Source organism: Lygodium microphyllum, chromosome 14, assembly GCF_053477565.2.
Source record: "Lygodium microphyllum isolate KBCC chromosome 14, Lygodium_microphyllum_v1.1.10, whole genome shotgun sequence".
Classification (NCBI taxonomy): domain Eukaryota; kingdom Viridiplantae; phylum Streptophyta; class Polypodiopsida; order Schizaeales; family Lygodiaceae; genus Lygodium; species Lygodium microphyllum.
The window spans coordinates 16,734,533-16,806,621 of NC_141148.1; the positions used below are offsets into that span (position 1 = coordinate 16,734,533).

Below are 72,089 nucleotides of genomic sequence, written 5' to 3' on the forward strand. Positions count from 1 at the left end.
AACCCCAAAAATAGTCATTCTCAAATCATGCAAGGGATTGTTTTGCAATTGCATATCCATGGATCTAAAAGCTTGTGCATATGCATTGTGTCGATGCATCATAGACTGAAGCTCCCCGAGCAAGTTTGGCAATAAATTAGGCATAACATCCAACTGATTAGATAACTCATGCTCAGTATCATAAACATAAAGTTGTGCAAATCTTGGCATTTCCTGTCGTTGCACATTAGGAATCAAAAGAGCCTATACGATGATAAATGGAGCCATGCACTCTAAAGGTATAAGAATTTCCCACAACAGGCAAAAGCTCATCAATATTGGCACCAAGCGACACAAGTGCAAGAGCACTATTATATGCTCGTATATTAATTTTAAATACTCTGCTTTGAGGATGTATAGCATGCAACAAATCATGCAATAGTTGTGGTGGATATTGCAACTATGGTAACATTACTTTTCCATTTCGACAACAATGTTTACCAAACAAAACTGACCCCTGCACTTGAGCCTCACATCTCCACAATTTAGTCGAACATCGCTCACACATCTCAGAAAGACTCCCCATGGAATGCACAATCGGGTCTTGAAATAGCAATATCGCAGTTGCAGGATGAATATCCATTGCAGGCAAAGCATGTAAAATGGAGCAAAAACCTCCATTTCGAGCACTAAAGGTTGGTGCATTATTGACACGTGACTCATTAATCACAGCATTTCCTAGGTTTTGGTGATTTTCAGCATCACAATTATCACAACAATTATAATCATTAGCAAATTGCTGCTCAATCAAACTGTGAATTCCCTTACGAACCAAGCTATCATGATTTAGAGCCCCTCCTTGCAAAACGTTCCGGCACTCAACTATAGTAGAACACATCTCTTTATACCCCCTCCGGTCATGTCTTGCCATTTGAGCCCTAAGCCTAGCAATTTGTCGTCGTCTATATCGTGTAGAGTTGAGTCTATGCCTATGAATACGCAACACATAATCCCTGCTAGTTCTCTGATTATTTAATCCCATATTGCTTGGATTCTCACAAAGCCTGCACATCAAGAGAAAACATGCATTCTTTCAAGGAGAGACTTGATTGGGATGCGTATTTTCAAAAAGACTTAAAAGTAGAATCAATCTAGAATCACATAATCTAAAATACTACGATAATTTAAATCAGCACAATCCTCCTACGTGCAAGGAATAATAGTAGTCAAAATTAGAATCATCATATATTTTTATATATTCTATACAATTAGATATATCTAAAATCCAAAGACAAAAAAAAAGCTATATCCAACTGGCGCGCGATCCCCCAACCTATAACTCAAACCCAAACATCACTCTTCATTATGAATGCGCAATAAACTATAAAACGTTAGGATTCTTAAATCAATGAACTATTCTCTATAGATTGCAAGACATAATAAGCATTTTTATAGATCAAACCTCAAGAAAGAGGCAATATACTTAAAAATAAAAATGTAATTAATATTTACAAACTCTTGAAAAGAGAAAGAATACATAATCTTATTCCAATCCTCAGCAAGTTCCTAGACATTGAAACGTATTTTATAGAGAATATTACTCTTTGATACGTACTACATTACAAAAATCAATGAAGTTTTCTCTCTAGATTGCAAGACATAATAATTATATCTGTAAATAAACTATAGATCAATGTTTACAAACTCTTTAAAAGAGAGAAGAATGCATCACCCCCAATAAATTGAAGCAAACACTGGAGAGAGAGAGAGAGAGAGAGAGAGAATATTACAATTAGACCATAGAATTAGAAAATATTATCACATGCATTACACCATAAAAATGAATGAATATCAAGCATCAAGAAAGAGACATCACACCACACTGTAGATACCCAATACAGTTTACTCAATCCAGTCTCATTACAAAAAAAGATAGCACACATTATCACAAAAAAAGCAGTGGCCCAAGCATTTCAATATCTTCATAAGCGAGACAACAATAGATCATAACCTTCATCCAAATGTTGAAGAGAGAGACAGCGAGTGAGTGAGAGAGAGAGAGAGGTGAATATTACAATTCACATTGCAAGACATGATAATTCTTTATGCAGATCAAACCTCAAGAAAGAGGTATCACATCATTACATGAAAACCAATATAAGCTTCACAAAAAGGAAGCACACATCATCACAAAAAAAACATTGGTCCAAGCACTTCCAAGTAAGATATAAGCGAGACGATAATAGATCATAAGCCTCAGCCAAGCAAATCCTCCTCAATTGGGACCGTTCATTTGACGACTCAATTGTTGTAGCAAGGCATTGAACCTATTAACATTCATTTGGAACTGCAAAAATGGTAGTCAACAACCCCTCTGGCAAATCATAGGCTCGCGGTCATCTCCAAGCCCCCAAAATGATGCCCACATATCATTCAACAACAAATTCATCAACCTACTTGTCTTAGAGACAATTGCTGAAAGTTTCCTCACTTCACCACCCAAACCACTTGAGACTTGTTGAAGAACACTCTGGGTGTACTTTGTCTCGCTCACAACACCATACAAACCCTTAGCTTGTTCATGCAACTCTGCAGAGTAAATAGCAAGTGCATGATCGACACGTGTGGATAAACTCGTCTGCAATTCCATCAACTCGTTCATCTTGGTCTCGAGGCATTTAAACTCCAAATAACTTGAAGCAGTCTTTGTGTTTCTTCGGATCGTTGATGTCCTTGTGGATTTACTAACATACTCTCCTTGTTGCCTCACCACTTGTTTCATCTTTCGCACGTTAACTTTATTCACTCTATTAAACTCCACATTTTGGCTGCAAAAAAATACACAAATGACTATCTCCCCAAAAAGAACAAAATACCTTGGTGAAAATACAATTATTAGAATAACTATCTCCCATACCCATGAGAACAGCTCCAAGCAGGCAAGCGTCAAAGAGATGATGTTGTCGCTGTTTTTTTTTATTCAACCAAATCAATTGCATTCAATGGAGTCGAATGCGCTATGTCTGGAACATCGTCCATAGCTTTGCTTTGTTCCATGATGACTACACGAAACTTTCAATAGAGTATAAGAGTCCCAATAGAGAAATCTCAAAGCTATTGAAGACAAACACATTTGCAACTGAAAACCCTAAATCGAAAGTGTCTTGGACTCAAAGACAAAAGAACAGACATGCACGAACACGCGTAAATAATCATGCATGAGCACACACATACACAGTGCTCACCAAAATCCAATTAATGATTCCCCTCTTCAATGGATGTCCATTCATCCACATGTGCACATGACACTCACCAAATATAGTCATGCCTTACCTCCTCTCTCTCTCTCTCTCTCTCTCTCTCTCTCTCTCTCTCTCTCTCTCTCTCTCTCTCTCTCTCTCTCTCTCTCTCTCTCTCTCTCTCTCTCTCTCTCTCTCTCTCTCTCTCTCTCTCTCTCTCTCTCTCTCTCTCTCTCTCTCTCTCTCTCTCTCTTTGTGTGCAAGTCCTACTAATGGATGTTCATTCGTCTAGATCCATACATAGGTCTTGACAAAGGCTCGAATGTGTTAAAGATCCAAAGATGTTCGACGCTCAAAGATGAATGAATACCAAGGTGAAAATATGAAAATATAAACTATCAAAATGAGATCAAAAATAAAAAAATCTTAATAAATTGGAAAAGATAGACAATGTTTATTAAAATGGAGATTTTCATCAATTTAAAAAGTCTTTACACAACTCATTTAAAAAGTCTTGCAAAGATTATATATATCAAGTATATTGCAATTTTCAATTTAGAAGAGATAGATAATGTTTTTCAAAATGGAGATTTTCAAGGATGTGCTTATGCAGCAGCGACTCATCCAAGTTAGCATGGCCAAAAACATATCTAGATAAACTTTGAAAGAAGCAAATTGCACATCAAGGGCAATGATGTCGAGTGAAAGGAAATGAACCCACATGGTGATTCATCTGGGTTAACATTGCCGAAAACCTATTAAGAGAAACTTTCAAAGAAGTAAGTTACACATCAAGGGAAACATTTTCATTCTTGTGAGCAATTAACTCACATACGCCATCCTCTATACGACCAACACTGTCAATAAGATCTTTCATCTTCTCATCATGATCCTCCAAGGATCCAATACATGGCCAATACTTTCGGACATGGTCATATATCTCGCCTATGTAACCCTTGATTTATTCCAACTCATCTTGTATCCTCACCCCATCACAAAGGTTTCCTTCGTATTTCTCCTCCAAAATTCTCTCAATCCTTTGTAGACAGCTATCAATGCTCTCACCAAGAGAAATCGAAGCCCTTTGACATCGAAATAGTGCCTTTACTTGCTTCTCAAGCCCATCCAAGCGATGAATGAATCTAAAAAAACTAACAGAACTTTCATATCCTCCAATATGCATGAGTGCACGACGAACTGCCTTCTTCCTTACAACCTCTTTCCCTTTGCACACATTCATTTGCACACTGGGAGCGCACTGCACAACATTCGCTACAAACGCATTTTTTTCCTCCATGCTGCACAAAACACATGCGTCAACATCCAAGTGCATATCAACTATTCTTATCTTATCTAAAAAATTAGAAACAGTGGAAGATCCTAGATGACATTAAATTTAAACATACGTGCATTAGACCATATGATTGGCTATAATAGAATTTGCTATAGTAAGTAGCATCTAATGTGAGGTTTCAATTTGTTTATCCCACACATAGGACTCAAGTGGGTCTTCAAGATGCATTTGGATTAGGCTTTTTGTCACAATGGATATATCCATTTTATGATGCAAAACCCCACTTGCATAATGAGAAAAGTCACGGATCAAAGCCAATGCCACAATGACAAGTGAGTTGGTATTTTAGGTGGTGTACCTAACATTGCATGGTGCACAGCACACAATATCCTTTCTTAGAAAATCATGCCCCAGGACAATGCAACATTCCCCACCCCTGCCAATGAAACTATAATTCACACACTAAACAATCTCCTAAGTTTAAAAACATCAATAACGGATTTTTAATGCCATGAAGGGTCACCACATCCATGCCAACCCCACAAATCACAATGAGTTCTGAAGGATAGTTGTACCTCTCAATAATGAAAGTCATGACCACGAATAAGTAAATATTAGTAATATAATTAACAATAGCTTTCTAAGTTTAATAATGCCCTACGAATTGCAATCAATGAGGCAAAGGATAGTTCTATCCACATATCCTAAAACGTTTATTAGTAAGATAATAACAATAATAAAATAAGATAACAAAAACAATAAACTAATATCGATATCTGTCTCATCTAATCTTCTTCTTCTATATCTATAAACTAATTAGATAACAATAAACTAATAAAATAATATCTAATCTAAATCTTATCTTAATCTAATCTAAATAAAATAAGACCACAATAAATTATAAATTATAAACTAACAATAAATAAACTAATAAACAATACAACAGTAATCATCATCATCATCATCGTCATTATCATTATTATTATTATTATATTATATAAACTAATTAGTTAGATATTATTAATTAGATAGATATATATAAACTAATAATATCTATCTAAACAATAATAAATAATAATATCTAAATAAAAAACAACAATAATAACAATAAATAATAATAATAATAATATAATCATAATCATAATTACTAACAAAAAAACTTAAACTATAACTATTAATTAACAATACAACAGCAATCATCATTATCATCATCATCATTTTAGATAATAAAAAACTAATAAACTAATAAGATAACATAAACTAATAAATTAATTAGATAGATAAAAATAAATAATAAAACTAATTAGTTAGTTAGATAACAATAAACTAATAAACTAATTAGATAATAACAATAACAATAAACTAATAAAACAATTTCATCATTATCATTAACATTAACATTAACATTAACAATCAACAAAAACAACAATAAACTAAAATAATACCACGATAGACAATAGATAAACTATAAACTATAAACTAACAAAACAATATCTAAATCTTATCTTAATGTAAACATCATCATCATCATCATCATCATTCATCATATAAACTAATTATTATTATTATTTAGATTTAGATATTCACAATAAAATAATTCATAATCATCATATAAACTAATAAACTAATTACTAAACTAATAAAACAATTTCATCATTATCATTATTGTCATTAACATTAACATTAACAATAATAACAATAAACAAAAACAACAACAATAATAAAATAGTCATGTTATCTAATCTAATTCTAATCTAATAAACTAATTAGATAGATAACAATAAAAAATAACAACAATTTATTTAGAAGTCAGATTAGATAACAATAAACTAATAAAACTAATAAGTTAGTTAGATAACAACAAAACTAATAGACTAATAAACTAATAAACTAATTAGTAAAAGTAAACTAATAAACATGAAAAAAATTCATTATTATCATTATCATTATCATTAATTAACATTAACAATAAACAAAAACAACAACAATAAAAATAAAGAATAGTCATGTTATCTAATCTAATATCTAATAATCTATCTAATAAATAAACTAATTAGATGGATAACAATAAACTAATAAAACCAATTAGTTAGTTAGATAACAATAAACTAATTAGATAACAATAAAAAACTAATAAACTAATTAGTAAACTTGCACAGACTAATTAGATAACATTAGATAACAGTAAACCAATAAACTAATTAGTAAACTAATAAACTAAAAAAATAATTTCATCATTATCATTATCATTAATCATTAATCATTAATTATCAATATCAATATTAATATTAATTAACATTAACATTAACGATAAATTAGCAAACTAATAAACTAATAAAACAATTTCATGTTATCTAATATCTAATAAAATAGTCATGTTTCTATCTATCTAATCAAACTAATAATAATAACTAATAAATAAATAATAAATAAACATAATCATAATCATAGTCAAGTCATGTTATCTAATCTAATCTTCTTCTAATATAATCTAATAATCTAATCTAACTAACTAACTAATAAACATAATATAATAATAAAACTAATTAGTTAGTTAGATTAGATAACAATAAACTAAAAACTAATTAGATAACAATATAAACTAAAAACTAATAAAACTTATAAACTTAAACTTAATTAATTAACTATTAACTAATAATCTAATCAAACTAATAACTAATAAATAAACATAATCATAATCAAGTCATGTTATCTAATCTAATCTTCTTCTAACTAACCTAATCTAATCTAACTCACTAATAAACATAATATAATAATAAAGCTAATTAGTTAGTTAGTTAACAATAAACATAATAAAATAAAATAGTCATAATCATATCATAATCATAATCATCACATCATATCATAATCATAACTAATTAGATTAGATTAGATAACTAATCATAAATAATCATAATCATAATCATAACTAATTAGATAGATAACAATAAGGTAATAAAACTAATTAGTTAGTTAGATTAGATAACAATAAACTAAAAACTAATTAGATAACAATATAAACTATCTTCTATAATCTACACTACAAGGGAATGGGGCAATAGCGACGGCCATTTGCGATGCAAAAAGGCAGTGTCGCTAAAAGTGTCGCTATTTGCGTCTCTATTGGCGTCGCTATTTGCGTCGCTAATATTAGTGACGCCAATAGAGACGCAAATAGCGACGTCGGTCTGGGGAAAATTTTTCGAAAACCCGAGCGTAACATTCGTTGAGAGAACATTTGCGAGAAAGAATGAAAGAGAGAGCGAGAGAGCTTAAAGCTTTGAGAGAGAGAGAGAGAGAGAGAGAGAGAGAGAGAGAGAGAGAGAGAGAGAGAGAGAGAGAGAGAGAGAGAGAGAGAGAGAGAGAGAGAGAGAGAGAGAGCTCATCACCATGCCGCCGCCGCTATATATGAAGAAGAAAGAGAAGTGTGCAATGGAGAAGGGAGGGAAGGTGCAAAGAGAGGGAGGGAGGAAAGAAGGGAGAAGAATGAAGGGAGAGAAAGAGAGAAAAAGGTAGAGAAAGGAAATAAAGAGAAAGAGGGAGAGAGAAATGAGAGATGAAGGGAGGGATAGAGGATGAGTGAGAGAAACAACGAGAGAGAGAGGGGGGAAAAACAAAGAGAGAGGAAACAAAGAAAGGGAAATAGAGAGAGGGGGAGAGAAATAGAGAGAGGGAGAGGGAAGGAAGAGAGGAGGAGGACGTAGAAAAGAAGGGTGAGGTAAAGAGAGGAAGGAGAGTGAAAAGAAGAGAGAGAGAGAGGGAGAAAGAGAGATAGAGAGAAAAAATAGAGAGCGAGAGAGAGGGAGAGAGAAATAGAAAAACAATGAGAGAATGAGAGAAGGTTAATAAAGAAAAGTAAAGGGAGAGGGGGGAGAGAGAGATAAAGAGAGGTGGGGTGACATTTCTTTCAATATCTTTGTTTCTTAAGCTTTTTATTTTCTATATTTGATTGTCTTTGCAATGAGATGAGTCGAGTGAGAGTCAGGAGGGAAGGAGGGAGAGAAATAGAGAGAAGAAGGGAGGGGAAGGAAGAGAGAGATGGAGAGAAATAAAAAACAGGAGAGAGAGGGGCTTCATAAAAATTTGTCAAACCCCGAGCATGGCATTTTATAGGTTTGTAAACAAGCAAGAGAGAGAGGGAGAGAGAGGCCGTTCCCACTGCCACCATCCATGAAGAGGGAGGAGACAAGTGTAAAGGAGAAGGAAGGAACTCCCGAATAAGAAAAAAATGAGAGAAGTACGAAGGGATTCTTCTTCAAGCTTTGAGGTAAGTGCATTATCTATTCTCTCTTTGTTTTTCTCTTTTCTTTACTTCTCTCTTTCTTTTTGTTGATGAGTGTATTGAGAGAAGAAGTGAGAGAGATCAACATGTACAAGGGAGATTGAGAGAGAGAGAGAGAGAGAGAGAGAGAGAGAGAGAGAGAGAGAGAGAGAGAGAGGTCGCTACCACCGCCAATCCACCACAAAAAGAGAGGGGACAACTGCAAAGAATAAGGAGGGAGCCCGTGAAGGAGAAGAAGAAGAAGGAGAGTAGCGTGAAGGGATTCTTCTTCAAGCTTTGAGGTAAGTGCATTATCTATTCTCTCTTTGTTTTTCTCTTTGAGATAAGTGCATTATCTATTCTCTCTTTGTTTTTCTCTTTGTTCTTCAAGCTTTGAGGTAAGTGCATTATCTCTTCTCTCTTTGTTTTTCTCTTTTCTTTACTTCTCTCTTTCTTTTTGTTGATGAAGAGTGTATAGAGAGAAGAAGTGAGAGAGATCAACATGCGCAAGGGAGATTGAGAGAGAGAGAGAGGTCGCTGCCACCACCAATCCACCACAAAAAGAGAGGGAACAACTGCAAAGAAGAAGGAGGGAACCCGTGAAGGAGAAGAAGAAGAAGGAGAGTAGCGCGAAGGGATTCTTCTTCAAGCTTGAGGTAAGTGCGTTATCTATTCTCTCTTTGTTTTTCTCTTTTCTTTACTTCTCTCTTTCTTTTTGTTGATGAAGAGTGTATAGAGAGAGAGAGAGAGAGAGAGAGAGAGAGAGAGAGAGAGAGAGAGAGAGAGAGAGAGAGAGAGATGTCACTGCCACCGCCAATCCACCGCAAAAATAGAGGGGACAACTGCAAAGAAGAATGAGGGAACCCGTGAAGGAGAAGAAGAAGAATGAGAGAAGCGCGAAAGGATTCTTCTTCAAGCTTTGAGGTAAATGTATTATATCTTCTCTCTTTGTTTTTCTCTTTTATTTACTTCTCTTTTTATTTTTATTGATGAAGAGATGTATAGAGAGAAAAAGGGAGACAAATCAACACAAGGGAGATTGAGAGAGAGGGAGAGAGAGAGAGAGAGAAGTTGCCATTGCCACTACCATTGCCACCACATCCACTAAAAGAGAGGGGACAACTACAAAGGAGAAGCCAACCTCTGTCTCTTCTCCATCTTGCCCTCCTCGAGCTTGCATGGCAGGCACCAAGCAAGCATGTCCCCGTTTCTCGGCCATGGAGAGGCCTCATGCCAAAGCCTGCCACCTGGAGTACAAGGTGGAGCCTCCTCTAGTGCAGCAACAGGTACTCCCCGTAGAGCACAATGACCACTAGAGAAGAAGAGGAGATGGAAACCAGACACAAGTGTGAGATAGCCCACCAGTAGGAAGGTAGACTGCTACAGCTATGACGATAGAAAGAAGAGCCTACATGATGTACTACATGTACCTTCTATTACCAAGAATCTATTGTCAATTGGACAGATGGCAGAACGAAATTTGCAAGAATCTAGTGTCGGTTGGATAGATGATTTCAACTGATACACATGGCTGTACATTCGGAAGTACAAGGATGAGGTACTCATGTCTTTAAGCAAATGGGTTTATAAAGAGAAATGCAAGTCAGATGGTTCGTTGGAAATGTATAAAGCCCGGCTCGTTACAAACGGATATGCACATCAATACAGCCTAGATTATGAGGAGACTTTTAGCTCGGTTGCTAAGATGGAAATGGTGAGAATAGTCATTGCATTAGTGGCTTCTAAGGGCCGAAAATTATGAAAAGTGGATGTCAAAAATGCAAATTTACTCTGCAACCGTCGCTATTTGCGTCGCTATATGCGTCGCTATTTTGCATCGCTAATTGGGCTAGCGACACAAATAGTGACGCAAATAGCGCTAACCCAATTAGCGATGCAAATAGCGACGCATATAGCGACGAATCGATCGCGTCGCTATTAGCGATGCAAATAGCGATGACAGGGATAATTTTTTCCATGAATAATTCCGTCGCTTTAAACGTCGCTATTGGGTCGATACGTTGTAGTGCTATAATTCTATCTATTCTATTCTACTATAATCTATAACAATAATAGATAGATAGATGGATAATAGATAGATAATAGAATAGAATAGATATAACAATAATAATAACTAATAGTAAAGTAATTAACTTTAACTATAACTATAACTAATAATAACTAATAACTAATAATAATCTATCTATCTAATCCTATAACTATAATAACTATATAATATAACTATAACTATTATTAACTAAGTAATAATAATCTAACTATTAATAACTAATAATCTAACATCTATCTAACATTAACATTAACATCTATATCTATCTTCTATCTATTATCTATAATCTATCTATAACTATAATTCTATAATCTATAATAGAATAGAATAGATAGAAGATAAAATATAGAAGATAGATAATAGATAATAGAATAGATAGATATAACATAACAATAATAATTATCTAATATAATGAACTAATATAACAATAACAGCCACAACAACAACAACAATAATAATAATATAACTAAAGTAACTTAACTAAAGTAATAAAGTAACTAATAGTAAAGTAATTAACTATAACTACTATAACTATTAACTATTATTATTAACTAATTAACTAATATAATAATAATAACTTAACTATAACTATTAACTAATAATCTAACATCTAACATTAACATTAACATCTATATCTATATCTATAATCTAACATCTATCTAATCTAACATTAACATTAACTAATAATCTATCTAACATCTATCTAATCTAATCTAACATTAACATTATTAACTAATAATAATAGATAGATAACAAATAAATAACAGATAATAGATATAACAATAATATAATTAATTAATAGATAACAGGAATAATTAATAGATATAAATAATAAATAATAAATAACAATCTATTCACTAATCTATTCTATTATTATTATTAATATTAACTAATTAACTAATAAAATAACTATAACTATTATTATTATTATTATATAATCATTATATTAAAATAATGGGGGGCGGGGTGGAGGGGTTGGTTTGGTGGGCAGTGGGGGGTGGGGGCGGGGGTCTTGGCAGGCCGTGGGGGGGGGGGGTTGGGAGACTTGGCGGCGAGGGCGAGGGTGGTTTGGCGGGCAGCCAGGGGGTGGGGGGGTTGGGAGACTCTTTTTTCCCTCCAATCACTTCATGGCGAATGACATGCTCCACCTTTGACGATCAATGACATCCTCCAATCACCTTCTACAGTGCGCTGGGGGAGAGAGAGAGAGAGAGAGAGAGAGAGAGAGAGAGAGAGAGAGAGAGAGAGAGAGAGAGAGAGAGAGAGAGAGAGAGAGAGAGAGAGGGAGAGAGAGAGTTGTACCTCAACGCCTGAGCGAGGTGGCTCCCTTGCAAGCGTGCTCCTCTACGTGAAGCGTGCTCCCCTGCAAACGTGCTCCCTGCGGGCGCGCTCCTCTGCAATTCCAAGTGTGAGACCCTGCAACCAAACAATGGAAAGAGAGATCAAATAAAAAATGCATGATATAGATAGAAGATAATCATGAGAGAAAGAGGTCGTGGGGTATTAAAGCCTTGCATGCATGCAATTCAAAATTTAAAAATAGGATTGGGATTTAAAAAGAGGCTTGGGATTCAAAAGGAGGCTCGGGGAAAGAAATGGAGGTTCGGGAGATACCGAACCTCCAGCCAAAATGATAAGTAGAATAGGATTGGGATTTAAAAAGAGGCTTGGGATCAATGACATCCTCCAATCACCTTCTGCCGTGCGCTGGGGGAGAGAGAGAGAGAGAGAGAGAGAGAGAGAGAGAGAGAGAGAGAGAGAGAGAGAGAGAGAGAGAGAGAGAGAGAGAGAGAGAGAGAGAGAGAGAGAGAGAGAGAGACTTGCACCTCAGCGCCTGAGCGAGGTGGCTCCCTTGCAAGCGTGCTCCTCTACGTGAAGTGTGCTCCCCTGCAAACGTGCTCCCTGCGGGCATGCTCCTCTGCAATTCCAAGCGTGAGACCCTGCAACCAAACAATGGAAAGAGAGATCAAATCGAAAATGCATGATATAGATAGAAGATAATCATGAGAGAAAGAGGTCGTGGGGTATTAAAGCCTTGCATGCATGCAATTCAAAATTTAAAAACAGGATTGGGATTTAAAAAGAGGCTTGGGATTCAAAAGGAGGCTCGGGGAAAGAAATGGAGGTTTCGGGAGATACCGAACCTCCAGCCAAAATGATAAGTAGAATAGATAACCTTTGAGAAATAGTTTAAAGCACTTTGATTTTTGGTCAAAGTCTTCAATCTCTTATCGATGGCATCTAAGCGGTGCAAGATCCTAAAGAATCCTACACAGTTATGATATTCTTTAATTTGTTTGAGAGCATGACCACTTGCTTTATTTCTAGCCATATCCTTCATTTTGCGCAAAATTATTGAATCATTAGGAGTGCCAAGTACAACATCAGGGATAGAACCATTGCCTCTCACATTGGATAACTCAATGTGCTCCATACTGCGCAAAATGTATGAACTATATGTAAACTTAGTTTTAAAAATAATATCTACATGTAGCATGGTTAAGCTAAAATTTTGGCTATTGATGGATTGAGTCCAAGTTGCATGATGAGTAGTGTTAAAACATATACTTTTACTTGAATTTTTGAAAACATAACTTTAAAATCAATACATCGAGAGAGAGGAAGAGGGCCACTTGAAACACACTAAAGTTTGTATACACATATTAAAATTTACATCCACTTAATGAACATCATCAAAATATTAAAGCACATATTAACATATAAATATACTTAAAACCAAAAGTATGCATTTTATACTCTTGGTTTTAAGTACATTTGTATATGTGTATACTTTTAATGATGTATGTAAAAATCAAGGTACATAAAATATGTACATTTAATATCTAAAATATGAAAATATAGGCACATAGTATATATATACATATATATACATATGTGTGTGTGTGTGTGTGTGTGTGTGTGTGTGATATATTTTCTTATGTATACATAGATTAAAGCTTTGATAAACGTCATTAAAAATAATCACGCTCACACACATACACATACACACATATATATATTTATATATATAAGTATATTATGCACATGTTAATATGCACACACATAGATCAAAGTATTGATATACATTGATACACTACTACTCACGAGAGAGAGAAAACATTTAACAAACACTATCCTTCCACTCATAAAAGCGAATATGCATTAAGTCTCCCTCCAAACACACATCTAATTTAGATTTTGAACGCATGAAGATTTCAATAAATACTTAAATCATTAAGCATTAATAAACATTATATTCTCATGCTTTAGAAGAAATGCACCTTTAACTCTATATTAAAACCTTTTGAATCCTTTAAAAAAATAATTTTAAAATTTAAACGAGAGAGAGAGAGAGAGAGAGAGAGAGAGAGAGAGAGAGAGAGAGAGAGAGAGAGAGAGAGAGAGAGAGAGAGAGAGAGAGAGAGAGAGAGAGAGAGAGAGAGAGAGAGAGAGAGAGAGAGAGAGAGAGAGAGATGCACTTGGAAAAGGAGTGTTGATGACAAAATCAAAAGTGAGATATGTTAGAATGAAAATAATGTTAGAGAAACATTTGAAAGCATGGAAATAAAAAACGAGAAAGAATGTAAAATGTAAAATAAGAAGAGAGATATGCCTTGAAATGTTACTAGATGAAGATATCAAAAGTGCACAAACTACATAAAAAACACCTTGTGACAAACTTAATGTTAGAGAGACTAAAGACAAAACATCATTTAACACATTTATTAATGTCACATACTCTCTTCTTTGTATCATAGGATGTAAAAATATTAATTTCTATGTACTACTTTAAGTTATATTTATGTGATTTTTAAATATGTATTGCTTAAAGAATAAATTATTGATAATAATAAATAAATATAATAACAACAAAATATTCATTCATACACAATACATGTTCCTAAGAATAAATGTATGTATTCTTAATATAGACATACATAATAACACACAACATTAACACACGCATAATATTAATACTTATAATAATACTAACATAATATATATTAAACACTCAACTAATACAACACAATCACTCACTTAACCAATACAACACGTTCACACAAATGAATGCACATTAATACACAACATTAACACCCACACACTAACAACACACGTAATATTAACGCAATATATATTAAAACACTTACGTATACAATACATTTACTTACTTAACCAACACAACACATTCACATAATTGTTTTTTGGGGGGTGCTTGTTCCTAAGAATAAATATATGTATTCTTCATATAAACACACATAATATTAATGCATATAATAATACTAACATAGTATATATTAAAACACTTAACTGATACAACACATTCACTCACTTAACCAATACAACACATTCATATAAATGAATGTATATTAATACATAACATTAATATACACCCATAGTAATAACACGCATAGTCTTGGGAAGTGTCAACATTGATTTTTGGAAGGGGGATCCTTCCACATGGTCGTGTTGTGTGTGTAGGGGGGGGGGAGGGGTGTTCGACATGGTTGTGGTATTCACAAAAATAAATATATGTATTCTTAATATAAACACACATAATAATACACAATATTAACACACACATAATATTAATACATATAATAATACTAATATATATTATATATTAAAACACTTAACTAATACAACACATTCATGCACTTAACTAGCACAACACATTCACACAAATGAATGCATATTAATACACACACAATATATATTACAACACTTAACTATACAATACATTCACGTACTTAACTAATATAACACATTTATGCACTTAACCAATACAACACATTCACACAAATGAACACACATTAATACATAACTTTAACACACACACAATAATAACACACAATCTTGGGAAGTGTCAACATTGATTTTTGGAAGGAGGGGGGTGTTTGACATGGTTGCGGTGTGTGTGTGTTGGGGGGGGGGGGGGGGATTGACATGGCTAGTGGGAGGGAGGTGTGGATGTCGTTTTTGGGGGGTGGAGGGGAGGAGAGGGAGAGGGTGGTCTCCATGGTTTGGTGGGGTGGAGCCTCTTAGACCACCATGTTGCTTTGAGAGAGAGAGTACTGGAAGGAGCCAAATTGTGAAAGGAAGACTTGTTATTAGTCCAAGGTTATTGTTTATATATAGGAGTGAGGGAAGGTGATTCCATTGATTCGCGATTCAACCATCTTGCAGTTGGAGAAGCTCACTTTGAGGTAGATGTAGGGAGTTGGGACACTTGTGATTAAGGGTGGGGTGGCATTATAGAAGGCATGAGGGTGATGATGTGGGTTGATGTGGCGGGTGGGCATGTTGATGTGGTGGGGATGCAGTTCGAGTTGCATGGAGTTGAGATGGCCAAGGAGAGGATGGGTTGGATAGGGAGCCAAGATGAGCAAGGAGAGGGTGGACAGGTACAGGGAGCTTGGGCGGGCAAGGGGCCAGTTGGTTGGGAGGAGATTCGAGCAAGCAGGCGCCAGGCCACGAGGAGATTCATGCCGTCAAGACATTGCCATGTGGTACCCGCTACTTAAAAGGCCGGGGAGCGAGCACACGCCATGTGGTGTGCTCCCCCACCTTTCAATAATAATAGTGAAAGGATGGGAGTGCAATATATTAACTATCAATAATACAAGTGTATCATAATAGTTTTGGGGTCTCTCATGCTTTATTTTTGGGATACTCAACTGGCCATGAATCATATTGTTATGTAAGTCATGCATGAAAATGTAAAATGTATTAAGCAATAGTAATAGTGGTGCTTTTGCAACACCAAACATGAGCAAGTGCGTAGTGCTAACCCCGACGCGATGCCGAGAGAGACTGAGCGTATAAGACGTGCATAAAGATGTGGAATATGTTAACCAATCAAAGATGTGGAATAAGTTAGATTGGGAGGTGTGGAAGGGTTTGTGCACAAGGGCGTTTCAGAAGGGAAATTACCGCACGGTGCAAAAGACATATTAGTAGTAAAGATGTGCCTACCTTCCCTGTAAGTTTGGAAACCTTTAGAAGGCTATTCCGCCCCCCCTTCCGCAGGCCCATCGGCCCGCCTCCGACAGGAAGAGTCCGAGACAAAATCCTGAACGCACCACTCCATAGTCTAATGGAGCAGCACACTTGGCCGCGTGGTTCCATCTACCACGCTTTCTCGGCTCTATCCGCCTCTTACTACGACAACCGCCTGGAGCGGAGGCAGCAGGGCCACCCTCGAGCCAGGGGTGGGACGCAGCTATTGGAATCGGGGGAGCAGCAGCAGGTAATAAAGAGGAGGCACAGAAGCAAAGAACGCGAGCACGAGAATGACGAGGACGACGATGAGGAGGTGGACGGTGATGACGATTTGTGCGAGGGGCACGTCTTATATCGCGATCATGAAAAATTGATCAAATCGTGCACACACACCAGACGGGACGTAGAGCGCAAGTGCGCCCCCTCTCTCAGCATAAACGGCCTCGATTTTGTTTCATACGGGAGACTGCCTTGCTCCGAGAGAACCGAGGAGAGTTTGCGTCGTAAGACAGTTCCTTTGATCCACAGCATCCATCAGTGCTCCCTTTCTGAAAACCGCCGGCCTGGTCATGATTTGTCTCAGGAAGCCATTCGTGATTTCTCACAGCTCCCTGATGACATTCTTCGAAGAGTCGCAGGCTGTTTTTCTTGGCCAAACCTCTGGTCAACAAGTCGTGTTTGCCGTCCTTGGAGCCAGGCACTGGCTCCTCTCCGGGAGGCCATGCTTTTTGTTCACTGGGGTAAGAAGTTTAAACATGGTCGCGGGGGTGTGGCTCGGAATCTCACTAAGGCCCTCGACTCTTTTCTAAAAGGAGCAGTGCGTGGTTGTGCTGCTGCGATGGTAGATGCAGGCCTCCTCCTGTGGGAAATGGTATGCTCAGTTCGGCAGTCCTTCAAATTTTCAAGCATTTTAAGCTCCGCATTAAAGAAGCTTGTGGTTCTCCAGGACAGAAGACAGGAAGGAATGCACTGGTATAAGAAGGCTGCAGACCTTGGAGACCCAGCTGGACAGTGTAACCTTGGACTCGCATATCTGCAAGGTGTGTGAGTTCTTATTGTGTTGAAATTTTATCATTTTGGGCAGTTCTTGGCAGCTACCATTGAACTCCTGAACTTGGACAGAACCGAGCAATCCAACTGAAGCAGTTAAATGGTTTCAGCGGGCAGCCATAGCAGGTCATGTTCGAGCACAGTATAGTTTGGCTCTTTGTCTCCAACAAGGAAAGGGGACAGAAAGCAGCGCAGTGAAAGCGGTGTGTTCTGCATCTTTTACCTCTTTCACACACACTGTGCACAAAAAAAAAGGGTCAACACTGCTTATGTGCTTATATTTTAACCTAATGCACTGACATTGGTGTTCAGTTTCATTGAGAATATAATCAGTTTCTTGAGACGCACATTTTAACACACCAGACACATTCATTCAGCTACAATTCATGCTTTTAGGTGTTTACTTTGTCCATTAAAAGAATCAATGCATTATAGAAAGAAAGTTACAATCATCACAATGATGGAGCAGCACTATGTCTTGTAAAACATGTTAAAGGAATAGTCTAGACTCTTTTGGAGCCTCAATTCTTTCTATCAACAGCATTCTTTTCTTTCTTTAAGGTTTAAGGTAAGACAGATGCAGCCAAATGCTTGGAAGGGGGGGGGGGGGGGGCGGTGTGCAGCTGCCGATGATCATCTTCACCGACACTCTTTCCACATGACTGTTTTTCATGGAGGATCTTGTCAGAATAGCAGTGGAAGAAGGAATGAAGACATGAACTTAGAAGCTAAAGAATCACCATAGATGGCACAAGCAATGAAAACAATGGATACAAGATGGCAGGTCCAAGCAAGTGTGAGATGCACATGAGTGAGGGCCCTGCTGAGAGAGAGGGCAGTCCCATGATGTCGTGTCCAAAATGCAAGAAAGAGAGACTACTAGGGTCCTATGTATAGAAAACCCTAAGAGTGACCTGAAATGTCCAGATGGACTAGAAATGCCACAGCACAATTGGCTATAATGGATGAAATGACCAAACCAACCACAAATGGACAATACATGTTAGAGCTTCATGATGTTCCCCACTTATGGAGTGATAGGGTTCACAACAAGGAGAGAATGTACATGGATTGCTAACATCCCCTCTTAGATCCTGGATGTGGCATTGGATGTGCCAGATCTGGAGCATAAGCTAGGAACACTATCTCTAAACCACAAAGGGCTCTAAGAAACATTGCTGATCCAAGAAGTTGTGGAGAAATCTAGATAAATACACGTAAATAAAGAAGTAGAGAAGTGGGGTTTTAGAAGACATAATCTCTTGCACTTGATTGTTGAAAGGTAACTAGCATAAAGGAAACTTTGGAAAAAAGCTCCCAAAGCAAATTATTGTAACTCTTCAAGATGAGAACTTGTATCTAGTATTGTTGAGCCACCATAATCAAGGCTTGCGTTAAAATTTAATTGTTGTACATTGATGCCTAATTTTGCTCCTACAAAACACTCAAAAAGCTTTATTTATGTTAAAAGGTTTTATTTGTGCACATTAGGACAAATGCCCAAACCATCTGGAAAGGCTACCCATGATGCAAATAAAGACAAGGAGAGAGGGAAATGCCACTATTGTAAGAAACTTGGACACTACATTGAAGAATGTAGTTAAAAATTGGCCAAAGAGAAGAAGAAAGACTCTGGTTTAGCTGTGAAGGAGACATTTGACTCTGGTTTAGCTGTGAAGGAGACATTTGCCTCTCGGTCTTCTGATGGGGATGCTACAACTGACTTTATTGAGAAGGATTATGTATTTTTGACATGTAGTTATGATAGTTCTATGGCCGATTTTGCATTTAATGTTACTGAAATGCAGCACACGCAGTACTTTGATAGTGGGGCATCCAAGCGCATCAATTCACGGAAGTGTCTATTCACATCTATGCATTCAGCCCCTATGAGGAACAGAGTTGCATGAGCAAAGAACTCTAGTTACGATGTTTGTGGCATTGGCTTAGTGCTGATTATTGCAATAGATGGATTAGACTTTATGCTTTTGGATGTATTGTTTGTACTTGGGATAACAAAGGATCTCTTGTGAATATCAACATTCAACAAATAAGGTTTTTAGGTTATCTTTGAGGATGTCAAGTGCATTGTGTGAGACAGAGAGCTTGATTATGTTCTTTGCTTGTTTGGCACTTTGTATAAAGGCCTTTTCCTGTTGGATACATATGAGAGGAGATCTCATGATGCTTTGGCAGTTAGCACACTCATGCTTGCTATATAGAATGTGGAGCTATGGCATACTCATTACAATCACATGAGTTTTGGCAGTTTGATGACACTTTAGCGTTGTCAAATGGTGGATACCTTACCTCCAATAGAGACCCCACCTCCCCATGCGTGTGAGGGGTGTATTTTGGAAACGATGCATCATTTTGCCTTTGAAATGGATGGTGCAGTGCATGCTGTCCGTAAGTTGTAGCTTATACACTGTTATGTATGTGATTCCATGTGTACATCATACCACTGTGAGTATGACACCTCAATAGAATGGCGTGGTTGAAAGGAAAAATTAGACACTCATGGAGATGACTAGATGCATGCTGAAATCTAATGGGCTGCCATATAAATTTTGGCTTGAGGGCCTTTAGTGTGCAAATCATGTGCTAAATTGTGCACCTACAAAAGCATTGAAAACTATCACTTCTTTTGAGGCTTGGCACAAGAGGAAACCAAAAGGTTGATTGCTTTTGCATGTTTGGATGCATAGCCTATGGTCATGTGCCAAAAGAGCTTCATGGAAAGCTCAATGATAAGGTATTAAATGTATTTTTGTTGGCTACAGCTCGGAAAGCAAGGGCTATCTATTGTATGATCTATGCACTCACAAAGTTTTTGTTAGTAAGGATGCTATCTTTGCTGAAAATGTAGCCTTTTCACATGACAATTTGAAATGCCAGCCATGCATGATCCAGGTGATGTTTTTGAAGGTCTTTTACCACTTGCTTTGGGATCCGAGCTTGTTGTAAATGTTTGAATAGATGTATTCTAGCAAACTATGGCTGCTCCACATGTCTGTGAATAACCATTAATTGATCATGGTTTGTATCATGAAGTGGAACATGCAGGTGAGCAAGGGAGGACTGCTGTAAATGCAGCAAAAACGGTGCCTATATGGCTGTTACATACTCTCAAGGAGAGTAAATTGATGCTCCTTTACCTTAGCGCACTAGAAGGGCTTCTAGATAGGCAACACATGATATAGATGGGGCACATTTGGTTGATACCATGGGAGTAGAGGCTCCTTTTGATGAGCATGTGTTTATGAGTTTCATTTTTGGATGATGATGAGCCTATTTCTATCGATGAAGCATAGCAAGATGCGCATTGGTCATAGGCCATGCAAAAAGAGTTGGACTCTATTGCCGCTAACAGTACTCGGGATCTTGTGGACTTGGTTCTTGGCAAGAAAGCTATTGGCACAAAATAATTTTTTAAACTCAAGTGCAAAGCTAATGGCACTATTGACAGGTATAAGGCACACTTGGTCGTAAAAGGTGATGCTCAAGAGAAAGGCATATATTATGAGGAGACATTTGCTCCTACATCCCACGAGTACAATGGGGTGTTATTGCTATGGTTGCAAATTATGGTTGAAAACTGTGTCAATTGGACATGAAGACAACATTTTTGAATGGCGATCTTCATGATTATATTTATGTTTCATAGCCTCCAAGCTTTGTGGTGAAAGGAAAAGAGCACATGGTTTGCAAGTTGTATAAGGCTCTTTATGGTTTAAAATAGGCTCCTTGTGCATGATACTGAAAAATTGATGCTTATTTGGCTAGTCTTGTCTTCAAAAATAGTCCAACAGCTCACACTCTTTAGATTAAGAGGGGGGAACTTGCTGATTATCATTATCTATGTAGATGATATGCAGTTGATTGTACTTAGAGAGGATAATATTGTAGATTTTAAGGCTGATTTAAAACATCCTTTTGCTATGTTAGATATGGGCTGCTTACACTTTTATTTGGGGTTTCAATTTACCCAAAGTTAGCATGGTATCATGTCATAATCACAGTATATGGACAAGCTTTTGTATAGGTTCAACATGCAAGATTGTGTCTATGAAGACTCCAATAGAGCCAAGCATAAAGTTGTCTATGCATGATAGTAGCAAGATGCACAATGTTGCAATTTACATTCAAGTTGTTGGCTGTCTTATTTATCTTTGCAATGCACGCACTAACATACAATTTGCTGTATCTCAAGTGAGCAGGTTTATGCATAGCCCACAGACAATATATTGGCATGTTGCTAAGCAAATCTTTTGCTATTTGCAAGGTATTTAGACATATGCATTATTTTTCTCCCTCGAGAGGGGGAGGGGAGACTTGCAATTACAATCTTAGAATGATTCAGATTGGGCTGGTGATTTAGACAGTTCGTAGTCTACTATTGGATACTGTTTGTTTCTGGGCCATTCATGCATTTTATGGCTTAGCAAGAAACACCCTATAGTGGCTACCTCATCTTGTGAGGCCGAGTACAAGACAACTTTCATAGCAATAGTTGAATGTGTATGGCTGCACATATCATTGGCTAATCTACAAATCTCATTGTCGAAATCTTGTGTTTCATGCTTGCATGAAACATATCGAGGTTCATTATCATTATGTTAGAGAAAGATGCTATGCAGGAGAGCTTGGATTGGTATATGTTTCTATACAACATGTTGTAGATATTTTCACCAAAACTTTATTAGGAGAGAAGTTTGAGGATTTTTGAAAGTCCTTAAACTTACTACCCTTTGGTGATTGATCTTCTTTGTACTTCATCATCACATTGGCATTGCAAGGAGGTGCTAGAATTTGCAAATTCTAGGAAGTATCCAATGTAATTTGTGTGGTATGGAGACTTATTGTCATTGTAGGGTGTGTACACCTAGTATCTTAGGACATTAAAGTAGTGACATTGCTCTAGAGTAAATAAACTTAACTCTAGTTTGTTGGTGGAAGTGTGGTTAGGTCACACCTTAGATCTAAACCTTAGTTGTACTTTCTCTTATCATTTAGTTTTGTTCAACAAGTACACTCACTATGTTACTCTTATGTTATCTATTGTTTACTATTCACTCTCTCGTTTCTCTCTCCTCCATAGCTGGTCCTTTAGGTCTACTAAGTCATCCTCTTCCACCCCCACCTTGAGACAATGAACACAGACAATGAATGAAGTGATATGACTATTGAATATACAATGCTCATGCAGCAAACACACTATACAGTGAATGAATATTGTATCTCAAACTCTTGTATCTCAAGGATTAGGCCAGGGGTAATGAGTTGGAGAGTGTGTCGTACTTTGAACAGATCTCTAATCGCAACAAGGTAGCCTTTGGATATCGAACACCAACTAACACAGCCAAGGAAGGTTGGATTTGATGCAAACGACAGTGTAGGAGAGAAAGACTAAAAGCGCAGGTGAGGAGAGAGAAAGACTAAAAATGCAGGCTGCAGGAGAGAGAAAACAGCAAATGCAGGCTACAGGAGAGAGAAATACTAAAAACGCAGGAAAAACCAGCAGTAGCAGTCAGCATGTTGAAATCAGCTCCGAACAGTGTGTGGTAGGCTAGAAACAAGCGCCAGACTATTGTAGACAACAATGGCTAGCTTGGACTGCGATGTCCTCTAAATCCGAGGTGTGGGCAGCAAGCTGAAATTTGTTATTTATAGAAAGTTTGGGCCCTTCCAAGTGGGTTTGTGCTTATGGGATATAAACACTCTTAAGGAGCACATTTTTAAAAAAATAAACAAGGTTTTTTCCTTAACTAAGCATGTTTTGGGGCTGTTTAAGTGAAGCTAATGCATTTTTAGCTTAACACCCCCTCTTAGGTCCAACAACGATGCCACGAGAAGTGGGCCAACTAAGCCCTTTGTTTTTTCACCCCAAAGCAGCTAGAGCATTGGACAAAGGGTGTGTGTCGGCTGCCCGGTGGCCTACTAAGACTATAGAGGCGATGGTTATCTTACCAAGGGAGCCCAAGTGATCACCTTAGAGAGGCTAGGACATCGGACAAAGGGTGCACATTGGCTGCCCAATGGTCTACCAAGTCCTGCAAAGGTAGATGGAATCAACTATGGACCTTTTTTTTTTGGGAGGGCTTTGTAGTTTTGATAGATTTAACATTAAGTGAGGGTTTCAAATTAGTTTTCATCTTATTGAGTATGTGTGTCCCAAATGGGAAAGTGATAAGGGATGGTCAGACCCAAGACCTTCACAAAACAAGCATACTATCCCTACCATTACTAGGTGTCGATGAAAAAGGAAAATGGCTAAGGTGTGGGTGACACAAATATAGCAAAGATGTGAAGCAAGCCTTGGAGATTGCCATGTGCAATGTCATTAATATGGTGGATCCAGAGTCGATCACTCCAAAAGACTGAAAATGGATAAATGCGTATAGATGCATGTTTACATGAATAGAATACTAATGCATGGGGTAATGCAAAGGGAGATGTAAGATGTCTTGCTCACGCAAAATGCAATGCAACAGTGCCACTTGGACAGTGCCCTCGCAGGGAAATTGTTCACTTGCCCAAATGCCCTTTTACAATTAGGTCATCTTGATAGTGCAGACGAAGTTACAAATTTCCATAAAGTACAATACAAAAGAATAAAGGAATGAATGAATGAATGTCTAAAAACTGTAAGCATCATGACTGCTACTATCAAGAGAAGTAGCTGCTCTTTCTCAAACTAGAAGGGAAAGCAAGAGGAAAGCACCCTCTCCTTGTCAATATAAAGAAGTAGGGGAGGGCGTACCCAAGCCGATCCTAGGTAAAAGGTACTAAAGAATGGGTGGGTTGACTGCTTTGGTCAAAATGTATGCAAAATTGTCTGGTGAAGGCACAAACTCTAGGCGGATAGTCTAGCTCAACTTGCTCTTTGGAAAAGTGGAAGTGGACTCCCACATGTGACGTCTGTGGTGTGATGATCGGATTGCATGCAAGGGCAATGACACTCTGGTTGTCGTAGTAGATAATGGTGGGAGAGTCACAAGAAAAATGAAGCACCGCCAGTAAGCTCCTTAGATAGATGGCCTTGATGGTGCCATCGAAGAGAGCACTATACTTAGCCTCGATCGTGGAAGCCACACCATCTCTTGCTTGCGGTTGTGGATGAAGAAATGGGAGCCGTGCCCAAGGTAAAGAGGTAGCCACTATGGGAACGCCGGGTGTCACGATCTCTTGCCCAATTAGAATCAGTGTATCCTTGCAAACATAAACTAAAACCATAGGTGAGGCCATAAGAATAAGTGCACCATAAATAACACAACATACAAAGACATGCAATCCAATGTGATATCCTAGGTGCTATGAAAATGACTGAGTAAGCTAAGTCTGGCCTAGTATGAATTAACCAAAGAAGTTTCCCTATTTTATCATTAGGCGTATGTGTGTATACACGACACCCAAATACGTTGGAGTGGGATATGATAGGCCAAGAGCCAAAGAATGCCTCGTACGGGGTCTTCTGAGAAAGTGCCGCAATCAGGTACCCATTGAGGATGTACACCACAGTATTAGCAGCCTCAACCCAAAGGTGCTCATCAGGGAGCTCTGCTGTGAATAGCATAGAGCGTGCCATTTCCATGACTATCTGGTTCCAATGCTCTACGACTCCATTTTGAGAGGGGAAGTTGGTAGAGGTGAGCCGGCGAGAGATGCCATGCTACCGTAGAAACTCGAGTAACTCATGGAAGATGAACTCACCACTGCTATCACTCCTCATGCAATGAACATGACGATCCGTCTGATTATGAATCAACAATATCCAAGCAGAGAAATATGTGAAAGCATTAAACTTATGCTTGAGGAAGTACACCCAAATATATCTCGAATGATCATCCACTATAAAAAAAGAAGTACAATGCTCCATTCAAGGCAATAGTGGATGTGGGCCCACAAAGATCAACATGAATCAATCTAAGAGGTGTTTCAGCTCTATGCGTAGACTGTTGAGGAAATGGGGTACGGTGTTGCTTCCCAAGCTGACAGGCTCTAGATATCTCGAGCTAGTTTCAGGTGAGAAAGGCCCTCAACCATCTCACGGCGAGATAACTCATAAAGAGAGTCATAGCTAAGATGCCCTAGGCGGAAATGCCAAAGACACTCATTATTCATAGGCTCTCAAGATGTGGCTAATGCCTGGAAGCTATGAAACGCAAAGCCCTCGATTGTTGGCTTGGTAAAAAAATGGGTCATGTGGTATAGGCCATTAGATTGTTCCTCACCATGACTAAGCACTTAACTAGTTTGAGAGTCAAGGACCTTGATTGTGGTCTTTGTAAAGAAAACTGCTTGCCCCAATCGGCAAAGTTGTTGAATAGATAACAAGATCACCCCAAGGAGAGGGATATAGTGTACATTGTTGAGCAAAGCTAGATGCGAACCCTTGTCAGTTGCAAAACTAACACAACCTTGAGCTTGGATCTTGACCGAGGAGTTGTTTTCTATGCGGACCTGCGCGATTGCAAAGGCTTGGGTATAGAAGATATTCTCTATAGGAGTCATGTGATATGTAGCTCCAATGTCCACAATCCAAACGGGTGTTGATGTGCTCTATTGTGACAAGTGGGCCTCGACAGTAACCTCGTCGGGAGGCAATGCATAGATGTGGACGAGACTCGCATCGAATGTCTCTATGGAGATGATGCGGGCCTTTGTAGACCAGTCAGACAAGCCCTTTGGAGTTGAGAACGTTGTCGAGACCGAGATAGTTGACTGGTGGTAGTGTGGGTCTGATCTTTCCACTACCCCTGGCCATCACCCTGCCTTTCCTGAGGTGGGTTTCTCGATTGAGGGGCGGGAGTCTGTGATTTGGGTTTTGGTGTTGTGTCTCATGCCTCGATACTCCTCGTCAAAATGGCCAGCCTTTTTACAATGTTGACAATATCTATTGTTATTCGGTACATTTTGCCACCTGAATTTGAGTTGAGATTGGGAGTTTCCTTGTGATTCCTTTGCTTGATTTTGATTTTGATTTGAAGTTTGATTTGGTTTACCCTTCCCTTGCTGCCCTTTTTGAGAATGAGCAACAAGAGTCCCCTTTGAGGGATTATTCATATGAAATTAATTGAACATCTATGCAACGCAATACCTGACATTCAAATTCATGGAATGTGGATAAATTGGGTAGAGAAACCACTTGTTGCATAAAATTGAAGTACTTACATAGCAGCTTGTTAAGAAACAATGTGATCTGATTGTCAGAGGACTCGGGAGTCCTTGTAGTGGAGAATTTGGCAAGGAGACGCCGATACTCAGCCAACTTGACTTTTAAGTCACCTTGGTAAGAGATTTTGAAGTTTTGAAGCTCATGGTCAAGATTTATTTGATGAGTCCTATCTCGAGCCGCCTAGTGGTTGGTCAAGTGTACCCATCTCTATGACTCTTAAGTTAAAATGCTGAAGCTCAGAATGAAACTCAGGCAATAAGCCTTGCATTAGCTCGACAATAGCAGAGGTATTCCTAGCCTTTCATTGGAGGATAAGCTCGCATGGAACAAGTGCGGGATCGGGTTGGGGTTCCAACCCTTGCATAAGATTTCATAGATTCTATGAGTCAAGGACATGTCTCATCAAGTTCGACCAAGTTGTAAAGTTTGACCTGTTAAAATGAGTCTTGTCATTGAATGCATGCTTGGCAGAAGATGAGGTAGAACCATGAGGTGTCGAGAATGTGGGGTTAGATGGATGTGGAGGATAAGATGGTGGTGTTGGTGGTGGTGGAGGTGTTTGATAAGAAAGAGGAGGGGGAAGAGGTGGGTAGGCAAAAATAGGCTGTGAGTGTCCAATGAGTGCCGATTGATATGGAGGCATGTTGAGAAACCCTTCACCTTTCTTCAACCTTCACCCACAATTTGTGTTTTTGCGTTTTGTGTTTAGGGTTTGCAGGCCCAAAAAGGGGCGCCATCCTATATTGACTGTGCCTATTTATAGGCCACTCTCTCATTCTTTCCTTACGTCTGATTCATTCAGACCGTCACCTCTTCTCTCCAACCTCTCCATTGTCCTCACACCCCTTCAAGAGGACATTGTGGTTCATGGTTCGTGGTTTCATCATCTTCCTTGTGCTACAACACCCTTGTTTCCTTATATCACATTCACTCAATGATTCAAGTCTTCATTATTCCATTAATCAGAGTTTCTTCTCTCTTCTCTTCTCTTCTCCATGTTTGCCGAGTTTACTTCGTGTTTCTCCTTGCAAACCCTACTGTCTTGCTGGTACGTCATCTTTTGACATGGTATTAGAGCTGGATCTGCTCAAACAGTAGCAAAGATCCTCCACTCCAGTGATGGCGAAGACCGGTGATAGGTTCGGCATCCACTTCTCTTCTTCTTCCGTTGCATCAAAATCTCGTTTTTGCAGGTTTCAGGTGTTTTCAACTTGTTGTCCATACCCCTTTTGCAGAGGACATCGCGGTCTTGCTGTCCCTTGCTGTCATCTACAATCTGGAGCTTGTTTCCAACCTTCCACCCGTAGTTTGTAGTTGTTTATAGCAGAGCGACTGTTGCTGATCACTTTCCATTCAGAAAACAATCTCGTTTTTGCAGATTTTAGGTATTCCAGCTTGTTGCCCACACCCTGAATGCGGAGGATATCACGGTCCAAGCTGGCCATTGCTGTCTACAACAGTTTGGTGCTTGTTTCCAGCCTATCATACACTGTTCGGAGCTGATTTTAGCATGTTGACTAATACTGCTGGTTTTTCCTGCGTTTTTAGTCTTTCTCTCTCCTTCAGCCTGCATTTGCTGTTCTCTCTCTCTTAAGCCTGCGTTTTTAGTTTTTCTCTCTCCTCACTCGTATTTTTAGTCTTTCTCTCTCCTGTAGCTTGCGTTTTTAGTCTTTATCCCTCCTCACATGCGATTTTCTACTGGTTGCAACCTCTTACTATTGGTAGCATCCTCCTTCCATTGGCAGCTCACTTCTAGCCCTTCCACTGTCCTCCCACCCCTTGAGGTGGACATTGCAGTTCATGGTTCGTGGTTGACCTCTTCCACCTTTTCCTTCTTGAGCAAGGTACATTGGTACCCATGGCTTCTTTACCTTGATCACCAGATTACTGGGTGCTCCTACTGTGGCATCACCGAACACACCACCAATATTTGTCGACTTCGACCTTTGCTCCCCATCCCCTCAGAGTATATGCATCTTTCACGAGACACTCCTTGTGCCACATCTCCTTTTTGGGCCATAGAGATCGTTTTGCATCTGCTATCATAGTATTATGCTCTAGGTAATAAGCCGCAACCGACATGCACTAAGTCCTTTCAAGCACACGGAGGCTCTAAGACCTTCGAGGCGATAAGCCCTCCTGGAGAGCACCTCATTGTGAGGAGGTTTCCCCCACCCACTTCCGGGTACAGTGGGTCCCTTGGGCCGCGGTCCTGCAGTCCGCTCCATCGAGAGACATTGATTGTTGGATATTATCTCCTCGACAGACAGTCCGCTCCTTTGCAAGACAATGGCTGCTCGACTCCTTCCTCTCCTTCGGCTTCACACTCCGCTCCACTGAGAGCCAGTGGTTGTCCCCTATCCTTGGCTTCGGGGACTGCGATTTGCTCCCTTGACCATGAGCCTTCTTCTCCACCCTCGTCTCCTTAGGATCGAGAGGCCACCTTTGGGAGTTCTTTGGCCCCCCAGATACCTTCTTCAGCATACTTGACGGCATTTTCTTTGACATCAAATGATACAAAGTTTGTGATCCATGAGTTTTTGGATTCCCTATCTATCTTAGAGGGGGATTTAGCAAGGGATGATCTCTCTTCGCTCTTCGAGAGAGCTATTACTCCTAATACTTCACCTTGAGAGGGGGCCCCTTTGCCTCCAGCCTTAAAGGGGGCACCTACTCCACATGAAGTTCTTTATCCATCATCTCCTTTCTTGGGGTGGTTGTCTTCGAGCAGTCATCTCTTCTACTCATCCCCAGGATCTCGAGGATCTACCTAGCTTGTGGCCTTGGAGATTCAGTTGCGACTTGGTGACAAGACCTTCGTATTCCTTCCAACATGGATGCACGGAGCTAGTGGCTTCTCTCTTGAGGTTGAGTTTTAGATTTTCCAGTTCACTCTGTTTATTGCTCTTTACTGTAGGTTCTCTTTCAGGTGGAAATCTTGGATCATAGGGACCCTCTACATCTTCTTCCTCCTCTTCTTATTGCCTTGGTTACTTGGTTAGCATAGAGCCAACTCCCGAGATCGAGTATTGGCATATCCTTATGGTTCTTGGCCCCACACAAAGTCCGACATTTCTCTTATGTATTGTATGTTTTCATCGTCTTTGTACTAGGGCGCTTGGGCAAGTGAACAATTTTCTCATAAGGGACACTATCCAAGTGGCATCTGCTGCATAAGCATTCTTTAGCATGTAGCATTCCATCTCCACCTCACTCCTCTTTTCCTTTTTGGGTTTGAGAGGGGGTGTTGAGAAACACTTTCCTTCTTCACCTTCATCCACAGTTTGCGTTTTTGTGTGTTGCGTTTAGGGTTTGCAGTCCTAAAAAGGGGAGCTATCCTAGATTGACTGTGCCTATTTATAGGCCACTCTCTCATTCATTACTTACGGCTGATTCATTCAGTTCGTCACCCCTTCTCTCCAGCCTCTCCATTGTCCTCACATCTCTTTAGGAGGACATTGCGGTTCGTGGTTTGAGGCTGTCTTCATCATCTTTCTTGTGCTACAACACCCTTGTTCCCTTGTATTACATTCACTCCATGATTCGAGTCTTCATTATTCCATCATTAGAGTTTCTTCTCTCTTTTCTTCTCTTCTACATTTTGCCGAGTTTACTTCGTGTTTCTCCTTGCAAACTCTATTGTTTTGTTGGTACGCCATCTTTTTACAAGGTACTGGAACATGAATGTTTCCATAAGATGTCGGTGGAGGTGGAGGCACTAGGACATGTAAGCCTTGTCCAAATGTCAACCGAGACACAATATAATGATGAGAGGGTCCATTAGGTAATGCCATGGAGGCAAACTGTGGCACCAACTGATCCGCACTTGGAAGAGATTGAGGGGAATACCCAGACTGCAATGATCTTGAAAGTGTATGAGAAAAAGGTGGAACACCATCCAACTGATGAAGAGATGAGGTCCTAATGGTGGTTCCTAAGTTTGAAGAATCCCCTGATGTGGTGAATGAAAACACATGTGATCCTACATGCGAGGTAACATGCGGTGCACTTAATGGAGGTTGAAAGGATGTGGTAGCAGAATAAGAGGGTGGGATGAGAGGGAGATCAAATGGATTTGTGATAGATGTAGATGTGGAAAATAATGTGGGTTCCTTTTGTCAATTAAATGCATTAAATTGAAATAATGATGATGAAGATGTATCTACTTCATTTTGACATTTTTTTGTTTCAACTGCTTACCTAGTCTTGAGTTCATAGGGAAATATCTGTATTTCTCATTACTTATAAATTAGAAATTGTTTTGCAGATGTCCATCATGAATTATCTATACCAATAGGAGAGGGGAATCATCATTAATAGAATCTGAAATGATAGATATACTTGGCATTGGAGAGAATAAGTATAAAGGCAATGGAGTGTACTCTATGCCAATTTCTACTTGTGGATGGCCAGTTCTAAGTGGAGATTCCACCCTTCTTGCATGGTTAGTAGATTGGTACACATCTAAAGGGTGAAATTCAGACTTACCTTCTATCTGATGTTTGGCTTTATGCATTAAAATGAGATCGTACTCAGTTGAAGTGATCTCGTAAGATCGTGGAACTCCATGGTAGTCCAATGACTGTGTGGTAATGTCGGGAGCTTGTGAAGCAAGTTGTGAGGCCCACTTCGACTTATTTCTTGATGGATTTATCTCGGATGTGAGAAGTGGTGTGGAAGTTGTCATGAGGACATGTATTTTTGAAACCTCACTTAACATGTGGATTAATTTTTAATCACATGGTTTAGTAAATGTTACACATGTGAGGTGTAACTGGGATTAGAGTAAATTTATGAGCTCAGGACTTGAGGAAATCATGGGATGTCAAAGGCAAAAGTTGCTATAAGTTATGCCGCACAGGTATTGGGTGGTATCTGATGCCAGTTGTTGGCCTAGGTCATTCATTTGGCCGTAAGTGTTAGTTGGTGACACTAGAAAAGTAGCGTTTAATGGTACCTAATGCCAATCTGATGGTCAAAGATGGCGCAGAGACACTTGGGAATGGAAGTTGCCTAGCCAATCTAATTATTGGCTAGCTAGATTATTTTTCAGGACATTGAAATAATTATTAGATTAATTTTCAATATTTAAAGGTTGAAAATTAATTTTTAATTATGGATAATGCTGGAAAAACCGTTTGGGAAGGTTGCCACTTGTCAAAAATGCCCATGCAAGACTGAAAAACCTCTTTAGAGATTGGACAGAGGCATTTTAGTGTATTTAGCTTGCAAGAGAGAGAGAGGAGATGTTGCTGGTCTGATTTGCAGCCATTGGAGGACCTTCTAAGGCAGCCAAGGATAGGAGAAGACTAATCAATAGTAGGTGATAGCATATATAGGCTGTTGAGACAGGGTAGCAGCAATAAATGACTGATTTTCTTTAGTTCTTTATATCTACAAGTTGTTGAGACAGGGTTGCAGTAGTAAGTGACAGATTTTCTTCAGTTCTTCGCGAAGAAAGTCTGAATTTTCTCTCTCCTCAGCATTCTCTCTCATCTCCTAACCTTTCTACAGCCTTGCTTTGAAGATTAAAGCATTGAGATCACGAGAGGTTGTGAAATTTCAGATTTCTCTACTGTAAACTTTAACTACAATAGAAATTAGGGTTTAGCAGCAGCCTAGAGAAGCATGCCGGAAATTGGAAACTCCAAGACTTGGATTCAATAGGGTTGAAGTTGTTTTTAGCCTATTTAAGTGGAGGGACTAGCAAATCATTAAATTTTGGGGCATTTTCTATCTCCATCAAAGCGGGTGAAGGCCAATTGATTGCCCAAATCAAGGGGAAAATCAAATTGAAGACTTGCTGGTCATTTTGGTTGGTCATTTTGGATAGCAAGAGGAATTGGAATACTGAAAGGGATTGGGAGAATCCCATTATACATCAACTTCTTCTTCAATTAAGTTAAATAAATACCGAAAGGGCACCAATTTTGGGACCAATAGGGTGTCCAATGTCCAAAATTATATGGTAAAGTGTGCATTTCAAATTTGTGAATTTGTTAATTGCTGTAAATAGTGCTTAATCAGGTTATTTACCACCCTATCCGAGGAAGAAGGTTGGTTGCAGAAGTAGTGTTCGAAGTCATTTGCCCTTGTGTTGTTCATGATTCTTGTGTAGAGCTTTCAGATTAAGGCCTAAGTTTCTCTCAGAGAACTTGGCTCTTATACCATGTGCAAAAATACCTTGCCATAGAAACACAAATAATATCGTATGACAAAGCATAGACTGATAGAGGAACACAGTTAGGGTTGGGGTAACTCAGAGACAATGAACACAAAGAATGAAGTGATATGGCTATTGAATATACAATGCTCATGCAGCAAACACACTATGTAGTGAATGAATATTGTACCTTGAACCCGTGTATCTCAAGGATTAGGGCAGGGGTAATGAGCTAGAGAGTGTGTCGTACTCTGAACGGATCTTGAGTTGTAGCAAGGCATCCTTTGGATGTCGAACACTAGCAAACACCGCCAAGAAAGGTTGGATCTACTGTAGACGGTAGTGCAGGAACTCAGGTGAGGAGAGAAAAAGACTAAAAACGCAGGCTTCAGGAGAGAGAAAATAGCAAACGCAGGTTGCAAGAGAGAGATTAAAAACGCAGGAAAAATCAGTAGTAGAAGTTTGCATGCTGAAATCAGCTTCGAACAATGTGTGGTATGTTGGAAACAGGCGCCAAATTGTTGTAGGTAGCAATGGCCAGCTTGGCTGCAATGTCCTTTGCATTCAGGGTCTGGACAACAAGTTGAAATACCTAAAATTTGCAAAAACGAGATTAAGGTTGAATTGAGAGCAACATATCTATTTATAGAAAGTTTGGGCCCTCCCAAGTGGGTTTGTGCTTATGGGATATAGACAATCTCTAGGAATGCATGTCTTTTTAAATATACAAGGTTTCTTCCTAAATTAAACATATTTAGGGGCTGTTTAAGTGAAGCTAATGCATTTTCAGCTCAATAGTGATTCCATGGGACAAACAGGGCTAGTATATATTGAGCTAAAACATGCATTACTTGCTGATTAGCTTCTTAAATAGCCCTAAAACACACTAAAAAATGCTCTTTTAGAGTAAAACCCTAAAACGGGGAGCGGTTCAAGAGAGTTCAGTGGAAACCCTAAAATAAAGAGCGGGTTGAGAGAGTTTAGTGAAAACCCTAATTTTTAGGGCGCCCTTCCACATCTATAAATAGACAGGTTGCCTCCATTCAGCCTCATTCCATCTATACAGGTTTCACACTCTCCAGTTCAGATTTCAGCCATCAGTCTATCTCCACGTGGCTGTCCAGCCCTCATGACTGTTGCCACCTCTCCCTCCAATCTTGCAGTGCTCTGGTGTCTTCTTCCAGCTGCCGCCCACTGTTAGGCACCATCTCCCAGGCTGCGTTTGGCCTCCAGTTGCCATCGCCAGCATCTCCAACATCAAGCGACATCCTACAGCCTGCGTTTATATCCTTCTGAAGCCGCCTAGTGTCATCTCTCCACTTTGCAGCTGTCGCTTGTGTCTTTGGCAATCCCTAGTGTCAGTGTTTTGTAGTTTTCTCTCTCTTCACTTTTCAACTAGTGGTCACAGACTTGGGATCTGTCTCCGGTGGATGTTACACTCCGACATTGCTTTGCCCTTGAGCACACTGTACACTCTTATATTCATTTACAACATTCATTCACTTCAGAGTTGTGTTCTCTCTCTCCCTTCTTCTGTTTGTATTTGAGTTTCTGTATTTGAGTTTTGAGTTTTGCGTTTAGGGTTTAAGTTTTGCTCTATGTGTTTGTGTCTGTCTCTTTGTGTTTCGTCGTGGTCGTACACTCTGTGTGTCCTCAGTGCAAACCCTAGCAATTTTCTTTACATGGTATTAGGACCGGTGCTTTTGTAAAGAATACCCTGCGGACATTGTGGAGAGCTAGTCTTTGTGCAAGGCACACAATACGACTCGTAACCGAATCACAATGTCCCAGACACCTTCTCTAGTTCCTATGATGTCTTATCAGCCTTCTCCATCATTGGAGGCCCTGAGACAACATTATGGACTCGGTGGTGAGGAGGACAACACTCCACTTTCACCTTCATCTTCTTCTACTCCTATTCCAGATTTCACTAACATGACAGAGGACTTTGAGAAGTACTATCGCAACAAGTATGGTGATGTTTACACCCCTCCTACCAGTTTTGCTACCTCATCCGGACTAGTTGGTGAGGTTGGCCACCTCTCTGATCATGGAGGACATACGACATTTGGAATGTTTGGCCATCCATCTTCATCATCTCAGCCATGTCCAATGTCAGGTTTGTATAATTCTTTTGTGTTGCATGAATCAAAATCCTCACGTGTTTCTTTTTTTGAGGTACAGGATCCAGATGGCTTTGCATATGTGAACTTCAATAGAGGGGGCTCACGAAGGAGAGGGAATTTGGGTACATCTACAATCTAGACTTATCTGGTAGCAACTCCCTAAGAGAAACCGGTTTTGCACACACTGCCAGAGAGTAGGCCATGTGGATGAGGATTGTCGCTCCAAGGTCCAAGGTCTTCCACCTAAAAGCCTCTGCAGACCGCTGCGACTGCACAATCCAGTGGGGTTGTGCCTTTCGCTCTTGCTTCATCTGCTTCTTCAGCGTCTGCCGTTGCTGCTGGACATGTGGCTCGAGTACAATCTCAGCAGCCCATCTCTTTCACTACCCTTGAGGGACTGACTGATTGGTCTGCAGGTTCCGATCCTGTTGCACTTCATGTATCTATCTCACCTTTCTCCCCAACTCCTCAGGCATTTCCAAGGTCTTCTGCCTAAAAAGCCTCTGCAGACTGCTGCAACTACATAGTCTAGTGGGGTTACGCCTTTCGCTCGTGCTTCATTTGCTCCTTCAGCACCTGCCGTTGCTGTTGGACATGTGGCTCGAGTATAGTCTTAATAGCCCATCTCTTTCACTATCCTTGAGGGACTGACTGATTGGTTTGCAGGTTCCGATCCTGTTGTACTTCATGTATCTATCTCACCTTCCTCCCCATCTCGTTAGGCGTTCCCTTGGCAGAGCTTTGCTACTGGACGTCCGCGATGGTAGCCACCTTTTTAGACTAGCATGTCTCTAGGTCCTTTTGGATACCCTAGGTCAGTGTAGCATTCGTTTTTCGCACTCTTAGAGTCGGGCCCATAGGATTCATTGTCCTTAGCTTTTCCATTCTTTAGACTTCTGCTGTATTTACTCACACACATACACATTCATTGCATTTATAGAGTTAGATTTTCTTTCTACTATGTTTTGCTTTGGAGCATCTCACCACTAACCTCTGTGTTTGTAAATTTTCATCTCTTTTGCGGGGTTTTGTCTTTCAGTGTAGGACTAACTTATAGATTGCTTTGGTCCTACCTGGGCTAAAGACATGGGGATGCGCACCGTTTCTTTTATGGTTTCATCATCCTCGGAGTGCTTGCTCTTCTTTCAGCATGGCGGTTTCCCCTCTCGAGGCAAATCGTGAAGCATCTCTCTTGATTCTATCATGGCGGTGACTTCTACCTTACTCTTCTAGCGGGGTGCTTCATCCACTTTCTCTTCTTTCATTCCTTATGGTTCTCGGCACCGTACGAAGACCGACATTAGGCTGCTCTTCCTTCTTCGATATCTACATCTAGGTTGAGAGGGGGTTCCTATCCTTCTTGGTATTCTACCCTTCTCGGTATTCTACAGGCTTCAGCACTTTGTCTTCGACATCGGCTTTTTCCTTTTTTCCCCTATTGTACCTTACCCTTTGCATTGCATGATTTCATAATCTTTGTACTAGGACGCTTGGGCAAGTGAACAACTTTTCCATGAGGGACACTGTCCAAGTGGCACGTGCTGTACGAGCATTCTTCAGCATGTAGCATACTTTGCATCTCATTGTGCAGAGCACCACTTGAGCGGATCCTAAGCCATTTCCACCGGCGGCTGTTGTTACCACACCACCATCGTCCATCACATGGATACCTCATCACCTATTTTTCCTTGTCATTGACACCCTGAGTGGATGGGTTAGCTTGTTCTGTTTTGTGATGTGTTGGGTGTACCCTCCCTACTCCCGTCTTCTGGGTCACTATTACTCAATCGGCCGTATCCCATGTAGTTCCATCCGCCTTTGTAAGGCTTGGTAGGCCACTGGTTAGTCGACGTGCATCCTTTGTTCAATGCCCTATCCTCTTTGGGGTGATTACTTGGATTCCGTTGGTAAGATGACCATCGCCTTTGTAGTCTTGGTAGGCCATTGGGCAGTCAACGTGCACCCTTTGTCCGATGCCTTGGCTGCTTTGGGGTGGGACGCCTTGGGGTAAGTAAACATCACAATGGCTGGTCTAACCTTTCGGCTTAGTTTTGGGCCTGAGAGGGGGTGTTGAGCTCAAACATGCATTACTTGCTGATTGGCCTCTTAAACAGCCCCAAAACACACTAAAAAATGCTCTTTTAGAGTAAAACCCTAAAACGGGGAGCGGTTTGAGAGAGTTCAGTGGAAACCCTAAAACGGGGAGCGGTTTGAGAGAGTTTACTAGAAACCCTAATTTTTGGGGTGCCCTTTCACATCTATAAATAGACAGGCTATCCCCATTTAACCTCATTCCGTCTATGCAGGTTTCACACTCTCCAGTGCAGATTTTAGCCATTAATTTACCTCCACGTGATTGCCCAGCCCTCGCGATTGCTGCCACCTCTCCCTCCAGCCTCGCAATGCCCTGGTGCCTTCTTCCAATTGTCACCCACTGTCAGGCGCAATCTCCCAGGCTGCGTTTGGCCTCAAGTTGCCATCGCCAATATCTCCAACATCATGTGACATTCTACAGCCTGCGTTTGCATCCTTCTGAAGCCGCCTGGTGTCATCTCCCCACTCTACAGCTGTTGCTTGTGTCTCTGGCAGTCCCTGGTGTCAACATTTTGTAGTTTTCTCTCTTCACTCTCCAACTGGTGGTCACAGACTTGGGATCCGTCTCCGGTGGACGTCACACTCCGACATCGCTCTGCCCTTGAGCACACTTTACACTCTTACATTCATTTACAGCATTCATTCACTTCAGAGTTGTGTTCTCTCTCTCCCTTCTTCTGTTTGTGTTTGAGTTTCTGTGTTTGAGTTTTGAGTTTTGCGTTTAGGGTTTGAGTTTTGCCCTATGTGTTTGTGTCTGTCTCTTTGTGTTTCTGTTGTGGTCGTACACTCTGTGTGTCCTCAGTGCAAACCCTAGCAAATTTCTTCACAATATAGTCCCTTTTTGGTTGGAGTTTTGGGCTTGAGAGGGGATGCTAAGCTAATAATGCATTACATGTTGGCTAGCCATTTTAAACAGCCCCGAAACATAATTAATTAAATCATCAAACTTTCATTAAAAAGAAATGCGTTTCTAGAGAGTGTTTGTGTCCAATAAGCCAAACCCTAATTTGGAAGGACCCATCCATCTATAAATAAATAGGTTGCTTGTCACTATGTCTCAATCTCGTTTTTGTAGATTGTAGCTGCCAAAACTTTGCTATCCATACGTTGCATAGAGGATATCTCAGTTCGAGTTGCTATGCAATGTTGAATACAGTTGATGCCTACTATTCAGTCCTCCCTAGTTGTTGGTGATTGCTTTCTACTAGATTGCATTTACTATTGTATGACCATTTGCTACTCAAATTGTTGCTAGCTGCTACGCCAGAGTTTTCATTGCGTTTGCTGCTCTAGATTGCCGCCATGTGTGCCACGTCAGCTCTGACCTTGTGTTTGTAGCTTTGCTTTGTTGCCCTATCGCCACATCATTATGAGGCTATGTTTTGCTATCCTACACTCTTGCCTGTGGATCTAGCCATCATAGAGCTGGGTTTGCTATTGCTAGGCATTGATGGAGGTTGCCTGCTATGTTTCAAGATCTCTCAGACTACCACACACTCTTCAGCTCATACTCTTTGCCCTAGTCCCTGAGACATGAGTTCAAGGTTCAATATTCACCCTGCATAGTGTGTTTGTTACATTGAGCATTGTATCTATTCATTACTTAGATTCCTTCATCTTTAGTGTTCATTGTCTCTGTGTTACCCTAAACCTAATTGCATTTCTTTATCAGTTTGTGCGTTTGTTGTATGATTGCATTTGTATTCTATAGTTATGCATTTCTTTACATATGCATTCCCATGGCTGAAGTATTTGCAGCTATTGATTGGCAGATTGAACCACCGTCAAAGTATCTTGAATGACCTACATTGGCATACATACGTAGCTATCCATACCCCATTGGATTGGCAGAACCGCATGTTTTTGCTCATTAACAATATCTAACACCATTGGGTGTATTATGAGACAGTTTTGGCATTTCCTTTGGTACATCTTGCTGTCATGAAGTTCTAGAGGATGACCTCCTCTTTTTGCCCTTGCTGTCTTTTTTGATGAGTTCAAAAACATAGCAAATTGAGGATCCTTTACCAGCTGAGTAGACATATCAACTGCTGTCCTCGATCAATCTTTGAATTTGCTATCATATTGTTCACTTTTTTATTGATCATCAGCATGAAGAGGCCTAGAAGAACTTGCATTTTGGTCACCACCAACATTTTCAGCTTACTGCCCATATTGCGAGCCTCAAGATCAGCCAATGCATTATCCCCTTCATTTTTGAATTTTGAGACCAAGAAGCATCATATCTACTAGATCTCTTCTCACTCAATGAAGACATTTGTTGCTATAATGCTCAATTGAAAAAAATTTCAGCACTTAAGCAATGCCTTAGACTTCCAATCAGATTTTGTGGGTGCACCAATTCAAGGGAGTTGATGATATTGTGACAATGGAACCAAATCAGCCTTCCTGAAGGAAAAGGGTCGTAATGATTTGATTAGAGACCAATTATAGCAAGTATGAAATTCACATAAAATGAAATTGAAATGTTATCGATTAATTCTTGGACATTGGGTATCTTGTTGGCTGCAAAATTGGTGCCTCTTGTGGTATTTCGTTAGGTTATATTACAATTTGTTAGAGGACACTAAGATTTCTTCAATCTTCTCTTAATCCAAATGCCTCTTTAGCAAGCCTTTAATTTGATTTGCCCCTTGATCTAATAGGGGATTGGTCTTCCTTCAATCTTTTCTTAATCCAAATGCCTCTTCAGCACGCCTTTAATTTGATTTGCCCCTTGATCTAATAGGGGATCGATCAGTCTTCACTGTGCTCCTCGGATGACAAATTCAGCCCCCAATTTGATGTTGGCTGGTTGACCTCTTGGAATTCCTTGAAATTTCAAATTTTAGCTATGGAAATCAAGTCCTAATCCGCAAATTCCAAGCATACTTCTTTAGGTGGTTGTCAACTTCTGATTTCACTATAAACTTAGATTTTATAGTAAAAATTCTTTAATTACACCCTCCTAGGTGCCACAAGGATGTGAAATTTTGATGCTTGGTGTAGCACTTGATAAACCGTTAATCAAATGTGCAAATGTGAGGTGCACATGTGTGTGCAAGTTAGTTATTTCACAATGACGGGCCAAGGACCTTGAGAAATCAATGAATGCCAAAGGCAATAGTTGTAATAAGTTTATCCTTGGTAGAGATTAGGTGATACTTGGTGTCAGATTTTGGCCTAGAAGATTTTATTACCCATTAATGTTAGTGGTGACATTGGGAACTAGGCATTAATTAATTAATTAGTGTTAGTTCAAGGGCTAATAAATGCTCAAGAATACTTGGATGACAAATTGACTTAGCTAATTTATAATTGTTGACTGGATCATTGATGCTCAAGAATACTTGGATGACAAATTGGCCTAGCCAATTTAATTGGTGGCTGGATCATTATTCTTGAGTATTTATTAGCCCTTGAATTGACACTAATTAGTTAATTAATGCCTAGTTCTCAATGTTACCATTAACATTAATGGCCAATAAAATCTTCTAGGCCAAAATCTGATACTTATTAGTCCTTGAATTGATATTAATCAATCAATTAATCAATGCCTAGTTTCCAATGTTACCACTAATATTAATGGTCTAATAAAATCTTCTAGGCTAAAATTTGACATCAAGTACCACCTAGTGCATGTTCTCAATGTCACCATTAACATTAATGGCCAATAAAATCTTCTAGACCAAAATCTGATACTAATTTGTCATCCAAGTATTCGTGAGCATTTATTAGTCCTTGAATTGATATTAATTAATCAATTAATTAAAGCCTAGTTTCCAATGTTACCACTAATATTAATGGTCTAATAAAATCTTCTAGGCTAAAATTTGACAGCAAGTACCACCTAGTGCCTGTCAAGGATAACTTCATAATCGTTGCTGTGTTTGACACCCATTGATTTCTCACGGTCCTTGGTGTGCATTGTGAAATAACTAACTTGCATATCACATATGCACCTTACATTTGCACATTTCATTAACAGTTAATCAAATGCTAAGCAGAGCATCAAAATTTCACGTTATTGTGATAAAAGTTGAATGTTTTGAGAATTAATTCACTTATAAATTCTCGCTAAAAAAGATAACTGTGCTAGCCAATTATTAAATTGGCTAGGCTAATTTGTGAAGTGGCATTAATTAATTAATTAATGTTTAGTTTCTAATGTCACCACTAACATCAAAATATCATGTCCTCATGACACTAGGATTGAATTTGGCTAAGTTCTTATGAGGCAAGTTGTGAACAATTGAGAGAATATAGAGGAAGGTCTAGAGACAAAATTTAGAGATTTGTCATGAGAAATTGGTGAAGTTGAGGTGCTATCTCTATTTTCCAGCTCAAATGGATTAATTAGCAGCAATAGGAGCATCAGAGGTTATAATCTTTAGGAGAAAGTACATCAACCACAATCATCATCTTTCCAAGGTCAAGTATATGTAGTTGCCTTCATTGAAATGATGTCCAATGGTTGGGAAACAACCCCTAAAGCAGACAACATCAGTCCAACACCTGTCTCCAAAAGCTTTTGATCGCAAAAACGAGATTTTCTTGTCCTTTCAGCCCAATTCAATCCTTCAAAATTTTGAATAGGAAGTTTTGCTAAGTGGCAGCCTTGTTTATCCATTTTTCAACAATTTTTAGCCTTATTAAATTAAATTTTAGAATCTTAATTCTAAAAATTAATTTAATAATTAATTTGTTCCTGAAAAACAATTAGATCAACCAACAATTAAATTGGCTAGGCCAATTTGTCACCCAAGCATACTAGAGTATTTATTAGCCTCTGAACTAACATTAATTAATTATTTATGCCTAGTTCTTGATGTCACCATTGACATTAATGGCGAATAAAGTGATCTAGGCCAAGATCTATCACGAGGTACAACCTAGTACTTGTGAAGTAAAGCTTGTTACAACTTTTGCCTTTGGCATCCCCACTAACTTCTTAGGGTCCTTGGCCCATCAATGTGAAATAACTAACTTACACAACCTTGCACATCACATGTGCACTTCACATTTGCACATTCAATAAACGGAAGCAAAGCATCAAAATTTCATGTCTTTGTGACAACCAGTTCTCTACCTTCACTGAGGCCTTGGGTTGTACGTAGGAACTAACTAGTTTGTTGTACATTCAGCTTCCACTTTCAATTCAGTGCAGTCTTTTCCTTCTCTTCTCTATGTTCATATTAGTCTCTCTCTTCCCTTCTCTCTTTGTGTTCGTCTCTCTCTTGTATTGCACTCTCTCCCATTTTGGTAGGTTATAGTGTAGAGTGCAAAAGATGCCATTTGTATCAACCCCTAACGGGCAAAATCATTGATGGCTGGGATGTGGTACTTGTTGCTGAAAATGTAGGTCAGACCTTCTTACAGTGCAGAACACAGCCTATATGGGTCCATATGATATGTCGGACACATTATTGTTTTGCTCCAAATTGGTGCATTGGAACATGATCATTTTCACAAACTTGTTGAGGTGATAATGCAGCCAAATCAGTAGCTTTTGCTCACAAAAAAGCAGTTTCAGCCCATTCATCAGGCAGATGGTTGTGATGCTATTAAGGAGGCTAAAACAGTCCCAAGATGGGGCCTAAACAAATTGTGTGACAATCGACAATCTGCTTGCCTCTATGGTAGAATGAGTGCAGCTGCTTGCCTCTATGGTAGAATGAGGCAGCTGCTTGCTACACATAGAGACATTTCCTTTGAGAGGCACTTGCTGCCATGCGGTTGGAATTGGATTCAATTCACAAGAATGGCACGGGAGCCATGCAGTTTGGAATTGGATGTTAGAGATATGGCCATCCCTAGGACGAGCACATGCATGCACAGGGCAGTTTAGAGTAGTTCATGCAGTTGCACTATGTTCTTGAGCAGGTTGGGCAGTAGTTCATGCAGTTGCCAGCAGTTTGGGCACGTTTCCAGGCAGGACACGTGGGCTTGACTGGGCAGACAGGCTGTGCCACGTGGCTGGCAGCTGATTGCTGCATTGTTATTATTATTTTATTAGTTTATTGCAGTTGGTCATTTCCAGCATGTAGTCTGTCAGTTTTAACCAGCTGACCTGATGTATTTTATGCATTTTCCTTAGCCTATTTATGGCTGGCCTACTTGGGGGTCACTTTACTTCAGTTTGTTGCAGGTGAGGGAGAGCTCTGGGTGGTGATACTCCGACAACTCGTTGTATATATCTGTCTTTAACATTCAACATTCATATTTTGCAGTCTTAACGTTCTACTCTCTCTCTCTCTCTCTCTCTCTCTCTCCCCAGCCCCGCCTATTCACTTCTTTCTTTTAGTTTGGTCAAACGCTTTTGCAATCACTGCTCTCAACCCAAATTGATTCTTAAGAAAAGAGCTTTTCCACAAATTAGGCAACTATAAAGTTACAATATTGTTGAAGTTCTTAGATTGCCAACATGTTGGTTTGACAAAAGTTCTTCTCAAAGACTTCAATGAATTTGAGAAGTTGATGCCACATAACAAGCAATTTCCTTTACACCTAGCACAACAAATATATATCTATGATATACTAAAAAGAAAAGTGAACTAAGCAGAGAAGCCTCACTGTAGGGATTGGTTTAAGAAGGGTGAGTAATAGGGTTATTGCTCGAAAAGAGAATGAGAAACCAAAGTATATAGTCGTGACTACAAAGATCCAATAATAACATAAGGCTTTTTTGAATGACATAGCATCATTGGAAGAAACTTGCGGAGAGCCTCACTGAAGAAGTTGATGTGCTTTGTAGAGAAAGAGACAAGGCACAACAACATGTTATTGATCTCTTGGAAGAGCTTGAGATTACTTAGGTGAGATAACTACAAAAGAGCGTAATGATGAGTGGGGTCTTGATCAAATCCTTAGTGAACTTACCTAGGCCATGCCTTAAGAGAATATACACAATAAGGTAGGTCCTTCAAACACCAAAGAGGGTTGATCATCAAATATCAATGAATAAAGCCTCATTGATAGAAGATAGCTTTTGCAATGATTTTTTAAGACTTCAAATTATGGAACCAAAGTGATAAGACATCTTTGATTCAATTGCATTGTAATAGTAGCTGATTACTAACATGGTATTAGAGTACCACAGAAGGGTTGATTCTTCTACAAAATCAAAAGCTAGATCGGTAGAACTACTGCATTTGGCGAGTGATGATGCTTGTCATCTTGAGACATGATTTGGTGAAGCTTGTGATAGAGGCCATTGACCATCCATGGGTCCAAGGTCTTTCCGCACTTTCTTCTTTGGATAAAGTGGAGTTGGCGAAGGTAGAGGGATCTAAGACTCAAGAGAGTGGCATTTTGGAATGGAAGAATAGGAGTGTGATTGAGATGGCTTGAACTATGATGGAGCATTGACATACCTTAGTGTCTTTGGGCCAAAGCAGAGCCGTAGAATGGCTAAGTATTGATGAGCCATATCCTATTTTTTTGATGGTAGATGTGTAAGGATCGAGATAGAGTGTAAATCAGGTTTAGTGTAGAGTTCGGAGTAGAGAGAGTTAGTAGAAAGAGTAAGAGCATGATACTCAAAGTTTTCGGTACAATGATAAGATGTACCACTTTAGGTTTTGATAATATATATAAAGTATAGGTATAAGGGTGGGGGCACACCCGAATATTGTAAAAGGCATAATGAGGCTTTATTTCCAACATCCTCCCACCTAAAGGCAACGTGCTTGAAGGTAAGAGGAAAGAATGAGCTAAGTCTATGTTTGTACAAAGCCGACATACCATTTGTATGTGCCTTGACAAGCTCAATGCTCTTGCTGTTAAGTACATCCTTGATAAAATGTTACTTCATTTGTTTGTGCTTTGTCTTTGCATGAAAGACACGATTCCGTGTTAGCATGATAGCACTCTGACTATCACAGTGAATGATAGGAACCTTTGTAATATCAAGCTCTCTCACCAGATGTGAAAGCCATAAAGCCTCTTTGCATGTCCAGTGGTAGCCACATACTCTGCCTCTGTACTAGACAATGCAACACACTTTTGTAGCTGGGATATCTAAGAGACCGCTTCCCTTGTGAACATGAATACATATCCTAAAGTAGACTTCTTGTAGTCAAGATGACAAGCATAGTTTGTATCCATGAAGCCAACAATAGATGATTTATGCTTCCCAAAGCAGATACACAAATCTTTTTGTCCTTAAGGTATCTCATGATACCCTTCACTACTTCCCAATGCTTTTTACCAGGATATGCCATGTACCTACTAACTACTCTCAAGGCAAATGCAATGTCAGGACATGTAGCAACCATAGCATACATCAAGCTATTAATAGCTGAAGCATAAGGAATCTTGGCCATCTTAGCCTTTCCATCATCAGATGCAAGATTGTCATTAGCACTAAGTTTCACATATGGAGGCAATGGTACACCAAAGGCTTTCCCCCTCTTCATATTGAAATGTTGCAAAACCTTAATAACATACTCCTGTTGTGACAGATATAGAAGACCCTTCGATTTGCCCTTGAGTATATGCATGCCAAGAATACACCAAGATCCTTCATATCAAAGCTACTGTGTAAGCTCTTCTTTAAGGAGTCCAATGCATAAACATCCTTGCTTGCAATTAGTCTGTCATCCATATACAAAACCAAGAGAATAATACTGTTATCTGTTGCCTTTTTGGTGTATAAGCAATGATAAACTCGAGAGCGATGAAATCGTTGAGATTGCATAAATGTATCGAATTTATGATACCATTCTCGTGGTGCTTGTTTCAACCCATACAAACTCTTGTTGAGTTTACATACCATGTGCTCTTTCCCCCTTGCAACAAAACCCTCAAGCTGCTGCATATAGATTTCCGCATGCAGATTACCATGTAAGAAGGCTGTCTTGACATCCATCTATATGAGTTTGATATCTTCAGATGCAACCAAGCCCAAAATGGTGCGCAAAGTAGTCATTTTGACTATAGGGGAAAGATTTCATCAAAATCAATTCCATGTTCTTGCTTGTATCTTTTAGCAACCAGTCGTGCCTTGTACTTTGGCAAAGAACCAAAAGTGACTTTCATTTTGTAAACCCATTTGTATGGTAGTACTTTTTACCCTTTAGGCAATTGCACCCAATCCCAAGTGCCATTTTTCGTGAGAGATTCCATCTTTGATAGCATAGCTTTGTGCCGTTTCGTGCTGTTTTTTTTGTCCATTGCTTCTTGGAAGCAGGATTGCTCACCACAATTTGTCAACATGACATAATCAGCCACATAATTGATACCAAGAACAAACCTATCTGGCTGTCTTTGCACTCTGGTTGATGTACAGACCCAACGGTCAAGATTTGCTGGCTATTCAACTTGGAAATCTGCATTAACAGCTTGTTGTTTTGCAGGTTTAGTATGCTGTACAGATGGTTTTGGTTGTTTCCAAGGCATCTATTATTACGCGTCTGCAGAATATGGGACTGTCTTTTGTCTTCTGCCGATGACCTAGTGAGCTCTGGGGAAGCGAGCACGAGAAAAATCTCTCTCTCCACCCAACCACGCTCAGGAAGATGCTGGAGTGGAACCCCGTCGTGACTCCCTCTGCCAGCCGTCATTACTTGGTGAGTTTTACTATTTTTATGGCTCACTTACATCCTAAGCTCCCCTTAACCCCCCCGTACGGGCGCCCAAGGCCCTCGGACGGTCATCTCTCGCGCTTGTTTTCCAATAAGTTACATTTATTAATGTATCATTTCCTTCTGCTTAAGAATCGATTTCATCCTCGAAAACGATACTTGGAAGGTCCAATTGTAAATTGGGAAACCTTTTCCTTAAAGTACTTACTTGCTCCCATGTTGAGCTTTCTTCTGAACAATCTTTCCATTTCACCATATATTCTTGATAAATAGTATTCCTTGTTCGTTTGTCACGAACATTTAAAATTCTTTCTGGTTCATGTGGAATAAATTGGTCACCTAATAGCTCCTCAATGTTACCATTTAAGATTAGATTATCTATATCACCCAGCTTCTTTCTTAGCTTGCTTACATGGAAAACTGGATGTGTTTTACTACTAGCAGGCAGTTGGAGCTTGTAAGCCTGTTTCCCCACCCTCTTAAGTATTGTGAAAGGACCACAATACTTGGGTGAAAGCTTTGGACATCGTCCCGTTTCCATGGTTTTAGTCTATTCAGGCACCTTAAGATAGACCAATTCCCCTTCCTCAAAAGAGATGTCTCTTCAGTGAGAATCTCATAAGCCCTAGCTCGATTTTGAGCATTCTTAATATTTTCTTGAGCAAATTTTAACATACTACTCATATCCTCCAAAAAATCCTTTGCTGCTTGAACCTTTTCCTTGTGTAGTCCTACCGTATGAGGAGCTTTGGGCTGAAACCCATACATTAGCATAAATGGACTATATCCAGTGGAAGAGTGCTTGGCACTATTATATGCAAACTCTGCTATCGGTAAATACTCTTCCCAATTAGTTTGCCTTTTACTTACATATGCTCTCAACATATCTTCAAGGATTTGGTTAACCCTTTCAGTTTGCCCATCAGTTTGCGGGTGCTTTGTCGTGCTCATGCTAAGTTTAGTATCCGACTTCCTAAATACAGCGCGTCAAAATTGACTATCAAAATTTCTATCCCGATCAGAAACTATATTTGTCGGAAGGCCTTACAATCGGTATATGTACTCTATGAACAATCTAGCCAATTCCGGTGTTTTAAAATCACTTGAAGTTGGAATAAACCTAGCCATTTTGGTTAACCTATCCACAATCATCCACACAGAGTTGTGCCCCCTTTGTGTTTTGGGTAATGCGACAATAAAGCCCATGGAGATACTCTCCCATTTTCCCGAAGGAATCTCTAACAGGTGGAGAAGTCCTCCCATTTTCAATCTTTCAGCTTTATTAACCTAGCATTTACTACATTTGACCACATAGTCAAGGACGTCCTTATTCATTCCAGGCCATTAGAACTGCCTTTTAATAAGACTATAAGTCTTATTAACTCCTGGATGTCCCGTACTAGGGGTATCATGATACTAAAGAGTATCTGGCGCCTTATTTCTTCATCTTTTGGGACACATACCCTACCCTTGTAGAGTAAATAACCATTATCAATGGTAAAATTCTTTAACTTGAATCCCATTTGAGCAACCCTTGATGCTCCATTTCCTTGTTGAACATCCTTAGATGTTCCTTTCTCAGTGGAGGCCCTTCCATTTGGATCCCCATTTTCAATTGCTTTCCACATCTTGGAATATGCGGATCAACCTGGCATTTTCCTTTTACTAAAATGTAAAAAACCCCAAAATTTATTCGGCAAATGTGCACTGATTTTGTAAATTTTGAGTCAATTTGTCCTGTTTTGCATCATAGTTCCCAAATCTGGGAAAAGCTCCAAATTTTCGGGCCAGAATTGCACACTATGTTTGTGTACATGAACACTCCGTAGTGGGAGATGAAAAATTGTGGGAAATTATATAAAAAAAAGACAACAAATTTGCCGACTCGTGGCTTAGCTTTGACCTGCAGCGTGCCACCTTGCTAGCTAGTCACAGCTTGTCTTCATGCAGTCCTATCACGCTAGATTGTGCCACCTTCTTGTCACCTACCTCATCATGTGCTGCTTGGCCCCTGCTCGTTGCGCTTGTTGACTGCAGAATTTGTGCCCGTTGGCCGGACGCATTGCCCCCGTCAGGCAGTCGATTGTCGACTCTAACTTGCATCCGCTGAGCCTATGCACACCTATTGATTGTCTTGAGACGAGTGCACACTTGAGTTGTCTCTTGCCTGCTTTGATACCAATTTGATGGCAGATGTGTGAGGATGGAGATAGAGTGCAGAGTTCAGAGTAGAGAGAGTGAGCAGACAAACTGAGAGCACGACACTCAAAGTTTTTGGTACAATGACAAGATGTACCACTTTTGGTTTTGATAATATATATAAAGCTCAAGTGTAAGGGTGCATGCACACCCGAACATGAAAAAGGCACGGTGAGTTTTTATTCTCAACATTTTTAAAGGCAAAAACTTAATATTTAAAGCTATAACCTGTAGTTTAGGGGTGTAAAATATTGAATTAAATAGGGCTCAAAGGCTATAGCCTGGAAACTTGATAAATGTCAAAATGACTATCTCTTGTGTTGAGACAGCTTACAGTCCTTTTATTAGCTTTTCAGTTACATTTAGTTTTTTTTAAGATAATAAGAAAAGGCTAGAACTAAATGATTATTAGAGCTATAACCTATAGTTTAGGGGTGTAAAATATTGAATTAAATAGGGCCCAAAGGCTATAGCCTAGAAACTTGATAAATGTCAAAAACGACTATCTCTCGTGTTGAGACAGCTTATAGTCCTTTTATTAGCTTTTTAGTTACATTTAGTTTTTTAAAGTTAATAAGAAAAGGCTAGAACGAGATGATTATTAGAGCTATAACCTATAGTTTAGGAGTGCAAAACATTGAATTAAATAGGGCCCACTGCTACAATTTGGAAACTTGATAAATGTAAAAAACGACTATCTCTTGTGTTGAGACAAACTCTTTTAATTCATCACGGCTTATAGTCCTTTTATTAGCTTTTTAGTTACATTTAGTTTTTTTAAGTTAGCAGGAGAAGGCTAGAATTAAATGATTATTAGAAATAGACCTATATGGCCATCATAAAAACTCTAGCTGTTACCATAATAGTTGCATGAATTAAAGTGGATATTGGAGCCATTGCAGTTCATATCCTAAATCAATTACCCACATTTTTTGTTTTTGGTATGACTTGTTTTGAGGCATATTTTGAACTAAAGTTGCATCTCAAGTCTGTATTCTGGTAGAACGTAGCAATCATGATTGTCATGCGGACTTTAGGAGCTTTGACATCTCTGTCACTTGTTTTGATGGACAAGGCAGCTCTATTTGAGCATGCATTTTTGCGTGCATTCCTAGGGCAGTTTGAAGTTTTTGCATTTTCTAGTGTGTCACCACCTGTTGGACATTGTCCACTTTTGTTAGGATTTTTCTGAGTACATGTGGCATTTTCTCTTGCATTTATATCAAGGAGAACCCGGAGCACTCTCACATGGTATCATCGCTAAAGAGAAAACCCGGAGCTGATTCACATCAAAGAGACTTCTCGGACTACTATTGCAGCCTTCCTACACCTTGTTTTATTGAAATGCAGCCCCTTTGGAGCTAGGCGACAGCCATCAGCCTGCATTTTGCTGCAAATGCAGCTATACAGGTGCTCATCGACTGTCTGATCAATGTTTTGCTATCTACGTGGTGTTTTTTGTGTTGGTGACATGTTTTCTCCTCTTGGCAGACCATCTACATCATTCCCTTTGTGAATCTGTAGCAGTTTTCACCTCTTGAGGAGTTATCTATTACAAACATAGGTTTTCTGGTTCTTTTGCAGGTTTTTGAATGTCTCATCACTAGTTTTTTGGCCTTTTGATGACTCAGAGGATGAGGTGTCTCATCCTTCCTTTGAGAGAGAGATAAATTTTCATGCTAATTCATGCAAAGATCATGCAAAATGGAAGTCACCTAGCCCGTTTGTACGGGATCCCTCTCCTCATTCTCTCCATGTTTCACAGAAGGCCTGTTCTACTGGCCTCAAAATGCCACCTATGGCACCCTCTACATAGGTTCTTGTACTCCCTTCTTTGCCCTAAGAAGACTAGCTTGATGGTTCAAACTATTTGCTTTGGATGTATAAGGTGGAGTATATCCTTGATACCTTCAATCTTTGGGAGTTTGTTATCCATCCTATTCCCCATCCACTAGAGCATCTCATAGTGGGATCATGGATGGATCATATGGTCCTATGGGATTGGCTCAACTCTAGAGCTCGATCGTTCCCCTTTATGGGTTTACAAAATTTTGTCCTAGTGTATGTGTGTTGGTTGTGGAAAGTAGCAGAGGTGTGGACAAAGCTTTCTTCTTTGTACCATCAAAAGACATTTGCCTATCAGATTACTCTCGTGAAGAAATTACAGATGCTCATTGTTGATGACTCTTCCATGTTGAAGGACCACATCAAGAGGTTGGAGGATATGAGGGATGAGCTCTCATCCCTTGGCAGAATGATCTCTTCGGAGGATATGGCCACGATACTTTTGACTTAATTGCAATCTCCCTACTTTGATATCTTCTACACCAGCCTTCTTACATTGAGAATATGTGAGAAGCTTCTATGGGAGGAGCTTACCTTGCTTGTTTTTGAGCATGATGAGTGTGTCAAAGAGGTAGCCAGTGGATCCCACTTCACCAAAGCTCTTATTGTAGGTTTGGGGGAGGGAAAGAAGGAAGAAGAAAAGGAAGTCCAAGGCTAAACAATAGGAGAGTTCTTTTGGCTTTGACTCTAACTCAAAAAGCCTAAATGCCTATACTTTGGAAAGGGGACACATGCAGAGGAGAAATGCTTGAAGAAGTACCCTCACCTTCGTCTAGGAGCGAAGGGTGGATCTATATCAGAGCCTTTGTCTACGTCTATACCCGCTCTTACCCATGATTCCATGTTCCTTCATATCGTTCCTTGGAGGAGGAGCCTTCTTCCATGGTTGCCATGTCTATTGAGTAGCCTTGGGTGGTGGGTAGTGGTGCTTCGAGTCATACGACTCCTTGAGGTGCTTTGTTATAGGATCTCCATCCATCTGAGGGTTTAGTTACTGTTGGTGACATTTGTTCGGTGCCTATTAGTGGTGTTGGCATGTTGCTATTATTGCTAGACCGTACTTTATGCTCCCTTTTAGAATTCTTACATGTTCCAGATTTGGGCCTTCTATTCTTCTCAGTTTATGGCTTGACTAGACTTGGTATTTGGGTTGTCTTTACTGAGCAAGTTGTATTTATTGAGGATTCCCCTATAGGAGCTCTTTTAGCGATAGGTTGGTAGGAGAGTGGGCTTTACAAGCTCCATTCTCTTTTTATGTAGGGTTCTCCTCAGTACTTGTCTATTGCTGCACCAATTCCTGCTTGTGCACCATCTGTTCCTTAGGTTTCTTACTATCTCCCACCCTCTCTTTCGGTGATTTCCTTGTTTCTCCCATCCCTTTCAGAGGGGGACAATTTGGGTGATGCGGCTGTGGATTTCTTAGCCCCTAGTGTTTTAGAGAGAGCTTCCGAGGATCATGAAAGGAACTTCTTTATTGGCAGTCTACATTGATGGACTTCATCAACATTGGCATTCCTCTTGCCACCCCAGGATTTGTTTCCTCTTTGGCCTTTTGCCTCATTGAGAATTTGAGAGGGGGTGTTAGCAGTCATGATTGTTATGCCCAGTCATCTCTTGCCTGCGAGCCTTAGTTTGAGTGAGACGAGGACTTCAAGAGCTATGACATGTCTGTTACTTGTTTTGATGGAGGAAGTACATCTATTTGAGCATGCATTTTGGTATGCATTCCTAGGGCAGTTTGAAGATTTTGCATTTTCTAGTCTGTCACCACCTGCTGGGCATTGTCCACTTTTGTTAGAAGTTTTCTGAGCACATCTGGCATTTTCTCTTGCATTTACTGTAATCAGAACCAGCATTAAACGTTGGTCGGCCATATTTTAGGCCCTAGAGTGTAGTCAGCCAGTTTTTATGGTTTGTGCCTATATATTTGGCACTCCTACATCTTGGCAGACACATTCTTCTTTCATTGCAAGTGCACACTTCAACATTTGAGTCTTCGTTGTGCTTGGTGCTACCATCATCATAAGCCCGATCTAGTGCCCTCACCGATGTTGTGGGTTGCATGCAAGGACTGATGAGTCCCCATTATTCAATCAATGTAGATTTCTTCCTTTCTTCTTGTTGTCTCTTTCTCTCTTAGTGTTCATGTTCCTTCTTCCATTGCGCACTCTCACACGTTCTTCAATAATGATGCAAAGGAGGAGATTTACATTGAGTAGCCTTCTGGCCTATTTTATTTGATAGGTGCAGATGGTTGGGCTTTGGTGTTAGTAGTAGTTACGAGGTTGGATAGAGGCTGTAGATGATCATCACCGAAGATCGACCACAGGCTATTGTTTTCTTCTCAATATAGGTGGGATTTCTTGGAGCAGCAAGAAGCACCCTATAGTTGCATTGTCATCTATAGAGGTTGAGTATCGAGTGGCTTTTATAACCACTTGTGAGACTTTTTGACTTTGGAGGTTGTTGGAAGAGGTTGGCTGTTTATAGACAGGAGCTACTATGCTTTTGTGAGACAATAGAAATTGCATAATCTTGGCATGGAATCATGTTTTCTATGCTAGGATGAAGCAGATAGAGATCTATTGTGAATACATTTGTGAGAATCTCTTGGATGGAACCATTGTTGTGGAGTATTGCAAGGCAGAGTATATAATCTGGCAGATTTGTTTTCCAAAGCACTTTCTCAGGCCATTTTTTGTCAACATTCCAGATGCCTTATCCTTATGCCGCGTCTAGGATCTGAGAGGGGGTGTTTACAGTCATCCCCAAGATGGGCATAGGCATGTACATGGCAGTTTATGCGATCGCATTATGTCTTGGAGCAGGTTGGGCAGCAGTTCATGCAGTTGCCAGTAGTTTGGGCACTTTTCCAGGCAAGACACAGAGACTGCACTGGGCAGACAGGCTGTGCCACGTAGTAGGCAGCTGATTGCTGCATTATTGTTATTACTTATTAGTTTATTGCAGTCGGTTATTTCCAGCATGCAATTGGGCAGTTTTAACTAGCCAACCTGATTTTATGCATTTTTCTCAGACTATTTATGGCTGGCCTGCCTGGGGCTCACTTCACTTCAGTTTCTTGGAGGTGAGAGAGAGCTGGGGCTGGTGATACTCCGATGGCCTGTTGTATATAGCCTCCAGCTTTCAGCATTCATACCCTGCAGTCTTCAGCATTCTATATTCTCTCTCTCTCTCTCTCTCTCTCTCCATGTTCACTTCTTTCAGTTTGGTCATACACTTCCTCATTCGCTACACTATGGCATTGGATTCAATTGACAAGAATGACACTTGGGACTTATGCGACTTGCTTGTAGGCAAGCATCCCATAGGCACAAAGTGTGATCTAATGCAAATCAGATGGTAGCATTGACTGCTACAAAGCAAGGTTTATCACTGAGCGGTATGCTCATTAGCATAATGATGAGACCTTTGCACCCACTAATATTCACATTTCATCCCTTGTCATAAAACATAAAAGCCTTAGAAGCTGCATGACTGTTCATTCCACACATTTTCAGAGATTGACATTTTGTAAGATGGAGATACCAAATTTAGCAGTCGACTTTTGGCATGCTTAATTTGAGAAATTCTGTATGAAGTTTTTTCCCCATCTTTTTACCCTCAAACTCATGGTTAAATGGAAGTTACGAATTTCAATATTCTTAAGATTAAAAACTTATGTTAGTGAGCATAAGTAACCATGGAAAAAGTATCTCTTTACATAAGTTTCATCTCCAAGAATACTACGCATTCATCGGAAAAGCTTCAAATGACATTATGCAAGGTAGATTGATTCCTCCTCCAGTCATTTGCATAAGATAAGAGTTTTAATGTTGACGAGTTTGCCTCAAATTTGAGAACAACAATTAGTAGAGTACAAGCACTCCCAAAGTAGTTCAAGTGTTGTTATGTTCTACGAGTTGTAAACCCCCTTAGTGTTTACAGTAGGCACACTATCTCGGATGCAGGAATGCAATCTCATAGGCACTGTTGAAGTGCTCCTTTCTTGGCAATCCTTTATAAGGAGCATGTGGCTCTCTTTGGAGACAATAATTCATGAGAGTTGGGGCTTTGGTTTTCTCTTCTCATCTTCATGCCAAAGCTCAAGGTCACTATATTGTGGTATCATATTTCTTGGTGGTACAAGATGCGAAGGGCAAGGTATGGATAGCTTCATTGTATAGGTAATCTGAATAGAGTTTCGCCTGTTTCTTGGTTTTACTTGGTCAGTAGGTTAGAGAGGTCCTCATGGGGTATAATTATAGTGACAAATCAGAGAGTAAATGAATAACAAGATGTCCTGTAGATACTTTGAACATTTCAAAATGATTGACAAAATAAATGGAATTTCTTTCATGCTTGAGATTCCAACTCATTATTGAAAAATACAGAACAGATTCCAGATATACTCATAGGTTCTCAAATTAGTTTCATTGTGCAAGGTAGCTGTCTTTTGTGCTTGTATGCTGGTGACAGTACCAGCTGATGTTCTATGCAAAAGAATTTTTTTTGCTGTGGTGTGTAATACTGTGGTGTTTATGTACAGGCACACTGGTATCAGCGAGCTGCTCATGGTGGTAGTGCACGGGCAATGTATAACCTGGCACTGTGCTATAAGAGAGGGGAGGGAATCAGTGGAGACCTCCGGGCAGCCAAGAAGTGGATGAGGAGAGCAGCATATTGTGGGCATCGGAAAGCCCAATTCGAGCATGGAGTGATGCTATTCTCTGTGGGTTTCTAGCAACGGAAAATTTTGTGCTTTTGATGTTTAAGAAGAAACGAGAAATATGGATTTAGAAAATTTTAGTGCTGGAATATCTCTGTTGTAATGTTTTGTGGAGATGCTTCCTTCAATATTATTTTCTGCCTGTTATGCTAACATAGATCTTAGGGTCACGTAGTGATTGTTAATCTCTCACCCTAAAATTGCTTCTAAACCTCTAAAACAGACCGTTTCTTTTTCAAGCCATGTTCGCTTGCTGTGAAGTGCTCATCTGCTAAATATTCGAATATAAGCTGTTTTCTAAGCTTAATCTGGATTTCTCATTGATGTGCAGGAAAGTAAGGGAGGTGATGCCCTAGTATTCCTTGAGCTAGCAACCCGAGCTGGTGAGACTGCGGCCACTTACCTACGCGATGCACTCCTTCAACAGCTTTCACCAAATACACGTGCTTGTTCTATTACTCGTGCTGATAAATGGCAAGCAAAGCTCATTGCACGCCATTGAGATTAAAGCCTCTCTGTAGTAGAAATCACATGATACGCACCAGCAAATGTGTCTATAAAACAAAGCTGCTGGGCTTTTATGTACTTGTAAGTTTTGAAGGCGAGCAAGCTTTAAAGTTCTGTTATCTGTACCGCCTGCATATTGACCCTTGCATTTGACTTCACCAATACATGAATCATTGAGAGAGAGAGAGAGAGAGAGAGAGAGAGAGAGAGAGAGGGGGCGGGGGGGGGGGAGTTATATTAATGTATTCAAGAGGCCAACTCAGCCTATGAGACAAAATAGATACATCTGAAACTCAGGGAACTGGAACTACCGTGTTTCCCAAATGGAGGAAATAACATATACCTGGCAAAGAAACATCTAGCTAGGAGAGGAAAAGGGGAGGAGGAGGAGGAGCCATCAGAGCCTTCGCAGAGAGAGAGAGAGAGAGAGAGAGAGAGAGAGCAGTTGCGGGCGGCTGTGCATGCGTTGAACGCCGTGAACGAAAATGAAAGTTACTTTGTAAAGAGCGAGTATCGAGTGAAAGATTATTGTCGCATATTCAAGCAATGTACTCCTCTCATTATTAGGGCACTGGGAGCCAAATACTAACCATATGCCCAAAGAGTTACACATCCAAGCTGAATTTTTTATGGTGGGAATTGAACTTGTGCGCTGCGTGTCAGGTGGAGCTCGGCTTCCACCAACCCAATCGCCTTTGTCAATGACTTTCCGCATATCTTTTTTCGAAAAAGGCACCGAGTCCGTTCGGACAAGTGTACTGGCCTAAATCGATTCATAACACCAATACGGAGAGCTATGAGCATAATTGAGTTCAATGTTTGGCTTTGTGGTTGTCCTGGTGCTGTGAGACTTTTAATTCCTATCTTGGTCGATAAGCCCATCGATCACACTGAGTGAATCACTAATGTACTCATCAATATGGAAAAATTTATCGAACTTCGAAGATTCACAGGAGCACGCCATTTCTGCCATGAGTGAGAGAGAGAGAGAGAGAGAGAGAGAGAGAGAGAGAGAGAGAGAGAGATGATGACACAGAAAATAGAGGGATAGATGGAGAGAAAATAGGAGAGTAATGACATTTTATTGCGCCAAGGAGGGTTTCTTCATCTCGTCATGGGTATAAAATTTCATCTCCCCCTCTCTCCATTTTCTTTGTATGTGTGCTTCTTTTGTATGTGTAATGAGAGAGAGAGAGAGAGAGAGAGAGAGAGAGAGAGAGAGAGAGAGAGAGAAAATGAAAACAATGAATTCAAACAAAGAAAATAAAAGCCAAAATGAAAGTAGAAAAGTTAGAATTCATTAAAAGGAAAACCAAATGCTCGAAAAGGCAAACCAACCCATGCAATTGATCCCAAGTACTTGTCAAGTGTATTATAGGGAGTTTCAACATGCACAGGTAAGCATATTAACATCTCTCTCTTTCTCTTTCTTGACTCTCTTTCTTCTCATTTGTATTTGTTGTGAAGAGAGGAGAGGGAGGGAGGGAGAAAGAATGGAGAAAGATGATGAGAGGTTGGTGAGAGCATGCAAAGAGTGAGATACATGTGTGTTTGAAAATTGTAATGCCCATGAGGGGTGTTAACTCTTGCTCTTTAGGCATTAAAAATTCTCTCTCCACACACACACACACACACACACACACACACACAACTCTCTCTCTCTCAACCACAACACTCACTCTCTGACTTACATATACATATCACCATCATGAGAGAGAGATATATATATATATATATATATATATATGGTAAAATTTAACACCCTGTACCCCCTCTTGGGGCATATAATCTTTATTGTTTTCATCTTTTGCGCAATCTCTCTCTACCTATCCCCCTTCCCTCACACACAGCCTCTTTCTCTCTTTGTCTCTCTTTGTTTCTTTGCCATGATGGTTATGATAATACAAATAGATGGTGAAAAGAGAGATGAGATAAAGAGAGAGTATATGGAAGAGGGGGAGTGTTTAATAAACAATTATTTTAATTATATTTATTTTCTCTTTCTTTAGTTGCTCTCTTTATCTGTCTCTCTCTCTCTACACTCGCGAATACATAGACATTCTCTCTATGTGCATGTGTGTGTGTGTGTAGCTTCCAATTTCCTCTCCTTATTTTCTATAAAAGGAATTCTCCCTTCATTGCACTTTAGTTTTTCACATCAAGATTTGTTTCCCTCTCTCTCTCTCTCTCTCTCTCTCTCTCTCTCTCATGCACACACAAAGTCATCTCTCTCCCTCTCACAAAGGGATAGTGGTACAAGCATAAATTTTTTTGGCATATCTTGGAAGCATGTATTCCAACAAATTGTGTGTGGACTCTTTAGTTTAGATAATAAGAAACTAAATTACAAGGCTAGTTAAGTGCATTTGCAACAAGCAACATCATGGTGGCTTTGTAGTTCATGCATGTTAACCTTGTATCATGTTCAATGGAAAGGGAGAGTGTGTGCCGCAAGGCATTGTATGCCCATATATCCAGCTCTCAAGGACTACATTAAGGGAGCATTGAGTACAAATCTAGAGCGAGACAAAGGTAAGGACAAAGGCCATAACATGGATGCGTATAGAATAATCATCAAATATGAAAATGTTGTACAATGCCTCCTTGAAAATATGGTAAATATGGAATCTTTCGATGTTGTTAAGTCATTGCTCAGTAGTATAAAGTAATCTTAAGAACATAGCAAAAGTGGTATTTATACATCAACTACCATAAAAAAGAACATAGCACAAAGAATCTAAGGACACTAACTTGTTTCCCCATTTGGCTAGACACCAAAGAGCCTTTATGAGTGTATAATCATTGCTAATGAAGGGAAAATGGAAATTAGGGATATTGCATCCTCTCTCCCTAAAGAAGACAATGTAGAAATCTTTGGGCAAGAGAAAACTAGTCTTGCTTAGGAGTGTTGGAAAGAAGAGACAAGAGATGAAGATCCTAGTGAGAAGATGAGCATTACATCAAGTTGAGAATTATGTGACTGGGGCCAAGGATGAGCAAGAAAGGCATAGGCATAATCAAATGAGAAGAAGGAAGCTAATAGAAGACATTATAGGGATTGATATACGTTGTAAGATTCCACTCATAACAAAGTCATTAGGGAAAATTTGGACTCACTTTTGGGCCTTTTAAGCTCTTTGGAATTCTAGGGAATATTCCACAAGAACAAATGAGGGTGAGGCTATAGTTATGAAATTGTTGAAGTTACTTTTTGGTTGAAAAGCCATAACTTGAGCATATAAACTTTGAAATTTGTTAGAAGCTAGTGTGTTAGAATCCTCTCATCAATATCTTTCCAATCATATGACATGTGATATAGTTTTGAGATACAATGGATATAGTTATTTGCAGGCATGCTTTTTCTAATAGGATGATGACATGGTAATTCTCACAAGGCCCAAAAGTGAGTTCGAATCCTCCCTAAGGGCTATGAATGTATTGTTTAAGCTTGCACGAGGATCGATTATAAGTTAATATAACGTTTTACTGATGATATATACACCATGTTGAAGTTTTCACAAATGCATTGTAAAATAAGGATAATCATGTAATGTTTGTGATAGAGAATAGGATTGTTATAATGAAAGTGAGTATCTGTCATCTTATAATGGAACATATAATCATGGAACAATCACCATATTTTCACACTTTGTATGCACTAATATTGTGATTTTTCCACAACCACCCTTGATATCATTAATGTTGTGGCACCCATTGAAGTCGGTGTGTCCCCTAAATAAATAATGATAAAGGTGTTTTTTGCAACAGATTCAAATTAGTAGGAAATACCTTGAAGACACATTAAGATTATGCACCATACAATTGATTGGTAGAGGTATTGGAAGACATCTACTAGGACAAGTAAATGACATAAATGGAACAAACTCCTTATTTAGTTGTTTGGTCGAGGACAACATTTCCAAGTCCCTTTGGTGGGAAAATATGGTCTCTTTGCCCACAGGTAGAGGTAGTTCTAGGCAAGTAAGTCAAAGAGGGTCATTGTAAGTTTCTCCCTAGATAATGGATAAATAATAGACTACCTTGAGTAAGCTACATTTTTTTTTTCTATTGTCATTTGAAGGCCATAGGCAGGTAAGGCAAAAAGGGTCGTTGTAGGTTTCTCCCTAGACAATAGATAAACAATAGACTACCTTGAGTAAGCTACATTTTTCCTTCTATTGCTATTTGAAGGCCATAGTTCATCAAGAAATTTGATGATATTGAATTTCAATACTTTAATCCTCAAGCCATCTTATTTATTAATGACAGTATAGAAAAGATGCACATGAATCCATATTGTTCACTCATTGCTTGTTAATGTTTGAGGAAAATCCTATGGATAGCATCGAAAGTGTTTCATTATTTGCCTTGTTAGTTTAATATTTGAGAGAGAGAGAGAGAGAGAGAGAGAGAGAGAGAGAGAGAGAGAGAGAGAGAGAGAGAGAGAGAGAGAGAGAGAGAGAGAGAGAGAGAGAGAGAGAGAGAGAGAGAGAGAGAGAGAGAGAGAGAGAGAGGAGGGGAGGGAAATTCCCAAAATAGCTATCATCGAATGCTATGATTAACTAAATGGAGAATAAATAATACATAGCTGATGGGAGTACAAAAAAATGTCAAAACCAGATACAATTGGGATCTACTCTGGGTGTACTGAGATCTCATCCCAAGATATTTCTTATGGATCTATCTAATATAGAGAGGATGAAGGGGAGAGGTATGGTTTCTTGATGATTGATGATGTAATATCATCTATATCTACAAATGATGCCTTCTGCGGGGCTATGGACCTATTGGGCATGGACAATCGGCTTTGCATCTATTGGTGGCTATGTCTAGGGCGACTCCTTCGGGTGGGGCCGCTAGTTGGTCTAATGGGTGCTCTATGGTAGGAGTGATTGATGCTTTGTAGAACTTTATGAGTGTATGTTGGTGTATGCCTCCATGTGCCTATTCTTGAATCCATAAGAGATGATTTCTATATCTATGTAGCTCCAATAAGAAGAAGAGCTCAAGACATCTCTAATTTGGGAAATCCATCACTTAAGACAATGCCCCAAATCCCTCTCTAAATAGGCAAAAGAAGTGTCCTTTGATCTCACAATACACTGGGCATCGATATATGTAGTGCTTCTTTGTCTTTGGCTTGAGTTGACAGAGCTGGCAAATGTTGTCCTCTAGAGGCAGGAAGTCTACATCAAATCTACTTGTCTTGGTTTGTAGCTAGTGTGAGGATATATAGAGCTGTCCAATGGTGTATTGTAAACCATGAGTGGATTCATATATCTTGGATAGATAACAAAGCCATTAGGAGGCATATGCAGAAGACATTTCCAGAAAGCCATCTTTGTCCCTAGAGCCTCAATAGGTCTCACACATGTCTTGACTCGGTGTAGCTAAATCATGTCCGTCTTGATGATGCAGTTTAGCTCCTCTCGAGTATGCTCTAGGTGAGTGAAATCCAAGCTATATTGTAGGGATGGGAGGATATCCATGTGTACTCCATGTATCCATAACCACGCCTCTATCCAAGCATACCAACACTTAGTATCTCCCTATAATGCTAGCTATTTAGATGTCTCTAGTGCAACTTGAGGGTATCTTTGTCGTGACAAGTTCCAGAGCTCATGCAAGAAAGTTGTGGTTTGGAAAAGTACCTGTGTCACTATGGGTGGTGCTCCCATCTTTTCTCTGATAGTCTCATGTGTTATTTGCCCATTTACCTAGCTCACACTCTAGTGTGAAGATCGATAAATCTTGGCTAGCATGTGGCTCCCAGCCATGACCATGTGGTAGTTCATAGGAACCATGGGGTCTCTAGCTTTTAGGATTAGTATTGTATTAGCTAACCAATTGGTAGGAAAGCCTTCATATAGGGCCCTATTGAATAGGTGGGCTAGAAGGGGCATTAGTATATTTTTGGCATGTGATAGGTGCATTGCTACTAGTCCATCATGGTCTTGAGCCTAGCCATTTTGGAGTTAATCTCAATGGTGTCATGAACCCTCCTTATATTAAAAAAGGTGGATGGTATGGGTCATTCCTTTGATGGTCAAGGCAGAGGGGGCTGTCCGATCGAGTACATGATATGGTGAGGTGGCCTATGTGTTCCATGTATTTGGAGAAGTAATGGGTGGAAATCCAAGGCGATAAAGTTGAAACATTGGCATAGGGATGATTGTGATGAGATTGATGAGTTATCCAATTCTACCATTACCTTGTCTCTGTCTAAGCAGGTTTACTTCTACGTTATTTGGACTAAAGGTGATGCTTATGATTTATGTAAAAAGACATGTGATCTTTATGACAAGAAAAGTCTTGTCTCATAGTCATATTAGTTAAAGGAGCTTGTGCATCTTTGCATGAAGGAGAGCACTCCTATGTCCACTCATTTTGAATGAGTTCCCTTTCATTTTCAACCACCTTATCTCGTAGGGCATTTAGTTTGAGGATAACATAAAGTCTTTATTTTTACTTGTCACACTACTTAAGTCTTGAGATATCAAGATACATTTTGTGTGCTAATCTGTACTTTTCATGCACTTATAATTAGAGGTAGACATGTTACTAGAGGGAATAATGACTATTGTGGTAGAGACTCATCACTCAATAGGAGCAAAGTATTTAATTATATTGATTGATGATTATTCGTATAAGATATGGGCCTATCCCATAAAGTAGAAGCTAGAAGCTTTGCCTATGTTTTAGTGCTTTCTTGCTATGTTTGAGAATCAATCTAGAAATAGGCTAAAACGCCTATGATTCGACAATAGGGATGAATACGTCTTTAAGGCTTTTGAGTAGTTTTGTGATGAGAGATGTATTAAGCATCATTTGATTGCCCTATATACCCTGCCTAGAATGGTGTTGTAGAGTGCATGAATAGGACTATTCAAGAAAAAGTTCATAGTATGCCTAGTCATGCAAGCTTACCACAATACTTTTGGGTTGAGGAAGTTATTACTATAGTTCATTTGATTAATAAATCCCCATGCACCACTCTTGGTAGCAGAGTTACGGAGGAGGTATGCTCTAGTAAACCCTCCTTGTATACATTGTTGTGAGTCTTTGGATGTGAGATTTACTATCATATTTCCAAAGATGAATGCAACAAGATGGATCCAAAGTCCATTGAACATATCTTTCTTAAATATGGTGATGCAGGTTAGATTGGCTATCTCCTTCGGGACTCACAACACACTTGAAAGGTTATCTGTAGCCATGATGTTGTGGTTCATCAGGAAAAGATGAATATGATACTAGAGCATGTGGTTGAGGTACACAGGGTGATCTTTCAGGAGGATCCTTCTGTTACAATACAGCTAGCCCCAATTAGATAACATGCATCAACTGATGATGATGTAGTAGCTCAAGATCCCTAGGATCATGATGTTAAATAGAGAGGCCATGTAGTTCAGGCCCCATAGCTAGTTTTGAGACACTTTGCTAGAGCCTCACGTCCTTGTGATCATTTTGAGTCCTTTATGCATTATGTCATATTGATGGATTTTGGTGAGCCTCTCACTTATGAGGAGGTTGTGTGTAGAGGTGATAGTCACTCTTGGGAGAGGGCCATGTAGTATGAGTTTGATTCACAGCAGTAAAATCATGCATAGAATTTGGTTTTCTTGTAAGATGGTAAACATGAATTGCCATGCAAGTGGGTGTATAAGTTGAAGAGCATCCCTGGTCACTCTAAGTCAATATACAATATATTCTTGGTTACTAAGGATTTTAAATAGGAAAAGAGAGTTGATTTGAAGAGATATTCTTCCCTTTGGTCAAGATGACTAGTCTTTTCTTGGTATTGGTCTTGGCTGCACAGATGGATATGGATTTATATCATATGGATATTAAGGCGGATTTCTTACATGGGGACTTGCAGGAGGATATCTATATGTAGCATGCTAAGAGCCTTGAGGAACAAGGTAGGAATACCTAGTGTGCAAGTTGAGAAAGAGTCTTGATGGACTTAAGAAGGCACCTAGGGAATGGCATCATAAGCTTGATACCTTTATGCATTCACAAGGGTATTCCCGCAGTGATATGGATCCATGTCTTTATAGGAAGAAGATCCATGATGATAGCTTGATTATTTTGGTGTTATATGTTGATGACTCAACTCAAGAAGAGATTTAAGATGAAGAACATGGGACATACTTATCGCATACTTGGTATGTACATTATGAGTGATTGCTCTGACTCCTCTACTTGTCACAAAAGAAGTACATTCATAAAGTTCTTAAGCGATTCCATATGCAATGTGGTAAGCCCATTTGGCTACTCATTACCTTCTCATGTGAAGGTTAGTTAGGCAGATTGTCTCTAGTCAGATGATGAGAAGCCTAAGATGGCCAAGATCCTATATATATCCATAGAGGGCAGCTTGATGTATGCCATGATAGCCATTAGACCTGACATAGCATTTGCAGTGGGAGTTGTGTCTTGTTATATGGTGACACTCGGGTGGTGACAATGGGATGCCATGAAGGGTATCATGAGACCTTAAGGGCATTGCAAATATATGCATTTTTTATGATGGCCAGGATATTGGAGTCATGGGCTACACTGAATCTAATTATGCCAGACATGAAGATAGTAGGAAGTCTACCTCTGGCTATGTCTTCACCTTTGTTGGAGGTACTATTTCTTAGATGCCCAAGGTGTAGAAATGCTATTTCTTGGATGTCAAAGGTGTTAACATACATAGCCTTGTCTATTATTGAGGTTGCATATATTGTAGCCACTAAGACTTGCAAGCAAGCCTTATGGTTATGTTGTGTGGTTGCAAACCTTGGTACAATTGTGATTTCTACATTGCATTTGGACTCATTGTCATTCAATTAGCATGTAATCCGATCTTTCATGCAAAGACCAAGTACATCAAGTCTATTATCACTTCATTAGGGAGGTGATTGAGTACAAGCAGATAGAGCTTGTCAAGATCTAGACTAAGGAGAATCCTGATGGTATTCTCATTAAAGGTCTCCCACTGGATTGCTATGCCTTCCTTAGGAAGTTAATAGGCGTAGGATGAGACGACGCCTATTTCTCATTCTGTTATACTTATATGTACATCTTGTACTTTGTCACTTTTTAAATTTTTTTCTCCACACAAGCACATTCGCCTTTAAGTGGGAGGTTGTTGGGGGTTAAAGGTGGCATGTGCCTAGCTCCCTACATTTACTTTGTATACAATACATGTACACTTGTACATTGAAGGTGGTGGCCACCCATCATTATCACTTTAGTCTTTATTCTTTCTACAAAAATAGAATAAGGAAAGGGAGGTCACACATTGTGAATGTTGGAGTTTCCACATACCATCTTGCTCTTTGTTTCTTGAATCTCTAGAGCTCTTGCATCCTCTTACTTCCTCTTATTCTCTTACCTCGTGCTCCACCTTTCATTGTGTAGATGAAGATAGATCTCCTTGCACTCTTGGTTGTAGTAGCTATTCATGGGCCATTCTTGCTTCTTGGAGGGGTAGAATGGGGATGTGCATGGGAAAAGTGCATGGTAGATGAGGTATGAAATGCTCTGGCAAGCTGTACTATGAACTCTAGGGATATGTGAGGATCCATCTCTTGCAAACTCCAATAGAGATGAGGTGTGAAATGCTCTAGCAAGCTGTACTATGGACTCTAGGGATATGTGAGGATCCATCTCCTGCAAACTCCAATAGAGGTGATTTGAGTAGGCACTTGTTGTCAATTTGGTAAAGTGATACTTGGGGAATCTCTAATGAGTACTCATAGCAGGGATCACATCATGTCTTAGGTGATGGTAAACTATAAGTAAGCATGGTCAACTTCCACTTCCATTGGTTGGATGAGGGGAGACTCTCAAATATTGTACATTGGGGATGAGAGATAAGGGTCCTAAAATATAGTCCACCATACTCGCTCCTAGTCTTTGTAAAGTTTCTCTAGAGGGGCCTTCTTCTCTACATCTAGATGGATGATTATGTAAATGAAGGGAGGTGAGCCCTGAAGTGGAAGCACGAGTGGGTGGGAGCAAAAGCTATGGTGGAAGGAGTAAGAGCAAGAGAGAGAGAGACACACACAATGTGGGAACTCCAACAGTTGCACTGTGTGACAAACCTTCCCTTTATTCAAATGTCACTGAAAGAATAAATAATAAAGTGACAGTAATGGGCACGTGCCATGCTTGCAGTGTGTAGGCACGAGTACTGTCAGTGTAGTAATACATAGGCGGCTAGGTAGAGGCGTCTTTACCCCCATCACCCTCCTAAGGAAGCCAAAGTGCTCTATAGAGAGAGGATTTTTGTGAGCAAGTCTGCAAAATTTTGGTCAATTGAGATGTTGACAAGGTCAATAGATGTGTCCTCAACAATGACCTTACGAATAAAGTGATATCTCACCTCAATGTGTTTCATCTTCGCATGGAAGACCACATTCTTGGCTAACTGGATAGCACTCATAGAATCCGAATGTAACATAGGGACCTAGCATTTGCAATATCAAGGTTAGCACCAAATGACCAAACCAAATGGCCTCCTTGCAAAAGTGAACACATAGCCAGATGTAACGTGCCTGCCTATTGGTTGTCCAGGCACGTTTTTAGCGGTCCATCAAAGAGATGAATCTAAGCGATGTTGCTCACACTCCCATGGAATGTTATAGGGTTTGTCGCCTAGGGTTTCTCGAGTTTGCCTCGCAATGGAATCTTCACGGTCGAACCCACTGGGATCGATCTGAAATTTGGGTCCCTAGTGGTCAAGGTCTCCTGACATCATTCTAGCGTCGGGGTCTTGGACATCCCACTTTTCTCAGAGATACCCAAGCCAAAGCAGATCCATGCCGCACTTGGTTCAAAGAGAATGGGAAACAAGAGGGATGTGTTGCTCAAGCTCTCTACCCGTAGGGCATAGTCCCATTCTGATCCCCTAGAACGGCATGAATCGGGGTTCTAATCTAACAATTTCTAAGGGTCAGTCGCGGTAAAACTTTGTGAGAAGCCTCCCAATTCTCTAGGACCACCCTATCATAAGTCGGACCTATCGGGGGTTCAGTCCACTCGCTTCCCTCAATAGGTGTTCTTTAGTTATTTAATTAGGCCCTACCACAATTATGTGTGACATTTAACGTCAGTTTCCTTAATTAAGCCTTTTAGGGAACATGGTTCATTTGTGTAATTTATAGCACAAACATGAATACAGAGCAAGCAATCCTTTTGGCCAACAAGTTCAAATAAGTTCCTTAACTTATCTTCAACTTAATCTTTGTCCCCTGTCCATACAGGGGAATTTATATGTCCCTTCTGCCATGTAGAAGTAGTTGGTCCAAATCACATGGCACCACAATTTCCATCCTTTATCTAGAATAGGATTTTCCAATGCCACAGACGTTGGGGCCATGGAGATCCTCAAGTCCAAGCCGGACTTGGCAAGGGGTGTCCAGAGCTCCCCTGACCCACAAGTTGCCTAGGAGTGAACCTTTATTATTCACGTGGTTGGCCTTTTCACCACTCAACCTTCGACCCATGTATCGAGCAATGCCCTTTTTGCAATCATGGAGGTGATCCACCCGTGCAAAGAACCTTTCCTTAATTAATTCATTTAAGAATCAAGCACAGTCAAGGCAATCAGCCCTAATATCATCTTCTAAGAAAACATTCCTTTATTCCCATAGCAATTTGTCATCATAGACCACCATTAATCACAAGCACTTGGAATAATCATCCAAACGACAATCCAACAATCAATTGATTGTAAAAGCATTTAGGATGTTGTTTGATTAACCAACAAAACCAATTGTATTTTTCCAAATAGTGCAAGAATAGACGCGATAATATTTTCATCTGCATACTTGCTCTCCCCCTTGGGATCTAAGGGCGAGTTTTGCTTAATGCTACCTTCTTTTGCTTAGGGTGCATGTCAAGGCTTCATACAAGCATTACCTTGTAAGATACAACCAAGCAGTACTAGAGGATACTTATCCTTATTTTTCGATTGAGCATTCAAACTATTGATCTTAGGTTCAAATTTCAACATCTACCAAAAGTTTACATAGTCTCCCAGATTAAAGTTTTGTACGAAGCTTAGGTAAGTCTATCTGAGTTTCTAGTCAGCCATTCATATCTTGGTTTGAATCTATTAAGTCTCTAAGTAACTTTTCTAGAATTTCTTGTCTCCTGATTCCATGACGGAAATCGTTATGCAATCCTCTTGCCCAACAAGAGTAACTCTATCGGAGATTAGATAAATGTGAAAAATCCTAACTTGCGCAATAGTGGGCATCCATTTGCTATAGGTAATTGCATGCTTTTCTATGAAAACGATATTGGAGATCGTCATCTTGGTGACCCTTCTAATTTATCATGAAGGTAAAAACCAATGTTCTTATGGAGATTTATCATAGATAATATTTTGATTATCTTGACAGTGATTTTACAACTATCGTCCAGGGTTTATTGGGCCACTTGAGGATGCCTACGATAATCTAGGTGAAAAATAACCCCTTTAACTAAGATTAATCTATCAATCTCATTGGGTACACATGATTCTATTTAATCACAACCGAGTATAAATTTTGCATCGCTAATTACACTTAGGTGTAGATGCGTTTATCATACACGGTTGAGTGCAATTTTCTTTTTTCTAATTTTAATTCTTACACTTGGATATGCATCCTACAATTATAAAGATGGAATTTATCCCTTTTAATTACCTATTCTCATGCGGCATAGTATGGGACTTGATGTATCTCATGCGGAAATCAAAGCAAGCATCTAACGATTTGGAAATATATTTATAATATCTAGTATTGTAGTTGTATTTATAGTGATGCCCTTGCTTGAAGCTTCATTTGGAAATGCATTTCTTATATCCGGTAATGTAGTTGTACTTATAGTGATACCCTTGCTCGAAGCTTCATTGCTGGTTGTGGGATCACCACGCGCACGCGATATTTTTTGCTTGGGGGCCATTCTCGATCTTCTTTTCTTTTAGGGGAAACCACTGCAAGAACTTCAGCAGCCACTTGCTGAAATAGAGGGACAAATGGGATAAATAAGCTTGCAAGGTGGTAGAGGAAAAAGGGGAGTGCGTGTGGTCTCCCTCTAAGGAGGGGAAAAAAAGAACCTTCTCTCTCTCTCTCTCTCTCTCTCTCTCTCTATGTGAGTGCAGTGTGTCGATGCGTGTTTTCTCTCTTGCCATTGGGGGGGGGGGGGGGAAGGGGAATAATGGTTTTACAATGGGGGGATGGGGGAAGGTGGTATGGGGTGGTGTCTCACCCCACCCACCACCTGACAATGTTTGCATGGTGGTAGGGGAGTTCTCAGCCCCCCAAGTGGTCACGGATTGGGCAAGATGGCCAGGGGAATGGTAGGCCATGTGGCCTCCCCCTTCATCATTATCATCGTCATTATCTTCTCTTCTTCCCCCCCCGCCACCTGTTCGGCTTCAGCAGGGGGGAGATAAAAAAATTTGCAATAATTTTAGTGGAAAATTATAGGGGGGTTCCTATGGAACATGCGAAGGGGGGGGGGGGGTTTATTACATTAGAAGTGGACTTCCTACTATATCTGCATGTCTTGCATAGTCAGAGTCAGTGTATCCCATGACACTTGTATCTTGGCTACCATAACATATGCACATATCAGTAATGCCCTTCAGGTATCTCATGATATTCTTCACGGCATCCCAATGCCTCTTGCCAGGTATAGCCATATAATGTGGCACAACACCAACTGCAAATGCAATATATGGATGGGTGGCTACAATGGCATACATAAGACTGCCCATTGCAGATGCATAGGGAATCTTGGCCATCCTGGCCCCTGGACAATCTCCTATGATACCTTCATAGGAGAAGGCAATGGATAGCCAATACACTTCACATCATGCATACGGAAGTGCTCAAGGACTTTATGGATATACTCGTTATGTGAGAGATAGAGTAGTCCCCTGAGACCTATCACACATAATGCACATACCAAGTATATGAGAGGCATGTCCTCGATATTTCATCTCAAAGCTCTTCTTGAGCTGAGCCTTAAGAAAATCTAGCTCATCATGAGATTTCCTTGCTAAAAGCATGTCATCCACATAGAGTACCAAAATCAATAATGAACCATTACGGGCTTTCTTCAAGTATAAGCACAGATCCATAGCACTATGGCTGTAGCACTGTGACTGCATGAATGCATCAAATTTGTGGTACCATTCTCTAAGTGCCTGCTTCAAGCCCTAAAGACTCTTCCTCAATTTACACACTAGGTGTTCCCTGCCAAGCTTTGCAAAGCCCTTAGACTGCTCCATATCTCATCATGCAAGTCCCTATGCAAGAAAGCCCTCTTGACATCCAACTGCTGATACAAGTCTAAGTCAAGCTGTGTAACCACTAAAGCCAAGACTAAGCGTAGGGTGGTCATCTTAACCGCATGAGAGAATACCTCATCAAAGTCAACACGATGCTCCTACTTGAAATCCTTTGCTACCTATTTGGCCTTGAATGCTAGCCAGGGGTGTCTAGGGGCACTTTTTAACTTGTACACCCACTTACAAGGCAAAGCCCTCTTGCCACTAGTCAAGGAAACCAAATCCCATGTACGATTCTTGTGCAATGAGTCAATCTAAGATTGCATAGCATTCTCCCAGGAGTGATTATCACCCATGCCCATAGCCTCATCATAAGCGTGAGGCTCTCTTGCATTTGTATAACCAATACATAATTTATGGAGGTCTCCTGCATTTGTCAATCTAAGATTGCATAGCATTCTCCCAGGAGTGATTATCACCCATGCCCATAGCCTCATCATAAGTGTGAGGCTCTCCTGCATTTGTATAACCAATACATAATTTATGGAGGTCTCATAATGGTCAAGAGGTCATCTATATCTAGTAGAACACCTCAATGCAAGATGTGCTACTTATCCAACATCTCAAATATCTTGGCCATGAAGATCGGCTCTGCTGTGTGTAGGCTATCTAGCTGGCTGTTTGGGCACAAGGGGCTTCTCCTGAAAGATAACCTCGCATATCTCAACAACTTTCTTAGGCTGCTGCATATGCCATTTCTCCTTATGGAATACAACATCATCGCTGCGGATCACTTTCTGTGCCTATGGATCCCAAAGATGATATCCTATCTCACCTGCATCTCCATAGCCAAGGAAAATGCATTTCACACTTTTAGGATCTAGCTTATTGCATTTGTCCTTAGGCACATGGAAGAAGGCCTCACATCTAAAGACACACAAATGAGCATATGAGGGAGGCTTCCTTGTCCATACCTCCTCTGCAACCTGGAAGTCAATACCACTGCAAGGTGACCTGTTAATGAGATGCATGACAGTAGAGACTGCTTCAGCCCCAAAATGATGTGGTAAGCCTACTTGGCTAAGTACACTGTGGACCCTCTCTTGGATAGTCCTATTCATATGCTCAACCATACATTTTGGGGAGGGGTGTAAGGGGTGGTTAATTGACGCTTAATACCCCTCTCGTCATGAAATTGCTAAAAGGCATGTGAGACGTACTCACCCCCATTATCGGTCCTTAGGCATTTTAGCCTATGTCCAAACTGGTTCTCTGCTAAAGCAAGCCAACGCTAAAATATTGCCACGACATCACATTTCTGCTTTATGGGATAAGCCTAAACCTTACATGAATAATTTTCAATAAATGCACCCTGCAATGACTGACAGGGCATGGGTCCACATACATCTTAATGCACAAGAGCCAAAGGCTCACCCATGTGTGGAATAGCAAACTTTTTATGCGAATTTCTAGTTTGCTTGCCATATAAACAATG

At 39.8% G+C, this 72,089-nt stretch overlaps 1 protein-coding gene across 3 annotated transcripts; it reads left to right on the plus strand.

Moving 5' to 3' along the window:
• Positions 1-16,815: 16,815 nt before the first annotated feature.
• LOC148025364 (F-box family protein) lies at positions 16,816-56,467 on the plus strand. Of its 3 annotated transcripts, none has more exons than XM_087692424.1 (5): positions 16,816-17,712; positions 17,770-17,881; positions 17,964-18,094; positions 55,630-55,812; positions 56,141-56,467. In XM_087692424.1, the coding sequence occupies exons 1-5, from the start codon at positions 16,936-16,938 to the stop codon at positions 56,309-56,311; spliced, it is 1,374 nt and encodes a 457-aa protein (XP_087548550.1). In that variant the 5' UTR covers positions 16,816-16,935; the 3' UTR covers positions 56,312-56,467. The 3 variants fall into 3 exon arrangements, with proteins under 3 accessions (XP_087548550.1, XP_087548551.1, XP_087548552.1); XM_087692425.1 differs by having other exon boundaries at positions 17,773-17,881; XM_087692426.1 differs by having other exon boundaries at positions 16,817-17,712; positions 17,788-17,881; positions 56,141-56,465.
• The last annotated feature ends 15,622 nt before the right edge of the window (positions 56,468-72,089 follow it).

Excerpts from the sequence above, each read along its gene's own strand:
- LOC148025364 (XM_087692424.1), top strand. The coding sequence starts at position 16,936 with ATGGAGCAGCACACTTGGCCGCGTGGTTCCATCTACCACGCTTTCTCG. Across the intron at positions 17,713-17,769 it reads GCCTCCTCCTGTGGGAAATG|AAGCTTGTGGTTCTCCAGGA; the intron begins GTATGCTCAGTT and ends TCCGCATTAAAG. Across the intron at positions 18,095-55,629 it reads AAAGCAGCGCAGTGAAAGCG|GCACACTGGTATCAGCGAGC; the intron begins GTGTGTTCTGCA and ends GTTTATGTACAG.